At 41.6% G+C, this 72089-nt stretch overlaps 1 protein-coding gene across 1 annotated transcript; it reads left to right on the top strand.

Annotated features, from left to right (window-relative positions):
* Window positions 1-39879: 39879 nt before the first annotated feature.
* On the top strand, window positions 39880-69350 carry LOC133418358 (opsin-5-like). Its single transcript, XM_061706958.1, has 4 exons — window positions 39880-40010; window positions 58941-59234; window positions 65127-65452; window positions 68081-69350. The coding sequence occupies exons 1-4, from the start codon at window positions 39941-39943 to the stop codon at window positions 68423-68425; spliced, it is 1035 nt and encodes a 344-aa protein (XP_061562942.1). The 5' UTR covers window positions 39880-39940; the 3' UTR covers window positions 68426-69350.
* The last annotated feature ends 2739 nt before the right edge of the window (window positions 69351-72089 follow it).

Raw genomic sequence — 72089 nt, 5'->3', positions numbered from 1 at the left:
CATTACGCTGCCATTAACACTCAGGTGGCGGTGGACCACGATGGCCTCATCACAGACATTGGCCGGGTTTCCCAGATCAGTTAAGTAGTTCTTAACAGCGAAAGACTTCTTTCAAACCTTCTTAAGGAGCCTGTGAAAGAAAATCGCGTTTCCCAGAGTTGCTCTTAGCTTAAGTATCTCTTTCATTAAGAAGGAAATGAAAGATGCTGCTGACCCAGTCTTTACAACCATCTTAGTGAACAAAGACTCACAGATCCAGCCGCGTCAGGCAAATCAATATCACACCAAGTAATGAGATATTAAAACAATGCACCCCGCACAAATTTTTATCTATTTTATACTTTAGATTTATATTGTTTAGCATTTATTGGTGACAGCAAAGGAAAAAAAAAAGAAAAATAAGGAATAACAAGTGTGTTCCTGTATATGCTTTATGCTTTACGCACAAATTAAACGATCATCATGAATATCATTTATTTGATAATTTGGCTGCTATACAGCATATTCTCGCTGCAAATCAACCGCGTCGCCGCGCGAAGCAGAACTGTTTTTATGAACGCATTCGTGCGTCAGCACTTCAGTCCCCTGGACGTGTCGGACCGGGCTGTCAGACCGGGACACCTGCGCCGTGCCCGAGCCCGAGCACTTCTACGTGTGATGACAGGGAAGCAGCAGCTGAAGAACAGGAGCCTTTGATGAATCGTTCATTACAGTCTCAAATATAATCAATGGTGTCGGTTTATATTAAAGAAATGTTTTGCCCAGAAGAAAAAAGAGCGAAGACAACGACCCATAACTATTTTCTTCTCTTGAAAAAACCTGCACCGCGGGGTTTAGGATAAAAAGACGCTGCAGCGCGAGTCGGGATGCAGGGTCTCAGAAGAGCAGTGGAATACGTGCGAGGCGGGGCTGATCTCTGCAATCTGAAGCGCTCTATAATTGTAAAAAGAATTTCACTTATCACGGGTTCTTTTTGGAACATAACCCCTGCGAAAAACCAGGGATTGCTGTAATTCCACGTTGCGATTTGCGAAACTCGCCTTCTCTTGGCTCATGTTTTTGAACACACACAAACGCCCACCCCGTTTCCTCCCGGTTTCTGCGTGTGGGGAAAAAAAGCCTCACTGTAGCCAGAAATAACGGAGTAACGCACCGTTTGGATGAAAAAGGGTCATTGAATTATATTTATCATCTTAATTTTTTATTATAACGCACAGGCAGCAGGGAATTAGTGCGTTAGGTAGCAGTGCTGCATGTGAAAATGCGCTGATAGTGATCGGTGATCGATTTGCCTGGCATCGATTGATTTGGTTTCAGAACCGGACAGCTGCTCCAAAGAGCTTCTGAAAGAGCGAAACTAAAGGACGGTGTTAAGAAGTCATCTGGGAAACACCCGTATCTTAGGGTTGTCTCTTAGTTCAAACCTTCTTTGGAACCTTCTTAAATCCTTAAGAGAGGTTGGATCTGGGAAACCCGGCCATTGTCTCTAGGTGGCCAGGAGGACAGCTTCATGTGGGCCAACTCAGTAGGTAGCTCAGTTGGTAGAACGTTCACCCATGAACCTGAAGGTCAGTGGTTTGAGTCCTAGTTCCTCCTGTGTCCACCAAAGTGTCCTTGGGGAAGACACTGAATCCCCAGTTGCTCCCGGTTGTCAGGCCAGCGTGGTTGTATGGCAGCTCCACCGAAAACTGCTGTGAATGTGTGCGTGTGTGGGTGAACGTCAACAGTGTAAAGTGCTTTGGGGCTGTAAGAGTACAGCTGGAAAAGCGCTATATAAGTGTAAGCCATTTACCATTTACTAACTCAGCTGTGGGGCAGAAGGCTGGCAGAGGAGAAAATGTGGCCCACCAGGTGTGATTAATCACCTAAATTAGAGCAGGTGAAGCATCAGTATAAAATGATCTGGTATGACAAAATACTTCAAGCACAAGGCTTTGGTCATTCTTCTTATGACTTTTGCAGAACTATTTGTGTTTAGCTTGTTGTTATTTTACATTTAAATATGGTGTATCAATGTGTTTTGAGGTGAGTTTTTAAGTTTGGTATTTGTTTTGGTATTTCAAATGATTGATATTGTCCATGTGAACAGGACTTCCTGGCTCTGTTTCCTGCTCTTTGGCTTTGGAGGCTGTATCCCCACTAAAAAAAGTAGGTAAATATGTCCATGGACCTTATCAGTAAGATGTAATTGGGTGGGCAAATAAGTAATACTGGCATGTGGATAAAGGATCACGTTCTCAGCATTTTAACTGCAATAAGCAGGGGTGCACACAAGCCGGTACTCCAAGGCCAGTCTACTGCATGTTTTAGATGTTTCCCTGTCTTCAACACACCTGATTCTAATCACTGGTCGTCATCAAGGTTTACACAACTCTGTTGGTGACACAGCCTTGTATATCAGGGTTGTGTTGAGGCAGGGAAACATCTAAAACGTGCAGTAGACTGGCCCTCGAGTCCCGGCTTGTGTGCACCCCTGGCAATAAGGTCATATTTGATCAGATTCAGGAACACCCTTGTCAGATGTATTTAGCTGGCTACATGGTGACAGCAGCACACACTAAAGATGTGCTAATAAATCTGTATTCAGGCCAAACTGGTGTGGGATCCGGCTATGGCACAGGATCCGGTCATGGTGAAGGAGCTGGCTTTGGCGCTGGTGGCGCAGGATCCGGCTTTGGCGCTGGCGGCGCGGGATCCGGCTTTGGCGCGGGATCCGGCTTTAGCGCTGGCGGCGCGGGATCTGGCTTTGCCGCTGGCGGCGCGGGATCCGGCTATGGCGTAGGAGCCAGCTACGGCGTGGGATCCGGCACAGGATACGGTGCGGGCTCTGGTGCAGGAAGTGGCTTTGTGGGTGACCAGGATGCAGTGATCTCCAGTTTCATTGAGGAGCTGCTGAGCCTCAGGCCTAACCGTCCCTTCCCAGACTTTGCCTGGACCAGTGACCACGGTCCCCTCGGCATAGTTGAGAAGCGCCCTCTATACCCTTCTTCCCACTCTGTTCACTCCAGCAATGGCTACCAGAGAGCAAGGGACGTCCAGGTTAATTCTAAATATACCACAGATACTTTTGACCACATTCCTATTGAAGACCAGAAATGATCTGGATCTCAAGGGCACAAGACCTTCTGATGAGGTAATTATCTGAATATTGATGCTATTAGATGCAGTACTGCAAGTGGTTGTATTGACTGTTGCCTTTTTCTTCAGCAGGTCTGACCACAACATTGAACCCTTGGAGTTGTCAACCTGTTTGCCATAATAAACTTGTAATTTTCAGAAGAGGCTGTGATAACTTTCATCTTTAAAGGTTTGACATTCCTCCACTGTAGTGGCTGATGCATCTTGGTCATAGTTGCCCTGGTTACTGTCTTGACCCTTGACGTGGGGACTTAAGAGCCCCTTTTATGGTATGTGTGGCTGCAACCCTACTAGAATTTCAAGATTCTAGAACCAGCAAACTGAATGGTGGTAAAGCGTAACTCAAACATGACCTTAGTATTGCTTAATAGAGCCCATCTTAACATATTATCAAACCAACTGATTTAAACATTAAATGGCTGTCTCATAAGGTTGTGACCATTGGGTTTTGAAGCCTGTTCTTCTCCTTGCCGGGGGCAGCCATGTTGCTCAGCAAGCTGCTTGGAACATGCCCACCCACCCCCTCCAAAGCCTGCAGAGCTGATGTTGGACACTTGCAGTGGGATATCTGTTTTACCATGTTGACTCAATGAAAACTATTTGGCAGATGCTAATACAAACTGCTGGTTCTTTGCTGAGGGTGGTGACATGCTGGGATTGGACCGACCTCAAACTTGCGAGAATACTTATCAGGCAACCATCGGCAGAAAGTCGTCAGGTCATCTGCGATCTTCATGAGCAGGACCGTAAGGCTTTGAAGGTCGACTGAGCTGGTGCCGAGGGGGGAGTGCAGTCTCAGTTTTCTGTTTGGAGTTGGCCGAGATATTTATATATAGAACTAATGTGCTTTAAACCTACATGCCTTAGCATCATAAAAGGGCTGTGAATGAGATCAGTAGTTCCGCATAAAACTGTGATGGGTGTCAATCACTAAAAGGGAAAAGAAATCCAGTTTCACAATCTAACGTGAGTGAATCCTCCGTTATGACACTTCTATAAACAGAACTCCAACTCTATTGTTTGCTCTAAAAGCCAACACACCGACTACAATCAAAAATACCCTATTGGGGTGGGAAATGTATCTTCTGTTTCAGAGTGAAAACGCCACTTCGATTTAAAAACCTTGTGAAAGATGTAATTTGGTGCTTCCATCATGGAACACTTAATGGCTGCGGTTCCCAGAGTCTTTAGGAAGCTCTTAAGAGCTTCTCTGCAGCTGTCTTGAGAACCCTGTGAAAGGACGCGTTTCCCAGAGTCGTTCTTAGCTTAAGATCTTTCACTAAGGAAACGTAAGATCACCCTGACCCACTCTTAACAGCCTTCTCGGCAACCAAACGCTCACTGCAGCCACGTCAGAAAGTTATATCTGACACTCAAAGGAATACTAAAACCATGCATAGCGATGAATGTGCATTCATAGCTGCAGAACACTGAAGCAAAAAAAATATAAAAATAAATAATTGCCCATGTGTTCCTGTAGCTACATAAAATGAATCATTACTATCACTCCATACATTTTCACACACATTCGGAATCTGCCTATGAGTTTACAATAGCTATAAAAACAACCCTGTAGTACTTCAGAGACATCAGGGAAACTGACAGGTGTAGTTGGCGTTGCTGAAGTCCATGCGTGTGAGACACCAAGGCTGCAATACAGTCTCGCTGCTAACCAACAGTGTCACCGTGCGCCAAGCTGGCCGTGCTGCGTTTTTACACAGAGGGGAGATTCCTGTAGGGGGTGGGGGACGGCACCGGCCTCAGCAAGGCATCGATCACACGGAGTGTGGCAGCCGTGACACCGATCCTCCTGCGTCTTGCCCGGACACACATCAGAATGCCTGCCACACGGGACGAGACCAGTTTCACCATGGATTTCCTGCCATGGCTGAGATCCCCTGGGTGATCAATCCCTCCCTGGTGGATCCAAGCTGGATTGCGAGAAAACATTACGCTGCCATAAACACTCAGGTGGTGGTGGACCACGATGGGCTCATCACAGACATCGTCTCTAGGTGGCCAGGAGGCCAGACGACTGCTTCGTGTGGGCCAACTGGGGTAGGTGGCTCAGTTGTTAGAGCGTTCGCCCATGAACCTGAAGGTCAGTGGTTCGAGTCCTAGTTCCTCCTGTGTCTACCAAAGTGTCCTTGGGCAAGACACTGAATCCCCAGTTGCTCCTGGTTGTCAGTCCAGCGCGGTTGTATGGCAGCTCCGCCGACAACTGCTGTGAATGTGTGCGTGTGTGGGTGAACGTCAACAGTGTAAAGTGCTTTGGAGCTGTAAGAGTACAGCTGGAAAAGCGCTATATAAGTGTAAGCCATTTACCATTTACTAACTCAGCTGTGGGGCAGAAGGCTGGCAGAGGAGAAGATGTGGCCCACCAGGTGTGATTAATCACCTAAATTAGAGCAGGTGAAGCATCAGTATAAAATGATCTGGTATGACAAAATACTTCAAGCACAAGGCTTTGGTCATTCTTCTTATGACTTTTGCAGTGTTTAGCTTGTTGTTATTTTACATTTAAATATGGTGTATCAATGTGTTTTGAGGTGAGTTTTTAAGTTTGGTATTTGTTTTGGTATTTCAAATGATTGATATTGTCCATGTGAACAGGACTTCCTGGCTCTGTTTCCTGCTCTTTGGCTTTGGAGGCTGTATCCCCACTAAAAAAAGTAGGTAAATATGTCCATGGACCTTTATTGGTAGGATGTAATTGGGTGGGCAAATAAGTAATACTGGCAAGTGGATGAAGGATCGTGTTCTCAGCATTTTAACTGCAATAAGGTCATGTTTGTTCAGATTCAGGAACACCCTTGTCAGATGTATTTAGCTGGCTACATGGTGACAGCAGCACACACTAAAGACGTGCTAATAAATCTGTATTCAGGCCAAACTGGTGTGGGATCCGGCTATGGCACAGGATCCGGTCATGGTGAAGGAGCTGGCTTTGGCGCTGGCGGCGCGGGAGCTGGCTATGGCGCTGGCGGCACGGGATCCGACTACGACGTGGGCTCCGGCACAGGATACGGTGCGGGCTCTGGTGCAGGAAGTGGCTTTGTGGGTGACCAGGATGCAGTGATTTCCAGTTTCATTGAGGAGCTGCTGAGCCTCAGGCCTAACCGTCCCTTCCCAGACTTAATAAACTTGTAATTTTCAGATGAGGCTGTAATAACTTTCATCTTTAAAGGTTTGACATTTCTCCACTGTAGTGGCTGATGCGTCTTGGTCATAGTTGCCCTGGTTACTGTTTTGACCCTTGATGTGCTTTTAAACTTAAGAGCCCCATTGTGTGTGTGTGTGTGTGTGTGTGTGTGTGTGTGTGTGTGTGTGTGTGTGTGTGTGTACTAGAATTTCAAGATTCTAGAACCAGCAAACTGATTGGTGGTAAAGCGTAACTCAAACATGACCCATAGCTTAATAGAGCCCATCTCAACATATTATCAAACCAATTGATTTAAACATTAAATGGCTGCCTCATAAGGTTGTGACCATTGGGTTTTGAAGCCTGTTCTTCTTGCCGCGGGCAGCCATGTTGCTCAGCAAGCTGCTTGGAACATGCCCACCCAACCCCCCCCAAAAAACCTGCAGAGCTGATGTTGGACACTTGCAGTTGGATATCTGTTTTACCATGTTGACTCAATGAAAACTATTTGGCAGATGCTAATACAAACTGCTGGTTCTTTGCTAAGGGTGGTGACATGCTGGGATTGGACTGACCTCTAACTTACGAGAATACTTATCAGGCAAGCATCAGCAGAAAGTCGTCTGGTCATCTGAGATCTTCATGAGCAGGACCGTAAGGCTTTAAAGATCGGAGCTGGTGCCGAGGGGGGAGTGCAGTCTCAGTTTTCTGTTTGGAGTTGGCCAGATTTTTATATATAAAACTAATGTGCTTTAAACCTACATGCCTTAGCATCATAAAAGGGCTGTGAATGAGATCAGTATTTCTGCCTTGTGAAAGATGTAATTGGGTGCTTCATGTGACACTTAATGGCTGCGGTTCCCAGATTCGTTAGGAAGCTCTTAAGAGTTTCTCAGCAGCAGTCTTGAGAACACTGTGAAAGGACGTGTTTCCCAGAGTCGTTCTTAGCTTAAGATCTTTTGCTAAGGAAACGTAAGATCACCCTGACCCACTCTTAACAGCATTCTTGGAAACCAAACGCTCACTGTAGCCGCGTCAGATATATCTGACACTCAAAGGAATACTAAAACCATGAATGCGATAAACGGACCCTCGCACCCTTGTGCACGTTCAGGCATGCTGCAGTGGAAGCGCTTGTATGACTTGCATGTAGATTCTTCAGGCCTGGACATTTAGCGGATGAAACCACCCACGACTCTATGTCAAACCATTCAAAAGTTATGCCAGAAAATAGGGACTATCAAATATTGACCAATCATAAGAAGGGGCGGGGCTAATTTAGGTCAATGAAGGTCAAGTACTCAAAACCGAGTCCGATGACACCACCCATGACTCTTTATATCAAACCATTCAAAAGTTATGGCAGAAAGTAGGAACTATCAAATATGGACCAATCAGATGAAGGGGGGGCGCGCTTTTTGGCATCTATCGTCGCCACGGTAACGCTTTTGACTAAGAAAAGTAATGCGCGTCATCGCAGGATCGAGACGCACATTTTGATGTCTAACACCTGGGTGCACGTTACGGTTTGGGCAATATTAACTGCCGAAGGAATGTCGTAAATTTCGCCAAAATTACACTATTAATTCAAAATGGCCGACTTCCTGTTCAGTTTCGGCCATGGCGCCAAGAGACTTTTCTTTAAGTTGCGACATGATACAGGTGTGTACCGATTTTTGTGCATCTACGTCAAACCGTATTGTGGGGCTTGAGACACGAAGTTTTCTAGGGGGCGCTGTTGAGCCATTTTGCCACACCCATTAATCCAAACCATTAAATATCACATTTTTCGCCAGGCCTGGCTTGCGTGCAAAATTTGGTGACTTTTGGGGAACATTTAGGTGGGCAAAAAGGCCCTCATTTCGTTGGGAAAAAAAAAAGAAGGAAAAAAATTCCTACAGATACAATAGGGCCTTCGCACTGTCAGTGCTTGGGCCCTAATAACCGTTGCGATTTCAATAGGGCTTCGCACAAGCCTTGCTGGTGCTCGGGCCCTAAAAATCCACAGAAAATCAATGTTTACAGCCCCTATTCCGCCAGTGTAAAAGGGGCTTTAGATACCAAGGAAAACTGGGAAATGTTTATATTTTGTAACATGAAAAGAATATGCCAAGGTGCCAGGGTAAGAACAACAAAGACGTGCCTGCTTGACCTTGGAGACTTTTAGACGGCGTCTTTGACATCACTCCCAGAGACGTCACTGTCAGACGTGCTGAAAGGAGACATGGGCCTTCACTGTGATGCTTTTTTACATCAGCTGCCAGCATCCTGCTGAAATAGTGAGAGCTGAGACTGAACCAAAGTACTTCCACCCATCTTTCTTCTCTGCACAGAGCAGTGACCTTCAGTCACTGACTTCCAGCCACCAACACGTCCCACTCCATATACTTCAACTGGACACTTGCAACCAGTTCAAGCTCTTATAACTGAACAGGTAACATTTACAAACTCCAAAACCCAGCAGTACATACAGATAAAATGCTACATAAGCAGACATACACATGTCCGTCAAAGTTCACATTTCACTTTAATTTGCCATAATTGTCAGAACCCCATTAAGATACCTATATCTCACCAATAAAAACCCAATGCAGCATGGTTTGTGGGCTCGTTATACTTTATAACAAGAATTTGATGTCATAGCAACTTTTGGCCAAACATCAGATAACAGATAATACCTCAAGAGTTTTATCAGTCTTAAAGGTCCTCATCTGTATGTTTCTGTCAGATACAGACGAGACACCCACGGGGAAGTCACAGTTGGACACTTCGTACTGACCTTCACAAACTGCAGTTATGCCACCAAACTTTTCCAAATAATCAAAAACATCTTCTTGAACAACACAAAAGAAGTTATTGAATTTCAGCAACTCTGTGTGACAATCAGCAGCACTTCACTTAATGACCTCTATTGTGCACTGTCGGGCCAAATTGTGCGCAAGAAAGAAAGGAGATCAGGCACGTGATACAGCTGGATGGATGCCGGCGCAAATAAACGTGTGCAAGTGTGGAAGAGATGAAAGAGGGGGAGAAGGTGAAGCTCAGAATTGTGGACACGGCCGTGAAGCAAATGTGAAAATGAGACAAAATAACAGGTCCGTGTGGTTGGGAGGTGGTATACTGAAAGCTGGGCTACGGTTTTGTGAGACTCTGTGCCCCTCAGCACGTATTAAACGGCAAATTAAATTTAAAAAAAACAAAGAAAATCAATGTTTACAGCTAGTTAAGTGACATTTGGTGAAAATGCTGATTCAGCTTGATGTGTGTGTGTTTTCTGTTTAAAATGCTGGGTTGAACATAGAATTGTTAGTTTGCAAGAACAGTCCTGCAAAAAGGCCCCTGCTCGGGTTGCCAACTAAGAACCCGGTGTTTACTAAAACAGAGAGGCAGGGGCGGCAGAACTTCTGAAATTTAATCGGGCTTTTATGGTAGAGAAGCTCAACAGAAAACGCTTCTGAGTAAATGATACATGACAGCTCACTTGGAGTTTTGAAATGGCATTTAAAGGACTCTGAGGGAATGAAAAAAAGATTCAGTGATCTCATGATATAAAAATGCAACTATTTTTGGCAGGAGTCCGAGAACTTGCTAATTGTATTTCTGTAACAGGATGCCATGTTGATGAGAATAAGAAGCAGGGGATTGTCTGTAAAGAGGATACAAAAGTCTTTGAAGGAAAACATCTCCAGTGGACGTACTACCTGATATTGATATGTCCCACTAGTATATTTTATTCATTTATTTATTAGCTTTCCCTGAGCTATCTCACTCAACAATTTTGCAGTGGAAGTTGTTATTGTTTTTCAACTACATTCATCCTTCATAAAGTGTTACAGGAAGTTTTTTAGGGAACTTCAAGATCTTGATAAGTGTTTTCAATCTTCTGTCATGGAGGGGGCAAGGGAGCTTGTCCAACCAGGCATTCGACCGTGTCACTCAGGCAGGGGTGGACTGGGACAAAACCGGTCCTGGTATTTTTCCCCAGACCGGCCCATCACGCACACCACCCATCTTTGTGCACCCTTAACTATGAATATCAACTAATTTAATATTACCAGGGAGTATAATTAATTAATAAAAATCTAAATTTACAATCCACCAAAGTGAAGCAGAAGTCACGCTCCTATGTGTTCCTCTCTGTTTGATGGAAAAGGAAACGAGAAAGTATAACCACGAGAAATGGTTATTCAGTCTCCATACATACTTACCCGGTCAAAAATGATGCAGCTGAACTTTAAACAAATCCTGGAAAAAAATTAGACAAGGCATTCTCTGTGAGAGAATGGAGAGAGAGAATGTTTAATGATTGATCACGTAAATTATACCTTCCAAATAAAAGTAGCAATGTGTAAGCTCAAAACATATGTATGAGAAAGAGAGAAGAATAAATGCACGATAGATTGATCAGATTATCACTGTTTTCCTACAATCCATCCATCCATTTTATTCCGCTTATCCTTTACTGGGTCGCGGGGGCATCTCTTAGCAGAGATACCCAGACTTCCTTCACTCCAGACACTTCCTCCAGCTCTTCCGAGGGGAGTCCGAGACGTTCCCAGGCCGGCCGAGAGACATAGTCTCTCCAGCGTGTCCTGAGTCTTCCCCGGGTCTCCTCCCGGGGGGACATGCCTGGAACACCTCCCTAGGGAGGCATCCAGGAGGCATCCGATACAGATGCCCAAGCCACCTCTCAATGTGAAGGAGCAGCAGCTCGACTCAGAGCTCCTCCCGGGTGACCAAACTCCTCACCCTATCTCTAAGGGAGTGTCCAGCCACCCTGCAGAGGAAACTCATCTTGGCCGCTTGTATCCATCTTCTCTTGTCCTTGTCCTTCTGTTCATTACCCAAAGTTCATGATCATAGGTGAGGGGTAGAGCGTAGATTGACCAGTAAATCGAGAGCTTTGCCTTTCGACTCAGCTCTTTCTTCACAAACCGCATTGTTCCTTTTGAAACCGAGGTTCGACTATTGGCCGTATTCTCCTCTCCAGTACCATGGCGTAGACTTTCCCGGGGAGGCTGAGAAGTGTGATCCCCTTATAGTTGGAACACACTCTTCGGTCCCCTTTTTTAAAAGGGGGGCCCCCACCCCGGTTTGCCACTGCAGCTGCACTGTCCCCTTCTTCCACGTAATGTTGCAGATGCGTGTCAACCAAAACAGTCCTACAACATCCAGAGACTTGAGGTACTCAGGGTGGATCTCATCCACCCCCGGTGCCCTGCCACTGAGGTGTTTTCCTACAATATGCCGAATAAATTATAAACTCACAAAGACAAAATAAGACCTGTGAACCCAATAAGAAAATTTAGTTCAGGAAGGAGAGACAGAACTATGTTAAATCATAGTTTTAACCACTTTAACCAGCTCATTAACATAACGAGACAAACTGTCAAGTTTATTTACGTGTTGGATAATCACCAAAACTTTGTAAACAATTTGTTTATCACAAACTGCTTTGTACTTCTCAGATGAACAGGACTTTAACACCTGTCACACTGAATCCGTATTGAGATGAATTAATACAACATTTCTCTGTGTGTGCCACGTTGTCTTATACAGGTGTTGAGGAATTTACCAAAACCATTTTAGAAGTCCGCTTTGTGGTATAGTGAGTTTTATTCAGCCGGCGGTGGGCGGATCTACGCAGACCAGAGTCTGGCTGATATGCCGATCCCGAGAGATTTTACAACAGGGTTTTTATACAAGAAGCCTGTGATCTTCCAATTCGGGACTACCCCCTGGGTCAGGAAGTCCATATATGGTATCGAGTCCTCGTCTCTGCAGGAGCTGGAAGTCAAAGCCACTCCCACGGTGCCTGTCTCGGCAGGGATGCAAGACGCCGGAACTTGTGTGAGACAATAGGTCACCCATGGGGTGCTCTAGTGTTCCAGGTCTGTTTGAGGCAACTTCCAAGGTGTGATAGGAAGTTGAAGCTACCTCAAAGGTGTTGAGTCCAGTTCATAGCCCCGCAAGGGGTAGGAGGCTGGAGCAATCCACAAGGCGTCATTGTCCCTGCAGGGGCCAATTGCTGTTGGAATGCAGGCCAAGGTTGTCCTGTTGTGATTAATACTCAGAAGGTGATGGTTCCCTTATTCGTGTGTTTGAGACAAGTCAGAGTCTAGAAAAGTACTGAAAGTATTTTGTGAAACCTAACCCTCTTGTAGGTCTTTTTGGCACCACTGGAGAAAAAGATGCACACCTAAAACCAACACGTCACATGCTGGCCAGAAGGACAGCAGATGCACGGGTGCTGCTCTGCCCACCCTCATGCATTGACTGAAGGACATCATGTCCTGTCTTAGTCTTGTAAAGATTTGTAATTCACTTCACAACATAGACATAACATTTAACAGGGCATTAAATGATACTCTCCTGGGGGGGCGCCAGAGATCTCTGGGGGGGCGCGAAACTTTGTCTGCTTTGAAATTATGCAGTTGTAAAAATGATATTTGCGAATGAGTCATTCATAAGACATTGTTAGGAATAATTAATTAATGTCTTGAATATTTGTTGTGTTTTTTGTACACTGGTGACAAACACAGGAAATTATTTAATTCCTTATTATTATATCATTACTCAACATTTAATATACTCCGACAGGTTGGTAAAGGAAAAATGTTAAAAATGTTGGTCTCATATTAAAAGAGACATTTTTCAGAAATATTTGTATGTCCTTTTATGTCCTTTTGTGCGTATTTTATACATTGGTGACATTGGAGAAAAACAAAGACATATGTACAGGTATACAGAGTAAACCAAAGAGAAATGTATAAAAAAAAACATAATTAATGTTCATTTTTTCAATTAAAGACTATTTTGGTGCTAGTACGTACGGGTTGGGGGGCCCGGCTGGTCTTAGACACAAGTAGGGGGGGCTCCAAGGAACAAAGGTTGGGAACCACTGCTCTAAATGCTGTTTTTTCAGCCTTCCTCTTCTCTCTCTTCTCCAGTTCAGCTACCTGTGTGGGCCTACACTATTCCCACAACTGGGAACCTTGAAGAAGGCATCTTCCCTCCACTTTCTGAATCTAACTTCCAGCTTATAATTTTCTTTTTCACTGCTCCACAGACAAAAAAATAATCAACTTACTAAGTAATTCAATAGTTGTGTTGGGAGTTAGGAGTTTGGGGACAGCTGTACTGTACTCCAAACTTGACTGTTATCGTAGGTTCACTCTTGGAACATCTTCTTTAAATGTTCCTGTGAATGTTACCTTTCAGTACAGTTTGTGTCAATATGTTAAAACTGACAATAGGAAACGGTTGTGACGGTTTATAACAGTTTTTTCTCTTTATCATCTGGTTTTGAGTGTGTTTCACAGAAACACTGACATTGTGCGCATGCATGTGTATTCAGAGTGCCATGTACTGGACAAACAAACAAAGATCACATGACGTTACATTTAATCATCATGCAATTCTTCTGAACATTTTTGAGAACGTTTCTATGTTATTGATTGTTAAAGATATATTAAATACTGTGAATCCATAAATGTTTATATGCAGTAAAATCATATTTTTAGATTTTAGTAGCAGATGAAACAGATTTGTGGTTTATCATTGTACATTTGTAAATATCTTTTTTGATTTTTTTTTCTTCAAATAGTGTATTTAAATAGTAATCAGTAATCAAAGTGGGATTTATCATGGTTCGTCAATCAAAGAAGTCTGTGTTGTCCACTGGCACAGTCACATATGAAAAACTAGGGCACTGAGTTGAGAGTAAATGCCTTTTTTGCCTTTTATCTGTGACTCTTACTTACTCTTCTTCTCCCCAGATGATTCTTGGCCCTCTCGCCCTTTCAGTCATCCTCGCCATAACACCCCAAAGTCCATGGATTTACTCTTTAGTTAAAAGCAGAAACATAGCTCACTAATTATGTCAATGTTTTCTGAAAGGAATTGAGTTATTATAAAAAAAAAAACTAATTTATTTTATGCAGAATGAAAAGAAATGCTTCAAAGCCAAAGAGAGTCAGTGTGCAGGGAGTTATATTTGATGACATGCATGGCTATGCAAGCACCTCTCAATAGCTGAATACACCCTGAAATAGTAAGACAGAAGCTGATCTATCCCTTTAGGTGGCTTGTGGTATACATTTTACATGGGAATATCCTGTGAGAGATAGATGCATCTCTCTTGCAAAATCTCTGTATCACTCTGCAGTATTTTGTCGCTGAGAAAATTGACAGACCCCCTCCTTTATTTCTTTTTATCTTCCATAATCTTTTCTGTCCATATTCTTCTCTGATTGTAATGATCGGTTCAGTTTTTTGGTTGTTTTTAGCTGCCCAGTGGCTGCCAGATTATTGAACGAGTTTCTTTCCCATGCAACAGCAGGACCACATGACTCAATTCGTCACTCAATTACCCTGCCTCTTTTCTAGGAGCATGTCATCAAAGCCCAGCATCAATTTAATTTTCCAGTTTGGCTCAAGGCACAGGCTACCCCCTCGACAAGATAAGATAAGATTGTCCTTTATTTCTCCCTCAATGGGGAAATTCTCTTTGTGCAGCAGCAGTACACTCAACATACGCATGCAGGGAAAGGGTAAAAAAAGTAAAAAATATATAATTACAAAAAAATAAACCGTATATACATTGGAATGAAAAATAAAAAGTAGTGCAGTACAGGAAAGAAACAAAAGCAGTGCAAAAAAAGCAGGTAGGATGTTTATGTGGTAGACAGATATTGCACATGTCATTGTCCGTTGCTACTGAGAGCAGGCCTGGTTATACAGTCTGATGGCAGCAGGGAGGAAGGACCTGGGATGCCCCTCAGTGACGCATCGCGGGTGACGAAGTCGGTCGCTGATGGAGCTCTCCAGGGCTCTGACAGTCTCATGAAGGGGGTGGGAGACATTGTCCATGATGGATGACAGCTTTGCCACCATCCTCCTCTCCCCCACCACCTCCACAGGGTCAAGACTGCAGCCCAGGACAGAGCCGGCTTTCCTCACCACTTTGTCCAGTTTCCTCCTCTCTGCTGCAGTGATGCTGCTGCTCCAGCAGACCACACCATAAAAGATGGCCGACGCCACCACAGAGTCATAAAAGGTCCTCAGGAGGCCGTCCCTCACTCCAAAGGACCTCAGTCTGCGCAGCAGGTGGAGTCTGCTTTGGCCTTTCTTATAAAGTGCCTGAGTGTTTATGGTCCAGTCCAGTTTTTTGTTCAGGTGAACACCCAGGTACTTGTAAGAGTCCACTATCTCTATGTCCATTCCCTGGATGTTCACCGGCGAGGGGGGGACTTTGCGCCGGCGGAAGTCCGCTACCAGCTCTTTTGTTTTCCCAGCATTAAATGCCGGTTCCGCTGGCACCAGTCTACAAAATGTCTGGGATGGCACAGGCAGAATCCTGGTGGGTCCAATAGATGTTCCTGGGGCAGAGTATGTGAGTGAGATGACGACAATACTGGACTATTATCGATATACTCAGGCTGGCATTGATGGAATAAAGTTTTAAATTGACTGTGCTTTGAGACTATAAACAGGTGGAATGAGACCTGTGTTGTTCTGTCTGAATATGAAGTTACAAAACTATTTGCTGTTCATTAATTAAAACATAGTATTTCAATTTTTAAACATGTACAAAAATGTAATTCTGTGGTGGTCAAAGGCGTGGGCCTTATGCCCTAACCCAGGGGTAGGGAACCCTGGTCCTAGAGAGATGTTCCATTCCCTGATTTTTCACACCCTGATAAAAAGGACTGTGTCATTAACAGACTTCTGCAGACCTGAATGAGAAGCTGATGACAATCATTAACTAGAATCAGGTGTGTTGATGCAAGGAGATATCCAAAACATGCAGGACTGCGGCTCCCTTGGACCAGGGTTCCCCATCCCTGCCCTAACCATTGGTCATGATAGCTAGTTCTGAGTAGGGCCATCTCTCTAGTGGCAAAGGAAGTTTGTGGTTGAGGTTGAGAAGTACAGCCTAAATATTAGTGGGGCTCACCTCAACACACAGTGCTGGTTCTAGAACCAAACTTCTCAAGAGGGGATGGACTTTGTTCCGCTCTGGAGTTGCCCATGGCAAGAGGCGCTGAGCTGGAATGGGATTGCTTTTTTTGCCCCACCTTGCGGCCTGAACTTTTGGACTCTTCCTGGCAGACAGGAGGGTAGGTTCCCTCCACCTCCATGTTGGGGAACAGGCTCTGACTGTTTGTGCTTATCCACCATAAAGCAGTTTATAGTACGGTACCCAAGTCCTTGGCAAGGGGGCTAGAAAACACTCCTAAAGGAGACTCTGTGGTGCTGCTGGGAGACTTTAAACTCACATGGGTAACAAGAGTATTACCTAGAAGGGCGTGATTTGTAGGAGCAGCCTCTGATCTACACCTGAAAGGCATTCTGTTGTTGGACGGTGCCTGTCATGGATTGTCCATAACAAACACCTTGTTTGAACACAGGGTGTCCATTAGTACACACGGCACCAGGACACTTTAATTCAAATTCAAATTCAAAAATATTTTATCTGTCCCCAAAGGGAAATTGATTGTTGCAGTGCTTATTAATGTCTCTTCAGAGATTCATTGTAGAGGTTTATAGCTCTGGGCAGGAAGAAGGACCTCCTGTACTGGTCTGTGTTGCAGTGGATCTGAAGAATCTTCTGGCTGAAGACACTGTTGCTGAATCATGTGTTAATTTTTAACATTTTCCATCAGGTCCATCAGCTCCAGAACCATCCCCAGAACAGAGCCAGCCTTCTTTATCCGTTTGTTCATATTCCTTAAGTCACTGGAACCTGATGCTGCTCCCCCAACAGATGACTGCAGATGTGATTGCACTCTCCACTACAGACTTACAGAAGATGGACAACATTGTGCTGCACACACTGTAAGACTAATGATTCCTGAAGAAATAAAGTCTGCTCAGTCCTTTTCTTATAAACAGCATCAGTGTTGCGTCTCAAGTCCAGTCTGCTGTCCAGGTGAATACCGAGGAACTTATACCACCTTTTCTAATGATGGATAAACCATTGAATTTATGGCTCTCCTAAAATCCACAATCATCTCCTTCTTCTTGTTCCCGCACCATGTCACAAAACGTTCCACAAGTTCAACGTGAAGAAAGGTGAGGTGTACAACGTGAAGAAAATGGTGAGAGTGCAGTCCCCTGTGACGTGGTGTCCACACTTTGGTGAAGAGCAGAGCTGAGCTGTGATCTGAGCACTACCTGATGGTGAGTTGGATCAGATGGCAGGGATGCTGGACAGACCTGGCAAGCCCAAGCCTGCAGGGAAGGTCTGGGTTTGGTTACCTGTTGGACTCTGAAAGCAGTTGGCAGGAATCAGAAGGCCAAGCGGGCTGCAATCTCGAATGAAGTAAAAACTGGGATGTGGCAGGAGTTCGGAGAGGCCATGGAACGCAACTTTCGATTGACCCAAAGAAGATTCTGGCAAACTGGCTTAAGATTTTGGCTACTTTTTAAAAGCTAATGGTTATCTAATTACGTAAAAAAAAAAGAAAAAGGAAAAATGCATACCCTGTCTGTATAATCTGTAATTCAAGAGGGGATGTTCTTTCACAGTAGACAGTTTTTAGCCAGGGGAAAACTGCCCTGTGAATCTGTACAAATGGATATCTCACCTCTGACAGCTGAGAAAACGTATGACAGCCTGTTACCAAAGTACATCATTATGCCAACTCTGAAAGCTTTTCTGTGTATGAAAAGTGACAGACGAAAAACACTGTAACATCCCAGCCTAACCACCCCGCTGCTGCACTTAACACCTCGGCTGTGACAAGAAGACATATTAAAAATGACTCACCCATGTATCCGACTGATCGAACAATGCACTAACAGAGCTAAATATCTGAGATGTAGTATTGATTATTAGGCATCAGTGAAGCAATTTACTCTTATTAAGTGTATGAGGCACACGTTAAAGCACAGAGTTCACTCATTTCTGAAGGAATGGCTCATAACAGCTGAAATAATCTTCAAACAATCAGACAAAAATAAATTAACCTGCTTATTATCAAAAATAAAAATAGGAAAAGAAATGGAAAAAGGCAGGCCATCCATAAAAACATCTAAGATACAGCACGATATTAAAACTTTCCAAAAATGATCAAGATTTCCCTTCCGTGGTGATGTTTCTGGTTCTTAACATCCCTTCAGTTCCATTTTTGACATAGAGCTATCATGCAGGTGTTACAATGCAGTTTTCTTTCAGGAATTAGATTCAGAAAGATGGGTATAGAGCAGATGCGCAACCAACAAACAGTAAGAAAAATGTAATCACTTTACCCATAGTTTCAACAGGCAAACATGAAATAGTTGAGGACAACTGGACTTCTTTCCTGGAAGACATTACCCCAAAGGTCTCTGCAGTTCAGATTGACTGTTTTGGGGGAGGAGGGGTTGGTCTGTATTGGAATTGTTGTTCGGGCATCAATTCTTGTAAGCTTGTAAGCTGAATAGATTTAAAAATCACTGACTCACCTGTCCCTCTAGGGTTATCTGGGTCTCCCAGACTGGCTGGTGTCTGGACTGTGAGCATTCATAACCTCAAAAGATTGTCTCCTATCTATGAGATGTCTCACAAGGAGGTTGGGTTGATCCATATGACAATATCCAGCATGCTGCTGTGGTAGACAATATACATGTAGGAAACATGTCAATGAAAGTGATTTGCACATTGCTATGTCTAACTATGGGACTGCTGTCATGAAATGGTACAGAAGCAACACGGGTGCTTGTTTAAGTACGACAACACCATCTTTTAATGTTTAATGAGTAGCTCTGCTATTTATCGGGGTGTGGGTAAAAAAGAATGAAAGTGGTAAAAGCGAGGAAAGAAAAGAGCTATATTTCATAACAAAATTCTCACATTTCTTTCTTTTTTATTAGAATTTTTCTTCTGTGGTCTGTGGTCATCATGTGAGCAAACGAGGCAAATAAGAGAAAAGAGAGGAACATGGGGGGGGGGGGGGGGGTTTACAAGATATTTAACAAACTGAGACATCTTTGCCTTGAAGCAGCTATTTTAAAGTAACATCAATTAAATATGATGTGTTTTTCACAGCTGCATCATCTATCATTTTGCTTTAGCCTATTATTGTATTTGAATATCTCAGGGAGAGTAACTGTCTCTGCTTATCGCCATTATTTAGAACTGTGTCTTCATCGATGCCTAAACACTTTGAGATGACTCTGTATCTCCTTCCAGACTTATACAAATCCGCTACTCCAGATTGCAAGTCTTTAGAATTCAGCTTTTTGTGAGTCATGGTTCACATCAGCAAATGTTTCTCTTGAAAGAGCAAACTTGGATCAAATGGTAAATTAGCTCTGCAATACATCTCCAGACTTGATTGCAGGTTTGCAAACTGCTGAACCCAATCAGCCTCTGTTGATTCTATTAGTCTATCGGTTTGCTTACTTCATCCATCGGAACTGTGAATGTTTAGTGGGTGTGTTCAAAAAAGATATTAGAAATTACACTTGTTTGTGTCTTTGATTATGTTCATTGTGTATATTTGGGATGCGCTGATCTGACATGATGTCAGATGATGATGATGATGATGTTGGATATCAGGTGAGATACTGTCTAAACAGCTGGATCAGAAATCAGATCCTGGGCCTAATAAATTAGGTTGATTGGTTTACTTCAGTTCTATGTGTGTAGTGTTTGCAATGTGATGTATCATTTTTGCATGCAGAGAAAAAAAAGTATGTGAACCCGGAAATAGTTAACTAGTCTCCTGCTTTAATTTTCCATAAAATATGATCTGCTCTCTAAGTCACGCTAATAGATTAAAATAAAGTTCTTAAGCTGATAACATGTAAATAATTATTATTAATTGGGTCTTTCTTAATTAATCATTCACAGTTCTGGTGAAGAAGGTAAGTGTGAACCCATAGATTAATGTTATTTATAATCGTATTCTTACTGCTGTATTTCATTATTAAAATAACAGTTCAGTGTATTTATATCTGTGTGAAGGTTTGTGATTTTTATTTTTTTCCGGAGAGTTTTGTTTAAGTCAAGTCTTATGGCTTTAGTTCCTTCCACATACCAAAGCCCCTCCCATTTGATCAGAAGAAAGATATTTTTTAAATAATTTTATTTAGGAACCATGCACTGTTTTGAAGTTGTTCCATATTTTCTAACCCTTCTGCCTCTGAGCTGGAAGTTTCCCTGAGGGCATGACCCTGAGGGATGAACAGGGGGCCGGGGGAACTATGAGCATGGATGCACAGGGGAAGCCTTTGGAGAGGTTTTTGTTGTACATATGACGTCGAAAAGGGATGTGACGCTTCATAGGGTGTTGTAAACTGTAATAAAAGTGATTATATAAGTTGGGGGCGAACACTGTTGATGCTCATCTAACTGATACGAAATAAGGCTGCAGGCGATAGCAAACAAAATAAATAAATATATAAACAAGTCAAGTGGTGATGCAGCTGTGCCAGCCATCATATTTAATTGACGCTGCTTTAAAATGACAGCTCCAAAGCTGTCCTATTGAACCAACGTCTCTTTGTATAATTAATAACATGTGACATCCAAAGCAAGGATGTCTCATTTTATACTTAATAAAATGAGACATCCTTTCTTTGGACCAGTCATTTTGCTTGTCACCCCTCTCGACTCGCCTCTTCTTTTGTATTATAATAATAATAATAATAATAATAAGCTTTATTAAGGACACAAGGTCCAGGTATTATTTTAGGACTGGAACTTTTTGTTTGCTTGCTTGCATTTCCTATCTATTTGTCTGTTCCCATTAAAAACTTCTTGAGTTTGAGAAAATTGAGTATACATATTTGGGTCTTCTTCCTTTAATTATCCACCAAACTTTAATAAAACACTTATGAAGTTATAAATTAAAGTGATGATACATTTCTTTTAAAAAGGGGAGGGGGGGGGGGGGGGGGGATTTGTTGCTTTGCTTTAATGGTAACTAACTAGAGACATACAATACTGCAATAATATTGAATTAACTTAAGAAGTAGCTCAACTGTAGCTAGATAACATAATTGTGATTTTATAAAAAGCGTAACATTTTGCTTTGAATTTCTTCTCGTGACATGTTAGGTATTTAAGTTGATGTTTGAAAACTCAAGATCACAAGCAAGGAGATCCATTGTAAGAAAGCTACAGACATGGACAAATTATTTGGTACAACTAGACAGAATGACAACCGAAGTGCACATAATACATTTCCAAAATGATTTAAGGTCAGCTCCAAGGTTAAGATACATCATCGTCCGATCACACCATAAGTCATTGTTTGAGAGAAAGTGAATGACAGGGGAAGGCTCCGCTGTTGAAAGCAAATCATAAATAAGCCAGTCCGAAGCCACAAAGACAAAAGAAACAGAACTGGAGTTTCTTTGCATGTCACATCAGCTCTATGTTCACAGATGCAAAATGAAGCAAACAAAACAAAGAAAGCCGAAGCTACTGTGAAACATGGAGGAGGCTGTAATGGTGGGCTATGGCCTGTAGGGGTCGCACTAATAGGAGGTCACTATCTGTAAAAAGGAGCACGAAGAAGAATAAAGTTTTGTCTTGAAGCATCCATCTTGTTGTGTCCTTGAATACAAGTTACAGAGGAACAATACATGGTGTCAGAGTTGAGAATCCACGACAGACAGAGTCTGGTGGCACAGACAACTAGTTGGAGCTGCTCACCGGTGAGGAGAGTGAGGACGGGTGATCTGTGGAGAAGAGGAATGAAAGAGCACGTCGGCGAATGCTAACAAGCTAACGGCAAGCTAACATCATTCAACATGGACCACATATTCACCATCACACCACCGGGACCGTTCGACTTCGAGCCGAGTTCGTGGCCTGCATGGATTAAAAGGTTTGAACGCTTCAGAGTCGCATCTGGATTAAAAGACAAAGATGGAGCATACCAGGTGAACTCTCTCATCTACACGATGGGTGATAGAGCCGATGATATCCTCTCGTCACTGCGGCTGGCAGAAGACAAACAAAATGACTATGATGAAGTGAAACAGGCTTTTGATCAACACTTCGTGGGAGTGCATAATGTCATTTTTGAACGAGCCAAGTTCAATAAAAGATGTCAAGAAGTCGGCGAATCTGCAGAGAACTTCATCACCTCAGTACACAAGTTGGCTGGACATTGTAATGGCATCCTACGTGAGGAAATGATCCGAGATAGGATTGTGGTCGGCATACGTGATGCAAAACTGTCTGAAAGACTACAGCTCAATCCAAATCTGGATTTAACTACAGCCATACTTCAAGTGAGGCAGCAGGAGGAGGTGAAAAAGCAACAAGCCGTCATGCGGTCAGCCGATACACCAGGGAACTTGGATGCAGTGTTCCACAACAGTAAGAGACCAGCTTATATGAAGAGGTCTACTCAACGCATAAGTCATTTTCAGCCACAGTCTACATCAACAAAGTCAAAACAGTGTGGGAGATGTGGCAAAACCCCAAAACATTCATGGACTGATTGCCCAGCTAAAGATGTTGAATGTAGAAAGTGTCAAAAGAAGGGACACTTTGCGGCTGTATGCAGATCAGCTCAAAAATTAGAATCCATTGAAGATGATGAGGCGGCAGCTTACCTGGGAGCTGTTACCGATCCACAGTCGTCTACATGGACTGAAATACTCACCATCAATGATGGTCCGCTGCGCTTTAAAGTGGACACGGGTGCATCAGTGACTGCTATTCCAGAATCAGAGTACACAAAGGACAGGTATGGCAGTCACACACCTACACGCAGGCCGCTGCTGGGCCCGGCCAACCAACCGCTGGATGTTAAGGGGCAAGTGCATGCTGTCATTCAAAGAGGGGACAGAAAGATTGAGGAGGAGGTGTTCATTGTGAAGGACTTGACCACACCTTTATTGGGCCTCCCTGCCATTCGCAGACTGCACATGATCCCCCAGCTTCACAGCATAGATGAAGCAGAGACACTATTTCGTGCAACCTACCCAAATATTTTTAAAGGGCTAGGTAAACTAAAAGGGGAATATAAAATTAAACTGAAAGAAAATGCAGTCCCCTACGCCCTCTCTGCCCCCAGACGAGTAGCTATTCCCCTTCGCACCAAGGTCAAAGAGGAATTAGACCGCATGGAGAAGATGGGGGTCATAGCCCGTGTCGAGGAACCAACAGAATGGTGCGCAGGCATGGTCCCTATTGTGAAACCATCAGGGAAAATACGGATCTGTGTGGACTTGACCCATCTGAACGAGAGCGTCATCAGAGAGAGACACATCTTACCGGCGGTGGATGAAACATTAGCCAAGTTGGAAGGTGCCAGAGTTTTCACAAAGCTAGATGCTACATCAGGCTTCTGGCAGGTACCACTCCATAAAGACTCTATGTTCTTGACCACGTTCATCACACCAGAGGGCAGATATTACTTCAAACGCCTGCCCTTTGGTATATCATCAGCCCCCGAACACTTCCAAAAGAGGATTTCTCAGCTGGTTGACGGCATCGATGGGGTCTGGTGTCATGCTGATGATGTCCTGGTCACAGGGAGGGACCGAGCAGAGCACGACATCAAGCTGCACAGAGTCCTGCAAAAGTTCAGTGAGGCGGGGCTCACCCTGAATGAAAAATGTCAGTTTGCTCTGACAGAGATCCGTTTTCTGGGCCATGTCATAAACAGTGAAGGCATTAGAGCGGATCCAGATAAAATAAAAGCGATTCTTGACATGCCTGAGCCGCAGGATGTGGCCGATGTTCGACGCTTTATGGGCATGGTGAACTTTGTGGGGAAATTCTCACCACGACTGCCCGACTTAACGAAGCCCATCCGTGACCTGTTGAAGACAGAGAACAGTTGGATATGGGGAGCCCCTCAACAGAAAGCGTTTCTGGAGACAAAAAAAGAACTGGGGTCAGAGACAGTGTTAGCCCAGTACAGTCCAGAACATGAAACTATGGTTTCCGCTGATGCCTCTTCATATGGGCTGGGAGGTGTGTTAACCCAAAAACAAAAAGATGGTGAGTGGAAACCTGTTGTTTTCATTTCCAGAAGTCTAACTAAAGCCGAATCCCGATATGCACAAATCGAGAAGGAGGCTTTGGCTGTAACCTGGGCCTGCGAGCGCCTGAGAGGATACCTAAGTGGCCTGGACTTTATCATAAGAACTGATCACAAGCCGCTTATAACACTCCTGAAGTCCAGAGCACTGGATGACCTCCCGCCGAGGATCATCAGATTCAGACTTCGGCTGCTCAGGTTCAGCTTCAATATTATCCATGTCCCAGGTAAAAACCTGATAACAGCTGACACTCTGTCCAGGGCGCCGCTTCCAGCTACAGCCACAGAGGCAGAACAAGACCTGGAAAAAGAGTGCAAAGCCTATCTGGACAGCATTGTGGAAAACTTGCCAGCCACACCAACAAGGCTTGAACAGATTAAGAGAGCACAAACCTCAGACAATGTATGTAAACGTCTCAGTCATTACATTGCAAAAGGCTGGCCTAAACACAGACGTGATGTGCATGAGCTGCTGCTACCTTACTGGCCTGAACGGTCAGTCCTGCATGATGGAGGAGGACTGCTTATGAAAGGCGAGAGGCTCATAATCCCTGAAAACATGAGACCTGATATCCTGCAAAAACTACACCAAGGACATCAGGGTGTTAATAAATGTCTTGCCAGAGCAAGTGAGTCAGTCTGGTGGCCGGGCATCACATCTGCAGTGAAGCAAATGGTTGAAAGATGTGGAGTCTGTGCGCGTGAAGCCCAGACACCGGTGGAACCTCTGCTCACAACAGAACTTCCCAGCAGGCCGTGGCAGAGGGTCGCAGCAGACCTTTTCCAGTGGCAGAATGGACACTACTTAGTCATAATAGACTATTACTCACGCTACATAGAAGTGTGCAGCCTGCAGGGAAGCACCTCAGCAAAACAGACTATCACAAGGTTTAAAGCTGTATTTGCTAGGTTTGGTTGCCCAGAGGTGCTGGTCACAGATAACGGCCCTCAATTCTCCTGTCATGAATTTGCACAGTTTGCCCAAGAGTACGACTTCACACACGTGACAAGCAGCCCCCGTTATCCACGCAGCAATGGGGAGGCAGAACGGGCCGTCAGAACAGTCAAGTCGCTCTTAATAAAAGAAGGAGACTTCCACAAAGCCCTGTTAGCCTATAGGGCCACTCCACTGGCACATGGGAGCTCCCCAGCTCAACTTCTGATGGGGAGGAGAATTAGAACACCAGTTCCAGTGTCCCCGGAGCAACTTCGACCACAGTGGCCGGATCTGGAGAGATTCAAAGAAAAAGACACAACATTAAAACTACAACAACGACAGACATACAACCAGAGACACCGCACTCAAATCCTGCCACCTCTTCAGCCTGGTCAAGAGGTGTGGATCCGACCCGCACGCACTACAGGGACAGTTGTGGGTCCGGCAGCAACACCACGCTCCTACGAGGTGCAGACTCAAGATGGAGGACGGCTGCGACGTAACCGGTCCCACCTCAGGGAAGTACCAGCGCCCCCAGCACCACAGAACACTTGGACTCATGATGGAACAATTACTAGGTCAGGGAGACTGTCCAAGCCTCCTGATAGACTTAACTTATGAATGTTTGACAAATACAGTTCACACTAAGTGAAATGTTAAAAGAGAGTTAAGTAAAGAAGAACAACTGAAAATGATGATTGATGGTTAAAAGTAAAAGGTTCTAGAGATGAGTTACAATCTTACTTTGTCTGCTGTAAAATGTATTTTGTTAGTTCCCGTAATTATACTTCCTTTAAAAAGGATTCTATGAAATACATTAAGTGATGTTATGGATAAGGAATGAAGTTCATAAGTAGCTATACTGTTTAAAGCACTTGATTGTCATAGAAAGTTCTGTTAAACAGATAATCTTTTATCTAAAAGGGGGAGATGTAATGGTGGGCTATGGCCTGTAGGGGTCGCACTAATAGGAGGTCACTATCTGTAAAAAGGAGCACGAAGAAGAATAAAGTTTTGTCTTGAAGCATCCATCTTGTTGTGTCCTTGAATACAAGTTACAGAGGAACAATACAGAGGCTCCGTTATGTTCTGGTGCTTCTTTACTGTGGCTGGTACAGAGTGTCATGAATCTGTCCAGGTACAATAACATCTCAGGACCAGCAAAGGCATTCTGAAGACAAACATGTTGCCCAGGGTTAGAAAGCCTGGTCTCAGTTGCAGGTCATGGGTCCTCCAACAAGATGATGACCCAAAACTAATAGCTAAAAACATTCAACAACAACTGAGAAAAAAAACTTTAGACTATTATAAAGTCTGAGAACCCTGAGCTAAATCCTATTGAACATCTGTGGAAATATCTGAAACATGCAGTCTGGAGAACACAACTGTAGCAAGGCTAGTGCTACGGGGGCCCGACCGACAGGACAGAGAGGACACAGAGTTTCAGTGCAGAACTCTTTTATTACAAACACCCAGGACACACGTGCTTCCAGCTTCAACAGCTTCCAAGGGAGACCCCTTGCTGCTGTGCAGCCCTGCCTTAAAAAGACCGCAGGGTGGAGAGGCTGATTGGGCCCACCTGTGCCCTAATCAGCCTGAGTGGCTGCAGCTCCTCCACCCTGCCACACACCCCCAATGCCAAACTCGCGCCGGGGTCCGTCCGGCCGAGCCTACTCCCCCCCCCGCCCACCTCGGAGTGGGAGAGGAAGCCCGGAACCGCCGTCTGCGCCCCTGGGCCTTCATGGTTCGGGCGGCTGCCGAGACAGGTCGGGAGGCCACCCTCGGCGTCCGGCCGACCAACGGGAACGGTCGGGGGGTCGTCCTCGGCGCCGGGCCGACCGCCGAGGAGAAAGCCGCTCTCGGGACCAGGCCCATGGTGGCCTCGGGCCAGACGGCATCCGCGGCCGTGGCCGGGGTGCGTCCAGGACCACCCCCTCCTCCGTGACGCGACCCTGCGCCAGCTGCTGTTCCGCCTCCAGGACCGCCTCCTCCACGACGCAGCACTGCTCCGGCCGCTGGTCTGCCTCCGTCTCCGCGGGTCCCACCGTCGCTGGCGCCACTGCCTCCTCCGCAGCCGCCACCGCCTCAGGAGCCGTCGCCTGGTGGCCAGCAGCCTCTGCCTCCCGGCCTGTGGGCTGCTGCGCCGCCAGTGCTGCCGCGGCGAACCTCAGGCGTGGTGCCGGGGTGGGTCGCTCCGTTGGCCACTAGCGCTTCCAGCGCCGCGAGCTGCTGCTCTCCCTGGCCCCGGAGCAGGGCGCCCAGGTCTGCCATGGCATGGGCGAGCGCGTCCAGGGCCCGCTCCGTGCCTCCCTTCTCCATCCCGTCGGGCCCCACATTGGGCGCCAGTGTAGCAAGGCTAGTGCTACGGGGGCCCGACCGACAGGATAGAGGAGGACACGGAGTTTAGTGCAGAACTCTTTTATTACAAACACCCAGGACACACGTGCTTCCAGCTTCAACAGCTTCCAAGGGAGACCCCTTGCTGCTGTGCAGCCCTGCCTTAAGAAGGCCGCAGGGCGGAGAGGCTGATTGGGCCCACCTGTGCCCTAATCAGCCTGAGTGGCTGCAGCTCCTCCACCCTGCCACAACAACCAACCAATGAACTTGCAGATTTGATAAAAACTGACATCCAGGAGTTTGTTTTTCAACCCCTATTTAAAGAGAAAACCAACATCTACATCACTGATCAGTCTAAATATAACTTAAATCTGTTACAAGTAACAAAACTTCTTTTTGTTTTGGATATTTCCTTTCTTACAACAAAACGCAGTAAATGACTAAATAATCTGTGTCATTTTAAGTCTAAACTGTTATTTGGTATAACAGTGAAGTGTGTACATGACCAAACTCACAGCCCAAAGGTTAATTTTTCCGTCACTTTCCTCTAAGATTAGTACGCATTTCCTCTAAGATTAGTATTCTTGAATAGATACACTTTTATAGAGAAAAATAGAAATCAGGACAGACTATTTTTTTCTAATCGAGAGTTGAAGCAGGTTATGTACCGAGTAGCTAGTTTTCACTGAAAACTGAAACACAGTGGTGAACTACAAAGCAAGATGTAATAGTGAGGCAGCAGTATGTTTGTAGTATCACAAAGGTCATGCAGAGACGTCTGTAATATGATTTTAATCACCAATAAAAAATGAAACGGGATACAAAGAGGAGGCTCAATAATCCCTCCCCCTTGACTGACAGGCAGCAACTGTTGCTGATGAGATCCCTGAGGACCATAGCTAATGTTTTTCCTCCTTGGCACTATGTTTCATGCACATCTTAATGCTACAAACAGGTAAACTGCAACAAATGTCTACAAAGCCATTCACAGTCTCTGATGACCAGTGAATTAATGAAGTACGTTTTCCTGGCAGCATCTGGCTGCCATCTGCCATCTGCCGTCTTTATTCCAAGGAGAGGATCTCTGATGTCTTATGTGTGACTGTTTTTCACACAGTTCCTCTGCACTTGGTTTTGTTTTTGATTCTGGAAATTTATGACACATTGTAAAATGGCATGTGTTGTTGTTGTGTTTCCCAGGCCTGTTGAGGACCAGATTATTATTATTTGTCCTGCACGAAACCTCAGTGAGTGAAGAGTGTACTCTCTTTTTCACAGTAAAGATAAGGTGATGATCTTTTATCTCTGAGCCACAAACACCACCTGCTTTGACGTGGCTCTTAGTAATTCAGAGTAAAAATAGAGATTACATTTGGGATCATAAATGCATTGCCAATTTCAGACTGTTGAGAGCCTCTCTTTTGAAAACCTGCAGATCATTACAGATTGTTAGTGGCAACTGCAACCGTCGGAGTGGAGTTTATAAAGCCAAGGTACAGCAATTGAGGATAATAATGTTGAAGAAGTGAACATAACATTGAATATAGGTATTTAAGAGCTCTCCATTCTCATGTCTCAATTGATATTCAGAAAGAATTTCACTGCAGATTAAGATCCCGACTGCCTCACACATTTCTATCATTACATTCTGTTTTTTAAGGCTCTCTGAGGTATTGATTTGATTTAGATGAATAAATGCTGTGGACAGAACTTTGCCACAGCTGTGCTCTATTGTACTCATGGGGACATCGTTGTATAGTTGATTTGTTTTGAGAGAGATTCATTCTTTTCTCTGAATTTGACATCTTCCATCCATCCATTTTCTATACCCGTGTTATCTTTGCAGGGTCGCAGGGGCCTGCTGAAGCCTATCCCAGCTCAATACAGGCGAGAGGCAGTGGTACACCCGGGATAGGTCGCCAGTCTATCGCAGGAATTTGACATCATATATAGACAATTTCATGCACCACAAAAGAGATTACTGAAAAAAAAAATGTTTTTTTCCCTTTTCTTATCTGATGGACACCACTATCATCAACATTTGAGCTTTCTACATGGGTTTCTACATTCTAAGGGCTAGTTCACTCTCGCAGGCAACAACAAAACACTTCTGTCTTTTGCTCAGAACTAGTGAGCTCTACGAAGAAGCAACCATGGCTGCAAAAAATCTAAATTTAAAGGTTTGAATCACTCAGGCAGATTTGTGTGACAGCTGGGGACATAACAGATCCCTCCGAGACAACCCAAGGACACTCAGGTTAAAGATTTCATGTGAATAACTCTCAAGGTTATCTATTAAGATGTGACAAAGGAAACCCTTGTTGCGTTTGTCCCCTTTAGGAACTGTGTTGTGAACAATGAACTAAGGTCCGGAGTGCAACAAGGACAAAAAAATTAACAGGGGAACGTCATGTAATGCATCTTCAATCAAATGAGCCAGGGGATGTTGAAGGAAAAATGCATAAAAATGTCAACGTGATTTGATTGATGCAAATAGATTCCTATTAAAAACAGAGCTGGGTATTAATCCAGATGGCACCGACTGACAAACGGGATGCAGGAAAGTCTGTTGCTCATGTAAATGCAGAACCAAGGCCCCTAGTTTTTTCTAGCTGAGGAAATTTCTTCATAGGTCTAAGTGCCACTTGCACTTTTAATCCTGTATTCCAAACTATTGGAGTGGCAAAGACCCACAATGCTAATCTGTAAAAACAACATGGTTAAGTCAGTCAGAAAACAAATACATGAAAGTTTTCCCTCGAATCAACGGTTAGCTCTTGTCAGACTTTTGTCATAAAGTAAAGAAAAGTCTGGACACGCCATCAAAGAGCTGTTGGACTGGCTCATTCAGGTTCAAGTAGCAGGAAGTTTTGTGGCGGTCATGCCATGAAAATAGATGATAAAGTGACCTAACGATATGAAAAAGCGCAAGTGGAATTCATATCAAATGTATTTCACAGTGAGCGCTTGTTTTATAACTGTTCTCAAGCCTGCCACCCTTAACTTTCTTAAAAAATTGACACAATACATAGATATTCAGAACGGCAGTATTAAGATTATTCACTGTTGCCTATCAAGAAAGTTCAACGAAACAATGTGCTCAGTTAAAATGCAGTTGGCAAGAATACTAAACAATTAAGTTTCACGCACAGCAGTTTCATGTGCAAATGAATAATAGTGCCGGATGTTTGCATGAAAAACTCCTCCACTAAAAACAAGAGTAACAGGCATACATTCATACAGTTGATCAGTCAGTTTTATCAGAAAATGATGAGACTACCAAATTTGCATGAATGTGATTGTTACAATAATAATACGTTTTTACTGTTATATTAAAAGTTTGGACTGTGAATGAAAATGAAGTAGCCTACTGTTTCTATAGGAATTAAGAGAGTAAGCCAGATGTATCCAGATGTTGATGATTAAAAGTACTTGATAAATTAACCATAAGCAAGCATGAACACCACCACCCTTAACAGCTGCCGCAGACCTTGTTAGCCTGGGTGACGTTCAAGCTAGTATGGCGTTGGTTCTCACTCATGGTATTTTACTCGAGGTACGTGCGGAGGTGTCAAAAGTATTCACATTCATTACTCAGGTAGAAGTATAGATACTAGAGTTTAAAAATACTCCTGTAGAAGTTGAAGTATCAACTCAAGTTTTTTACTCAAGTAAAAGTATAAAAGTACTGATTTCAAAACTACTTAAAGTATAAAGGTAAAAGTAATGTAAGGGGGAAATAGCCATTAAGGACAAAAGCCATTGAAAATGAATGCATCTTAGTATAATGCAAATATATTAAAGAACCATATATGTGTACTATTGAGCATTAACATGTGTTTCAGAGAGCAGAAGATATGATGACTAGTTGCCTATAAGTATTGTAATGGTGCAAAAAGTCAAACTTCAGAGGCATGTTATCATTTATCCTAACCTTTATTGGAATGTACGTCCAAGTTTAGTTGCAGGAATCTGAGGGAACGGATGTAAGAACAAAACTGGACAAGAACATCTGAAACAACCACAACCAAATTCACTCTATCCCGATGGAGCAATTTAACTGGATAGTTTTTTTTTTTAAGGCCGAAATGAAATAGAGTAACGAGGCTGTTTTTAAAATGTAAGGAGTAAAAAGTACAGATAATTGTGTGAAAATGTAAGGAGTAAAAGTAAAAAGTCGTCTGAAAAATAATTACTCCAGTGAAGTATAGATAACCAAGATTTCTACTTAAGTAAGGTAACGAAGTATTTGTACTTTGTTACTTGACACCTCTGGGTACGTGACCCACCAGAAGTCGAATTTAGTTTCCATCACCACTAGATTCGAACAGTGCCTAAATATTGCAAAGAAAAGCTTTTAATAGAAATGCCTCTTTTTAAAAAAAAACTGCCAAATATCGCAAAAAACGTTTTTATGCTTTGTGGTGGAGAACCAGTACAAGTAAATAGCCTCATCTCTGCTACGCTGAAACTTTGCTAAGATTCCACGAGCATATGTGAGCACAAAAACAAGTAGCAACGTGAAGCCATCTGTTGAAGTTGATAAACTGAAAACTAGATCAACAGAAGTGGCCGGGTGCGGTTTCTGTTATGAAAAACAACAAGCGACTTAAAGCAGGATAACTGCAGTTCAGCAAAACAAGTTGCTAACTCCTAGTACTCTAACGGTCACATGACTACAGGTCATGCATCAGATAACGAAAAACGCAGTGTGTTTGAAACAGATATAGAACCTACAAGAGGTACACACTGAATTTCTTTTACAGTTTTCACTGGGTGGTTTTTCCAGATGTGTCGATAATCAAGTTTATCACAAAAGGGAAATGGAAATGCTTCTTGCACATGTGCATCGGATCCAGCAGCACTGGATGTGACGTGGTCGGTCAAGTGAAAGTCATCAAAATCTACTTTTCAGCTGTTTTTGGTCTCATTTATATAATGTACCTGTGCTAAAAAAAAACTGCTTAATCATCCTGCCTTATTGAATTAACGGCTTTGCCTCTGAATAATTATTTGATTGACCACCCACTGCCTTCATCCTCTAAAGCAGTGGTCCCCAACCCCCGGGCCGCGGCCCGGTACCGGGCCGTGGGTCATTTGGTACCGGGCCGCACAGAGAGAGAGAGAAAAAAAAATTATTAAAAAATAATTTCTGTATCATCCCCGACTGATGATGGATGACTCTCAAACTGATGGTTCACAATGTTTTTATTCCTTGGATGTAAATACACTGCAAACACACCGTAAGAGCTATAAAGGAATAAAATAAAATAAAATAGTTAGACTTTCTACATTCATATAAGTTTAACTTAAATACAGACCGACGCAGCTGCTCGCTCGGTTGGCAATAAAGCTACCACAATACATGAGCGACCAAACTCAAGCTGGACATAAATACGGTATAAAATTTGCACAAATCCTCATCAGTAGGTGCTTTTTGTGTCAGTTAGGCTCCACTTTAGCATTCCCGACACTAGTTTAGTCTTTCAGACTCACTTTCTACTGCCGTTAAACTTTTACCATTAAAGTCAGAAGCGCCGGATGTTTACGAGGTCTCGGTGAGACGCCTTCAAAATAAAAGCACTAAATATCGGTCTACTTAATATATAACAATAAAATAAAAGCCTGGCTTTAAATAACGTTAAGGAAAAAACAAACATAAACACACATTTATAGAAACACTGATATTATAGGTAATTTACAATTTCCATTATTTAATTTTATTTCTTCAAAAATTATGTTTTTTTATTATTATTATTATTATTATTATTATTATTATTATTATTATTATTATTATTATTATTATTATTATTATTATTATTATTATTACTACAACTACTATAGCGAAAATACCACAGTTTTTAATGCTGGTCATTTTATTTAGTTTTTATCAGCTACACCTTTAGATTGGGCCGTGAAAATATTGTCAGACATTAAACCGGTCCGCGGTGCAGAAAAGGTTGGGGACCACTGCTCTAAAGACTAAAGTTGTGTTTTACCATCTCATGTAAAGTCAAAATCTTTCTTTCTCATTGTATACAAGATAAGTCTCGCTGGACGAGATATGGAGAGGAACGGAGATAAGGAGAAAGAACCAGGAGAGTTACGTTTATAAAAAGAAACACAGACCCACCCGCAACAGTTACTTTATCCCAAATTCAGAGTTTTGCTTTGTTTCGCTGAAAGGTGTAATGGAAATCCACCTGGAAAAGGGCTTTAAACCTTTACACTTTAAACCCCAAAGGTACTGACAATGCCACAGCACCAACTGGCCACAAGGAAGCAAGAGCTTCTCCCAATACATGGAGGATTTCACCTCAAGTCCAATGCCTATGACTCTTCATCAGTGTCGGACTGCAACCCTTGAGGACCTCTGTCCTGCATGGTTTAGAAGTTCCCTGCTTCATTTCACCCTGATACAACTTACTGTGTCATTGGCAGACTTGTGCAGAACTTGGTGACAAGCTGATGATGATCCATTACTTTGAATCAGGTGTGTTGAAGCAGGGAAACATCTAAAACATGCAGGACAGGAGTTTGAGACCTGTACTGTACATGAACCAGAAGGATAGAGATTAGTGGGCATCAAAGCCTCCACCCAGGTTGAAACAACAAACATCCAGAAATATATCCAGAAGAAGCCCCCCAATGATGAACTGCTTAGTGCATGACCAAGCAGCATAAATCCAGTGTGGAATAAGAAGACACAGAGGAGGAACCCCATTGTAGAAAGAGAAGCCAATGCACACCATCATTTACCATCATGAGACTGAAAAAAGTGTCTGGAAAAGTCTGGTCTGAAGCGCAGTATGGAGGTATTAATCACAGCAGCACAAGAACAGGCGTTATACACAAGAGCGATAGAGGCCAGGGTCTATACACCAGACAAGAACCCAGCTGCACACTGTGCAAAGGAGTCCTAGAGACAATCCAGTACATAATAGGAGCATGCAGGTTCATGAGATGCCACAACCAAGTAGCTGGAATAGTATACAGGTGCATCTATATTGAGTATAGGTTGGAAGTCTCAAAGTCAAGATTTGAGATACTTAAAGAATGGTGAGGAATGGAAGCAAAAAGATCCTGTGGGACTTCCTAATCCAGACTGATAAATGGGAGATGACAAACCAACTGGACTCCATAAGAAAGCAGTGGTGGTAAATGAAGCCATCCCACAAAAAGCCAACAAAGAAGGAACATAAAAAGCTCGAAAAAATACCAATAGTTGAAGAAGGAGATGGAAAGGATGGAAAGTGAAGGTGGTGTCAGTGGTAGTTGGAGCTGCTCTGACCTGTGACCTGAGAGAAGGATTTCAAATCAACCAACTCAAATACTGAACAGGATAAAAGAAATGAAACAAAGACCAAAAGACTAGTTAATTACATTATAATACAATATAATAATCAGGCAGCCAAATAAAACAAAGGAATGGAGGAAAGGAGCAAATGTGATAAAGATAAGGCAAATGTTAAGTAATGTGATGCTTGACATGTATGGCGTCACGAAACACCATCTGGCCACCAAACAGTAGAGATTAGCCGCACTGAAACAAGCGAGCTGATAAGTGCACTGGGACAGATAAGTGCACTTCAACAGGAGCTTTATCCACCAAGTCAAGTGTCTTTATGTCAGTTGTCAGCGGGAGGTTTGACATGAAGAGAGCCAGAACCTAGTCCTCCGCATCCAAGGCTAGGTCAGGGGAGTTAACTAATTCCAGAAAGGGTAGCCATGTGTCTTGAAATCTCTTGGTGGAGCCATTGAGTGAAAACCTAAGCTTTTCAAGTTTCAGGTTGTAAAGAACTTCTTTAACCCAGCGGTTATACGATGGAAGTCGGGTGAGCTTCCAATCAAGCAGAATCAGCCGGCGAGCCAGCAAGGTCGAAAAAATCAGGGCCCGTTTTGCTCCAACAGAGAGGTTGATGTCAGGAGGGGATCGAAAATGAGCCGATACTGGGTCAGGTGGAATATTCAGGCCATAGGCTCTACCTATGGTATCAAAAATACTTTGCCAAAAAGGGCAGTTTAGGGCACGACCAAAACATGTGTGAATGGCTAGCAGGGGAATGGTTACATCTATTGCAGGCATCGCTAACCGTGGGATAAATCTTAGCAAGTTTCGCATTTGTGTAGTGGATCCTGTGCAGAATTTTACATTGAATCAGGCCGTGACGAGCACAGATGGAGGAGGTATGGGTCAGGTTTACAGCTGCGGTCCACTGTTGATCCGTCAGCACCATAGACAAGTCATTCTCCCACGCAGTCCTGGTCAAATTAAGAGGTGTTAAAGTTGTCGGCCGAAGGGAGTTATACAACATTGAAATACACTTCTTTCGTTTGGGGTCCACGGCTATGAGTATGTCCGTCAGGGTTTCAGGTGGGCGATTGGGGAAATGGGAAAAATTCTTTTTAACAAAGTCTCTACTTTGGAAAAAGCGAAAAAGGTGGGAGTTCGGCAAGTGAAATTTTGATGAGAGTTGCGCATAGGACGAAAAAATATCATTTGTGTACAGATCTCTAATACTGATTATACCCTTACTGTGCCAGGTTTTAAACGTCGGCTTGATGTCAGTTTTAAAGGAAACAAACAACATTAACTACATTTTTGGTTTTTGCATCCATGCTCCACCTCTCCATCAAGTTGAATGAAACTTGTAGTGGAACCTTGCCGACAGAGAAACAGCGCTGAAAAGACAAGTCAGCTTATGAATGACACACTCCTTGCCCAAAACAATGTACCTGTTCAGCGAGGAAGAGAAAGCAGCAGACATGCTGCAAAAGTAATGCAAGTTTCAACCTCAACTGAGTCCAGTTTAAAATACTTAATGACACATGGCTTCATCGAGGACCCTGAGGATAAACTCAGTGTGTTTCCTTATGAGCCATCAACGCAATAGAAAAACAAAAAACATCATCTCTTTGCACAGAACAGTCCACAAGCTTTAGGCTTTAGGCAGCTGCTTACAACTGTAAGAACAATTGTCGTGTTATTTTAAAACTTGTTTTATTACTGTCATTTGATTTCTTACACACGAATTCAAAAGATACACAAAGCACACTATTATATTGTGCGGTTTGACCATATTTTTAACCTGGAGGTGAATAAGCAGATGGTGTTTGTTATGTGAGTGGGTAGAACATGTCTTAACCTTTTTTTTTAATTCCTAATATGACCTCACTGTGTTTCTAAAGGAGTCTAAATCTGGATTAAAAGGTTTATTGCATATTTTGTAGTCTGAGCTGGGGCATAGACTTCATAAATATAAACCATTTGCCATCAATAACATTCTAGCAAATAAATACTTGCATAAATTAAATTTTTCAGGTCTGGCAGAATTATTAAAATTATTTATTTTTTTTACTTTTATTATTCCAAAACATTTTATCACTTATTAGCTTTAGTCAGAGTCAGATTAATTCAGAAAGGTCTTGTCTTGAAAAGTCAAATCAATGCAGGAACACCTCTGGAACTGATGTGGCAGTAACTGTCAGCGTGGTCCAGTTTCATTAAAGGTAAACTATCACCTGAGCAGTTTTGAACACCTTTCCCTAAGTTGTATCACCTATTCTGAGAAGTATTTCTAAGGAATAACACTCCAATTAACACCTGTCATCTCCTCATGCATCAACAAATCACTGTAACATCAGCACTTCCAGTGATTTCCCTTGTTGAACCTTTTCCTGTTTTTGCTATACAATTCTTTTAAGTATTATAATATTATATAATGTTATGATGTCTGCTGCCCATTTTGCGTGCATGTTGCGTAAAGGCAGCATGGCAACTTTCATGTCCTCTACTTGCTGTCATTAATGTCAGCTGGGAATGGGATCACTAAATCTGTCAGGGAATTGTGGGAACTTATCTTCAGTAGGTGGCAACGGTGATGTCAAGGCTAAAACGATGAGAGAAATCTCAAAGAGAAATATTCAATCAGTTATGCTGTGTTGGAGTAAAGCCCTCGGATCAGTTTTGACATTTATCCAGATCTCTTCTTTATTACTGTTTCACCTCGACGGATTCCAGTGACCTTCAAAAATGAGAAAGTCACCCTAATAAATTCATTTGTACCGTATGATGATGGCTCATATTAGACTTAATTAATGATGGCTCATATTAGACATTAATTAGACTTATCAGTCTAATTAATGACTGATGTTCTGAACTTGGTTGATCCACACAGAGAAAAAATGAGAAGTAAAGCCCCCTAAAGCCCCTAATACGCAAAAGCCCATCAAAGTGCTTTGACATTTTGCCAAGGCACCTAAAAATGATTGATTACCGCACATTTGAGAAAACGATGCTCTGCTGTTCGGGTCTGTGTCTCATCATGCACAGGGGAAGGATTTGTTTTCCCTTAATGAGAAAATGACTCCAGTGCCCTCAATGGCAGCTTTTATAGCCACATGAGCACTGACTGTACTGACTCTGGAAAATAAAAGTACTGGATGTGAAACTGTCCTTTACCCCAGTGTGTTCTGAGTAACTTCAGGAGTTAGGAATTTAAGATTAGTCTACATTTTGTAGATGCTCTTTAGACCTCCATCTAACAGCAAGCATGCAATGATTATCCACCAAAAAAGGCATTAGGGAATAAAAGTCAAAAATACCCTGAATTAACCCTTCCATGTTCTCCTGATGTAGCCTACGGTTTACCGCGGTTGAATTGGTTTGATATTTGATATTGGATATTATGAATTCAACACCCATAAAACTTGTGATACATACCACTGATTTTTGTCATATTGCTTGTGATGTGTTCATGGTCATCTAGACTATATATCACAAAACAGTAATTATTATAAAATCATATTATGGGCTGATTTAATGAGGTTTAATTAATTCAACACCCATAAAACTTGTGATACATAACACCGATTGTTTTCATTAAACCTCATTAAATCAGCCCATAATATGATTTTATAACAATTACTCTCTTGTGATATATAGTCTAGATGACCATGAACACATCACAAGTGGTTTGACCAAAATCAGTGGTATGTATCACAAGTTTTATGCGTGTTGAATTCATAATATCCAATATCCAACATCAAACCAATTCAACCGCGGTCTACGGTTTTAGTATTTACTGAAGATTGTAAACTGATGAGGTGCTGATTTAAGAGTTGGCTCGCGTCTGTTGATTCCAGCTCCATGATAGCAGTTTCTAGGGTTGCCACCTTTCAGAAATAGAAATAAGGGACGCCCTGATTTCAGCAGCGCAGGAGCCAAAAAAAAGCCCCAAAACTTCTAAACTGAATAAAAATGTGTTTATTTTATATGAAAAAACAAAATGCTTTGATTTAAAGTTTAAAGTGCTTTAATAGCATTGAACTTGCATGACTGTAGAGACAGACAACCATACTAGCAACTGAAATATCCTCCTATTCTATATATGTCCACATCAGCCAAGGTGTAGAATATAGCTACAGGTGAAGAATATGGTGTAAAAGTTAATTTATTTCAATAATTCAACTAGAATATGGTGTAAAAGTTAATTTATTTCAATAATTCAACTAGAATATGGTGTAAAAGTTCATTTATTTCAATAATTCAACTAGAATATGGTGTAAAGGTTAATTTATTTCAATAATTCAACTAGAATATGGTGTAAAAGTTAACTTATTTCAATAATTCAACTAGAATATGGTGTAAAAGTTAACTTATTTCAATAATTCAACTAGAATATGGTGTAAAAGTTAACTTATTTCAATAATTCAACTAGAATATGGTGTAAAAGTTAATTTATTTCAATAATTCAACTAGAATATGGTGTAAAGGTTAATTTATTTCAATAATTCAACTAGAATATGGTGTAAAGGTTAATTTATTTCAATAATTCAACTAGAATATGGTGTAAAGGTTAACTTATTTCAATAATTCAACTAGAATATGGTGTAAAAGTTAATTTATTTCAATAATTCAACTAGAATATGGTGTAAAGGTTAATTTATTTCAATAATTCAACTAGAATATGGTGTAAAAGTTAATGAAAATACGGTACAAATCGTGTCCCGTATTAGTTCAATACGGGACGCAACATTTTTTTCTCAAATAAAGACGGGTGGCAACCCTAGCAGTTTCTGTGTGAAGACAGACACTTGAGCCCAGCAATAAACCAGTTGCCTCTTCTTTGCGAGGGCTGGAATCTGGCGTTAAGTCACACGGCAGCTCTGGAGACGTCAGGAACGCTGTCCTTTACGCACGATCTCCCTGACAACGACCCGCCGGCCGTAGGCGCAAAGCTGCGCAAAGAGTGCCTGCTCCCTGCCTGCGGAAAGATGGATGTGGCATCGGAGCGCGTCAACAACGGCACATTTTGACTTTTCCCACTCCATGAGGATCACAAGAGGATCTTTCGCCTCTCTTTTTGACGGCTACTTGTTGTTTTTCCGATGGATATCTACGCGTCCGCTTTGTCGCCGGCGCTGGACATCGGCGCGGGTTTCTACCTGCTGATTCTAAGTAAGCTTGAATTAGTTGCTTTCACTGTGCTTCAGTTTGTTTCTAACACGGATAGGTTGAATGAATCTTCATTCCAGGGTTTAGCGGCTTGAAAACAATCACACTTTTTTTCTTTTCTCTCTTTTTACAAACATGTTTTCGACTAAATGATGAGATGCGAAATCAGTGTCTGATATTTAAGTGACAGGGACTGAGGCAAAAAACTGGTCAGACGTCTGTTTATGGTGTAAAACTGCGAGTAGGCTACAATACATTATTGTGGTTATTTTATCAGTTAAGAAGTGACAGTAGAAATATTATGTAATTTACATCATTAGGCTACAGCTGGCTTGAAAAAAGAAGAAAAAGTTCCCGTTTATCCTTAAATATTTGTGGTTAGACTTAAAAAAAAAAGATAATTTTACCTCGACAGAGTGATTCTGTCTCCGCAGGTGTGCGCGTGCAGGCATCTTTTATAGTCTGATTACATGGAGACTGGAAACCAGTCACATGTGGAGGAAAACCCCTTTAAAGGCTCCCCGAAAACGTCGTAAATCAATATTAATGTGTAATAACAACGCCTATAAGACTTAACAGATGCAACCAAGTGATCTAAGAGAAGGAGCTGCAAGAAATGAGCAGGAAAAGACGAGTTCTGACCTGAGAACCTGATAAAAACTAAGATTTTGCATCTTTGAAAAAAAGATCACATCTATTTGAATCTTAAATATGAAATAGCTGATTCCTGTTGGAGCATAATAAGTCTTAAAATTCTATGTCATTATAGTGACATAAAATCTTAATTGCTATGAATTGCTATGTTTACGGTCTAAATTAAAAATTGGTTCATGTGCATCTCTTGTCAGTCATTGTGTTTTGAAATTGAATGTAAAATGGCGAGTAAAGTCAATATAAAATCCACCTACAGACGTTGTGTTTCATCTTAGCTGCATTATTTTTTGCTGTAATACAAAGATGAACTGGATTAATGTGGCAAACATCCGTTTACGAGATGAAATGAATATATTAAATGGGATGGTGATTGAAAGCCTCTTCAAGAAAATTACCGTAATGACAGATTATTAAAATAATACAACAAAATCAGTATAAATTTCATATAAACTGTAAAATATCTTGAATAGTATGACTCAACATATAAAGTAAAAGAAAATAATTTAAACAAATGGCTTATTTTAAACATTATTCAGCTCACATATGTTCATCCACTGACAGTAGGACATTGATAAAAGGTTGAGGGGAAAATTGGGAGTAAATTAATGCTTTTGCCTTGATTTCCTGCTTTTCTCAGCCTTTTTCTCAGTTACTTAGAAACTGGGCACCTATCAGCTTTTAATTCACTGTTTTAAAGCCACTAAAGTCAGGTCAAGTTCTGTATTCACCTGTTGAGCTAAATTTGACTTGCAATGAGAAAGTCCTGCTGTGGACGGCGCTGTAGGAGACCACGTACAAAGAAAAACCAACCCTGCTGGAAACTGCACACCTCTGAACCTGCAGTTTTGTAGGGGACCAATAGAGGTCCTTTTGTCAGATTTGTGTTTTCTTTAAATTTAAAAGATTGTTTTCGGATTAAGGGTAGAATGGGCCCACATAAGGAAATACAATCATCCAACACTCTTAAAATCACAAAGCTGTACTGTTGTAGGTCTCCATCTTGCTGATTACTCTTTTTCAGCTATGAAACAAATCTAAAAAAAAACAATAAGCCCTGGTTTCATTGGATTTCGTCAGTTGATAAAAATACCTAAATGCATGCTTAGATAACCTCAGAGTCAGAAAACATCCCTGCCACACCTTACAATCTAAAGGTTAGTGGAAATCAAAGTCTGAGGTGGCTGTATTCTTTTTTCAATAATACGATTTCATTGTAGGGTTGTGAATGAAGATCAGTGAAAAGATGGGTCTTCAGTTGGGATGCTAAAGGTTAGATGGAGAAAGGGGACACATTACATCAATGGTGTGCCCTCACTGGACAAATTTGCTACAATAATATAGAAACCAACATGGGTTTCCTTGTATTTATGACCCCATTAGGAGCTTTTATGGCAATCTGAACTCAGTTTGATGAAAACGACTTTAGATCAGGTTGAGGCGGTTAGGTTTGACCATTGGTGTCAAAGGTTTCAGTGCAGTGTTTTCATAAGAATAACTGAATGTATGTGTTTTATGTGCGGATTAAAATGTCCTTCATGTAATTTATGTGAAGGGTGAAGTTAGAGGATTCATTAAAACCCGGAGGTTATCCATAAACTCATGTAAGGGCGGGCAAATAATACATTTTATGTAAATAACAATCTATCATAACTTCTACTTCTTATTTTGCATTCGTCACATTAATAGCAGTGGTAAATATCTGAGAGCAAAGCCAAACTTAATAATGGGAAGTTCTCAGCTGCACGGCATGATTTATACACTCGCATCCTCTCTACGTTGCAGTGCTCTCATCTGAAACAGCTCCACGGTGGCAGTAATCAGCTAACATGACAGGCACAGCAACAAGCATCCCACTTTTTCACACATTACGTCTGCCCGGAGCCTTGTCACAACGACCAAAGATAGACTGACAGATGTAGAGAGGAAGCAAGAAAACAAATAGTTGTTGCGTTTCATCTTGTTTGTGCTTTCACATGTTACGAGGAGAAATGCTTGGATCAATCTCGCATGAAATGAAATCTTGGAATAAATTCCAACGTGTTAATTCCTGCTGTGCATTAATTTATTGTGTTTATTACATATCTTACTTCCATGAAAGTGGTCTGCTACTCAGATTTCATGTAAAATACGTCCGTGACCTCTGAAATTGAGTGGGGTGTCTGTGTTTATGAGACAGCTATGATTCAGGTTTATTTTATGAGCAAGGAAGTAGGCAGTGATTAAACTAATCACAGGATCATGCGGAAGAGGCCACTTTTTTTTTTAATCCTCCCTCTAAACTTGCTCAAGTAACAGAGGTGTTAAATCAGTATCATTTGTGTAGATATTCAACTCTTGTTTGAATCTTTTTGGCTGCTTAATATCTTTTTTTCCACACAATCCTTGAATTGGTCTACAAAATCTATTTTCTTGTCATCACGGATTCTTACATATGTGCTTTTCCATATAATCCCCTCTGTATAGTACGTTTTTGGATGTGTAGCCCTGTGTGTGTACTGTAATGGGGCCATGCTGCCAGCAGTCCCAATCAAAGTTTATTTTAAATCTTATTGAATCTTATCACTGGTAGCTCATAAAATTAAATCTAGTTTTCATGTAAAGTAACCTTTAAAAAGCAGATGTAAGAATTTGAACATGCAAAAAAATGCACAAATATGGGGTCTTCCTCCACCCATGTTTCCCGCATTCGGCCTGGAGCGAGGGGACCATGGGAGGTGCTGATGGCCGGACCCGGGTATGGGCTCGCCGTGCTGCCTGGGGGGGTCTGAGGGCAGTGCCGGGCCTCCAGGGGGAGATGTCTGAGAGTCTGTGTGGGTGGGTGTCCTGCGGTGGACTGGTGGCCTGTCCAGGGTGTGCCGCTGCCTCTCGCTGTAGTTGGCTGGGACGGGCTCTGGCGGACCCCCGTGACCCTGCAAAGGGTAAGGCGGGTATATGAAATGGATGGATGGATGTATGGATGGATGGGTGGATGGATGGATGGATGGATGGATGGATGGATGGATGGATGGATAGATAAATTCCCGTTGATGATGGAAGGAAGGAAGAAATGAGCCAGAATGAATGAAAGAAAGAAAGAAAGAAAGAAAGAAAGAAAGAAAGAAAGAAAGAAAGAAAGAAAGAAAGAAAGAAAGAAAGAAAGAAAGAAAGAAAGAAAGAAATTAGCCTGAAAGAAAAAGAAAGAAAGAAAGACAGAAAGAAAGAAAGAAAGAAAGAAATGAGCCAGAAAGAAAGAAAGAAAGAAAGAAAGAAAGAAAGAAAGAAAGAAAGAAATAGAAATGAACCAGAAAGAAAGCAAGAAAGAAAGAAATAGAAATGAACCAGAAAGAAAGAAAGAAAGCAAGAAAGAAAGAAAGAAAGAAAGAAAGAAAGAAAGAAAGAAAGAAAGAAAGAAATGAGCCTGAAAGAAGAAAAAAAGAAAGAAAGAAATGAGCCAGAAAGAAAGAAAGATAGAAAGAAATGAGCCTGAAAGAAAAAGAAAGAAAGGAAGAAAGAAAGAAAGAAAGAAAGAAAGAAAGAAAGAAAGAAAGAAAGAAATAGAAATGAGCCAGAAAGAAAGAAAGAAAGAAAGAAAGAAAGAAAGAAAGAAAGAAAGAAAGAAAGAAAGAAAGAAAGAAAGAAAGAAAGAAAGAAAGAAAGAAAGAAAGAAAGAAAGAAAGAAAGAAATGAGCCTGAAAGAAGAAAAAAAGAAAGAAAGAAATGAGCCAGAAAGAAAGAAAGATAGAAAGAAATGAGCCTGAAAGAAAAAGAAAGAAAGGAAGAAAGAAAGAAAGAAAGAAAGAAAGAAAGAAATAGAAATGAGCCAGAAAGAAAGAAAGAAAGAAAGAAAGAAAGAAAGAAAGAAAGAAAGAAAGAAAGAAAGAAAGAAAGAAAGAAAGAAATGAGCCTGAAAGAAGAAAAAAAGAAAGAAAGAAATGAGCCAGAAAGAAAGAAAGATAGAAAGAAATGAGCCTGAAAGAAAAAGAAAGAAAGAAAGAAAGAAAGAAAGAAAGAAAGAAAGAAAGAAAGAAAGAAAGAAAGAAAGAAAGAAAGAAAGAAAGAAAGAAAGAAAGAAAGAAAGAAAGAAAGAAAGAAAGAAAGAAAGAAAGAAAGAAAGAAAGATAAATTCCTGTCGATACGTTTTTGTGGAACAAACATGGCGGAACAGGGATCTTTTATCAATTAAATTTAATTGGTGTAGTTTAGTATTTAGTATCTTTTAGAGCAGTGATTTGGCTCCAAAGACTGAATGTGGTGATAGATTTATAGTTACAAAGGTGGAGTTAAATTGGTATTTTTTTATCGTAATTTTTATCGTTATCGGGATAAATGCCAGAAATTATCGTGATACATTTTTTAATCCATACAGCCCATCCCTAGTGGATGGGTGTCCGTTGTCTACGCTGGGTTTGGGACTCCTTGCTGTTGGGCGTGTGAGGGTGGTTGTCGGGGGGTTCTTGCGCTCCGTTCCCGTTTCTGCTTCCCCCTGCTGCCCTTGCAGCTGGGCGCTCCTTTCGCTCTGGGGTTCCCGCTTTCATTGGGGCAGGTGCCGGCCCGCCGGTGTCGGCAGTCGGGGTGGCCCCGTCTCTCCGTGCAGGCTGGACTCTCGCCGGGTGGGGGTTGTGGGCCTGGAGGGTGTGGACCTCCTGGCCGCATAATCGGCCGGTGCCGTGTGGCTGGTGCTCGGCTGGGTCCTGGTCCATCACTGTGGGTTTCCTGGCTGCCTCCTCCCGTGGTCATGGGGGCCCCGCCCGGGGCTTCCCTCTGTCGCCTGCTGGGGTTGGGGCTTGCTGGCGGGGGGTTTCCTCCCGCCCTCTTTTGGCCCTCCGTGTGGCTGCTGGTGGCCTGGGTTCAGGTTTCTTCCTTGTCGGCTTCTGGTCTCTCGTGGCGTGGTTGTTTAGGTAAAACCTTCTTTTCACTTTGCACACACACAGTTAGACGGGCATACACACCTGCTCAGTCACCTACATACTCACCCCACAGTTTTGGGGGACAAATAATCACAGTAGCCTAGTCTTGATTCAGTTTTAGAGACCTGGGGCCTCATTTATAAAGCTTGCTTGCGCACAAAACAGGGCTTGAAAGATGCGTAAGCCACCTTCTACGCAAAGGTTGGGATTTAAAAATAAAAAACTAACCGAAAAATGTGCGTATCCCTATGCCAACCCTGACCCTCCCGTAGGAACAGTCTTAAGATATGGGGAACTGGCGACGCAGATGGTGAGGTGGTGAAATGAAGCCAGATGCTCCGGTTCAGACCAACATGTTGCTTTCAGCTGGAGCTGCTGACAGGTCGGACATCTCTGTCACCATGACGACCGTATGGGACGACTACTGGAGATTAAAGCCAGATCCTAAACATTCCATAACTGTGTCTGGACAGAAAAACATTAAAATACATTTTGCAGCGAAAAACCGGTTCTGTAAAGTTGTCTTTTAAAATAAAACTAAGATGTCACGGAAAGGTTGGTTGGTACGAACTGATGTGATTCAGCAATGATGAATAAAGTTTTTATTGAATGTTTAGGCAAGAGTCTGATATCGGGTCGGCTGCAGGTGCTGCAGGATCCAGAAAGTGTTTCTCCTGTTATGGACCGGGATCTAGACCGGTCTCTCCTCCTGCGGATGCAACACTCCGAGTTACAGCAACTTTGCTCTTTATTTCTCACGTTTGCACCTCGATAATCCCGTTGGCACAAGTTATCTTTATTTCTGCAGCAGAAATAAAGACATCCATCCATCAATCCATCCATCTATAAAGCCAGGCAATAGAGTGTCTTGGATGAGAACCAGGTGTGCCTCGTTGAGCATGCCAGCCTGACCACGCCCTCCGCTGCACATGCTGCCAAGGAGAGAGAAATAAAAGGGGTGGGGGGGGAAAGAAAAACAGAGCGGTAGTGGTGTATCGTGATGGCGTCTGTTCGAGCTAGACATGCAAATTGCTCTGTTGTTGGTTGTAAAAACCAAAACAAGCGATGCTTTGTGCCTTCCCCTGCTACGCGTCATTCAGGCAGCCAATCAGCACAGAGCCTCATTATCATACCCCCGCCCACTGAGAAACCCGCATAGATAATGAGGTTAGAGAATGGGATGCTGCAGACATGGCTCAGAGGCTGAATTTCTAATTTATTTAGCAAAAAAAAATCAAAAGCTTGTTTTTAAGACATTCAAGGCCTGTTTAAAATAGGTATTCGATGCCATAATAGGTCCCCTTTAAGTTTTTAACAACAAAACATAGGATTTAAAGGGGTACAAACTTTTCCACAAGAGTACATCGTGAATGAGGGCAGCATTTTACTTTGATGCTAAACTGTCCCATGATGAAAATGACTCAGAAGCTCGACTGGGAGCTTTCTACAAGAAAGTGTGGAAACCCTGCTATTATGTGATTTCAGACCATGTTGAACATTAACATAACCTGCAAGCACTGCAGTCTGTCTGGACACGTGTCAATCTGTGACATCCAGTACACACAGAGGGATGCTTGAAAAACATGATACTCTTCCCGTCTCTGTTGGGCAACACAGCTCATCCATGCCTCCTTCCAGGGATCTCTCTCTGCAGAGGATGATCAAGGGGAAAAATGTCAAAATATTTTCCTTTTTTGCTCTCTGTTTTTTTTTTTTTTTTTATGTGATCAGTCTCCGTGACCTCTGGATTTTTTAGGTATTTTTCTGATCATTCGCTGGTCTTTGGAAACTCTATCTGCTGCTTTCACATGTGAACAGCTTTCTGTTATCGTGATGACTCGTCTTAGAAAAAAGTGCCACATATTTCTGCAAGACCAGCATACTCTGATACCAAGCGGACTTGACAAAGTGACTGGACTAGACTGGACTTGTTCAGGTCTATGCCATGCTGTAGACTGACCTGTCAGATTTAACACACTCATGCAGAGCCGGCGCAAGGGGTGTGCGAACCGTGCGACCGCACGGGGCCTCGCGCCCCAAGGGGCCTCGCGCCCCAAGGGGCCTCGCGCCCCAAGGGGCCTCGTGCTATGGGCCGTTTTTTTTTTTTTTTTCCAATTTTTTTTTTTTTTTTTCGTTTTTTCCCTTATAAATATCAACAGTCACGTTCCATTACAGACCTAAATGTGTACTAGTCTGTGCATATCAATAAATATATGTGCAATGATGCGCGTGTCTGTTGTTCAATACAACTGCGTCAGACCAAGCGCAGACACAAGCTGCTCTGATCCAGACGGGTGGAGTTGGAACAAACTGTCACACAATGTCGAGAGAACGAGACAGTCAAGAAATTTCCATCAGGGGATTAAAAAAGAAAAAAACTAAAGAAAATGGAAATGAATGCCTCTCTGAAAGACTCGTTTGATAAATTGTTACAAAAATCACCGATCCGGGTCTTCCGACCCGAAAAACCCAAAAATTTCGCGAGGGCCCCCCCTGGCCATTTTGCACAGGGCCTTGCAAATCTCCCAGACAGCTCTGCACTCATGCATCCACAAGAGAAAGAAGCAGGACACTTGAGACAGTGTACTACTCGTCTACATCATGTAGCTTGTTCAAGCAAGTCGCAGGACCACGACTGAGACGTCTCTGTCTATTTCAGTCAAAAACTGATGCGAAAATGGTGACTACTGCTTATTGCTTGGATGAATGAATAAAGGAAACTGATTTAATAATTAATTAATAGAAAAAAATGGCAGAACATTGGATGCCACTTGGTCCACGCTGCCCGGTTTGAGTTTAATAAAAAAAGACTTCAAGAGCGTTTCCCTGTGTGGTCATTTATGGGAAAAATGAATCACATGCATCACATGACCATTGGCACGAAGTCACATAACGGGAATTTGTATGTTCGTTAAGCAATAGGTTTCTAAATATAGAGCTTATGGATGCAAGCTGCCCATTCTATATGGCCTTACAGCTCAGTCTGAAAGGAGCTATTGTGTAAGTTCAGAGGTTAAACACTCAAAGGAGGTTTTTGCATAATGTTTGTAGATCAAGCTTTCTCTCTTTGTGTCTTGACAGTTTTAAAATGATGGTATATGTCTTTGCTCAGCTGATGGACAGTAAGGTGCGCTCCTCGGGTGTGGATGATAAGCATAGCATACTTACTCAACATTAGTGTTGTTACATTCACCGGCCTCTCTGTTAGATACAACTGCTATACCTAACAAACTGTCAATCACACCTTTTCTGCTGCGGTTTTGTTTTTTTTCATCCTAGATAATCCCCCAATCAATATTGCAACATCATTCCATGATTGAGGTCTGTTAGGATTAGGATGATGAATGCACCCTCGTTTAAATATCTGTCTAAAAGTAGCACAAAGAATGTGATTGCCGCTGCTTTGTTGAGCGGTTGCTTCGTCTTCCACTGACCCTCGCAGACGCTGTTGTGCAGATGTGGCACACACAACCGGTCTGTGATGTCCACACACTTCCTGTTTGGCTCTATTTCAATTAGTCTGATCATACATTTATCTTCCTGCATTTGGAGTCTGTGTAGAGTCTTACTCATTTTCTTCCTGGGATATGCACATTATGTCTGGCATGGGTGATGTTTTTTTTAGATTGCTACCCTGTTCATTTAGCTCCAAGTGATTAAAAATAATGTTACGCTTGGTAGGAGTGAAGCAATAGAAAGGACTTCAAGGAAGTCTAATAGACTTTGAATGTGATTACCCTCAGTTCTGTTGCATATAAAATAAGCTTGAAACATCTGCATCCTTTTTAGTCATCAATGAAAAAGTGCTCATATAGATAATTAACAGCTATATTTTCTTTGTAAAGCTCAACAGAAGATTAAAAAAAATGTCCACATCGATTTCTTTTTGTTGCGCAGTGAGTGGTTCGACCTGTTGGCTTGAGTGCACTTCCTCGAAAGTAATTTTCAGTGAGCTGGAAGTTGATGGGGTCATTGGGCTTTGTGTTTTAACAGTCCCACGGAGGATCCTGTGTGAGGTCCAGGGTTCAGAGTTAATTTTGGAGAGGCAGAGAGACAGAGTAAAGAAGCTTACATGTCTGGTTCAGCGGTTGGCATCCAGAAAAGTCCAGTCAAACTTTACGTGCTGATTAGATTTAATCACAGTGAGAATGAGGAATTTAAGTCACATCTCGGTTGTTTCTCCTGTTTTCAACATTTTTGCTAAGAAAGCCTGAATTGAAGATGCTTTTTCCATGAGAAAAGACATCCTTATGGGGAATCCTCTAAACCAATGAGCATACTTTACGCCATCTTATTACTTTGTGATTAGATTTTTTCAAAGTTGCTAAATGACAGCTGGAAACAAGGCCGTACTGATGAGGTGAACGATTGATGAACCGTCTCCATTTCAAGTTTCAGTCCAAGAAACAAAAATGGAGACTTTTTCTCTTTTCGCTCTAATTAGTGATAATCGGCCTCGTGGTACACCGGTCAAGCTTCAAGGATTTGACACTTTTTGTGTGAGTCATGTTGTTGCCTTCTTTTTTTTACCTGTTAATCACCTTCCCACATTTAACTGATTTTCCTGTCAGTGAAATGACTCAAAACACATTCCAAGGGCATATTTATCGGTGGAAAACTCAAATTACTTTGCACCACAGACCTATTTACAGGAGGGCTTCTTAAAGAAGAACTAACAGGTCTGTGAGAGCCGGAAGTCTTACTGGTTGACAGGTGATCAAATACTTATGTCAAGCAATACACAAATTATATAAATACGCAAATTAATTACTTAAAAATCATACAAGTGATTTTCTGGATTTTTTTTTTTAGATTCCATCACTCACAGTTGAAGAGTACCTATGATAAAAATTACAGACTTCTACATGCTTTGCAAGTGGGAAAACCTGCAAAATCGGCAGTGTATCAAATACTTGTTCTCCCCACTGTAGCTTCTGCAAGTAAAGTTTCTTTATCTGGATTCCTTATGTTGACACAACAATCTCTTCGAGGCTTCTTCTTTTTGCAACAAATGGCATTATTAAAATAGCAAAATGACAATATAATGCTTTGTGACATATTGATGTTGAAAGTGCATCATAGCTGGGTGGAAAGGTCAGGCTGGTGTTCCCAGTCATGTTTATGTTGTGTGTTCAAAGACAAGAACCAGAACATGAAAACGTTTAGGCTGACTCTCGCTCAGTTCCCTGAAAAACCCAGTTGAAATGTAAACGAGCGAAAAATGCCTCACCTTAAAAAACACGGCTGTTATACAATCTAACACATTGGTGTCACTCTTCTTCTCCTCAGAAGGTAAAATACATTTTTCTGCCTTTTTAAATTTAAGATGAGTTACTTTGGATCCTACCTTCAACTCAGAAATGTTTAGCCTCTAATAGCGTGACAAAAATGGAGGGCAGTTGTATTAACAGGGAATAATTCACCAGTAAATTAAAAAGAAATAAACCCAGACTTTTTTAACATACTTTTAGAGGACACTACAATCCCAGTGTTCACTCTGAAATATGTAATAGAAAAACACTGCCGGGCATTTGAAGCACAATTTCTGAGATTAAAAGCTAACAAGCAAACCTCTTCTGTTAAGGTAATCATAAGAGAGAAATGTAACAACTTTTTATTTTGCGCACCGCCGTACCGTACATGTGTGGCTCTCTAAGTGGAGGCGTAGAATCCCAGGATGTCCCAAACATTACATGTAATCATGTGAACAGAGGTGAAAGTAACTATAAAACTATTGTCATTTTCTATTTATTGGGTGCTGTCTTCTTGTTTTGAGTAAGATGCTGCTGGAATTAATTACAGTAATTACCATAATAACCCCTGCATAAATGTATACTTTTCTCATATTAGTGACAGTGAATGAGGGCTAAATGAGTTAATAGAGATATAATAAAACAGTGCCGTGTCATTAACTGGAAGTCAGTATCTCAAAGTCCGAAACTGAGACTGAAGCTAAAATAAAACTAACACAAATCCTTCAAAATTAAAACCACTCATGTTCCTTTCAAAGTAATTACGAGTAAACTGAAATAATCCTACAAGCTGAAAAATGAAAATAAATGAATTCATTCAAAAAAGAAATATTATGACTCAGAGTAGTTCAGAGGTTCTGGGTAGCTGAGGAAGAACTAGTGCACATTGTGAGAATTAAGAGTTAAACAAGACACATACTTGCGTGGGTGTGACTAGATTTGAATTCCTACTGGTCTCCAAACTGCATTTTGTCAACACATGCAGAAACTGAGGCCAAACTTTATGTTTATTTGAAAAAGGTGTGCAAGCTGTTTTGATTTCTTTACACACAGACAAAGCATGAAGATAATGACATAAAGACATGAGACAAGGAATAGATTAACACTTAACACAGGTAGCAAGGTTTGTTTGTACTGCAGAAACGGGGGGAGGGTAGAAGAATGGTGTACTGTATATAGTAAGGCCCTGTCCCAATACTCCCCCTAACCCTCGTTTTCATCCCTTCCCCTAAATTTTGCGCATTCCCGTGAGGGTAGTGGTGTCCCAATTCCTCTTTTCACCTAGGGGGAGTGGAGAAAACGAGGGGTAGTGGCTATGAATTGTTCCTTCAGAGCAGCGAAGGTTTTCAGATGCACACTCGCTGATCTAGGGACCAAAAAATCAGACCAGAATGCTTTTTGTCGTCATTTGCGGACTGAATCAAAAAAAAAAAACATGGCGGACATTTCTTATTTTTTAGTGAATAAAATCAATATTTTGAGTTAGTTTCTGCATAAAAATGAGTTTTGATTACATTTCTAGCGAGAAATATATTTTACTTTATATATACATACATATATATATATATATATATATATATATATATATATATATATATATATATATATATATATTTTTTACTTTCATAATATTCATACCAACGCAGAGCCTACGGCGTAGGTTACGTAATAGGCTCTGCGTTGATTTAACGCAGAACCATAAATCAGCTCCCGAGCCGGCAGGCAGGCAGAAATCTCGTAATTTTTTGGAGCAAAAAACAGGCATAGCTACAACTGTTAGATTTCATCTATTAAACCAACATGTATCTTCCTAAATGATTTATTTCAGCCAGCGGTAATTCTCCACAGAGCTGCGGGTTACTCCCCGGGACGACGGCGCAGGTTGACCTGGTGATCACGTCTGTTCTCGGGCTGTGAGCTGCTGCTCCCCGGGGCCGGCGGCTCTTCTCATCTCCGAAAACATCGGATCAAACAGGCGTTATTTGGATAAACTGAGCCCAGGTTGGGGATCTTAACGGTTACTTTTACGCCTGAAAAAATATTAAAACTTAATAAAGTGGCATATTAACAGCGCTACAGCTGAAATTAAAACAGCTTTTGGCTCTCAGCTTCCTGAGGGGTAGGGATGAAAACGAGGGGTAGGGGGAGTATTGGGGCAGGCCCCTGGGAAGATTTCAAGTGCCCTAAAATCTGTCCCTTCTTTTTTAGGGGTAGTGAAGAAAAGAAGGGCGAGTGAAGAAAAGTAGGGCTAGTGAAGAAAAGTAGGGGGAGTATTGGGATTGGGCCTAAAAAGGCAGTAGCCCAGTCCACCAGTGGTATGGTTCATTGTGTTTTTTCTCCCCCTTGCTTTAAACGATTCCCTACCTCACGGTGACATCAACCCACTCACGCGCTGCAGCTTAAATGGGGATTCCCCCCGGGTCCACTTGCTAAGATATCCACCAGCAGCCAGAGGTATGTCTTAGAGGCCCGTGTCTTTGATCTGTCTTAGAGTTGTTCACACATAATGATTAAGTACCAATGGGCAACCATCACCTGGAGCGGATCGTCTTGATCCAACAGCACAGTATTCTTTAAACTTGGCAGATCAGTCGTTATTTATTTTTAATACTTACACCCATTTGGTTAATTTTATAACATTCTCGTGTTCTGTGTCCATAATCTAGTATATTTGGCAGCTTTTATTACTGTGGCCAGAGCTGTATTGTGGTTCCCCCACATTTAACTTGGGGCTTTGTAAGTATGCGTCACATATGTGCAAACAAAAACAAATAGAAGAGAGGCTGGAGGGAAGTAAGAATGTGACTGTAAGACACTCACGCCATTCCTATAATTAGCACACTGTCCGTGAGGCCACAAATTCAACATTGTATACTCATTAATGTACACAGTGATGTCTGTTTTCTTTATTTTATGTCATTCCTTTTTGATGCAGAAGCACTCAGCTGGTGTTTTTTAGTAAAACCGGACGTGCTGCACACTAGGAACATTGTTAAAAGTGAAGGTCATGCATGTGACACCTCCTACCCTGTACTTGTTTCATGCTTCCTCTCACCCTATATGCATTACACACATGACCGATCAGGGCTCTCTTAGCACAGGTTCGGATTATGCTTGGGTCATGATAATCTTTATTCGGACTTGTGTTCAACATCAGACAGCGCAGGACAGCAGGGGTCTGACAACAAGCAAAGGTGCATTTTGATCAAAGGTACGGTTAGTTCTACAAGTATTTAGACTACAACAAAGTCTTTATGATTTTTATTTTCTTCACCAACACAAAGAATTTAATATTAAGTGATCAAAAAGTGTAATTTCACATTTAACTTGAGAGGCTGTATGACAAATTAGCATTTGCCATTTTAAAGGAAAATACCTTCATTTTCAGGAGCTCAAAAGTATCTAATAGAAGAATTTATCTGTTAACATAATAAAAAATGAACGGCATTAACACAACTGAACGTGCACAATGTCTTTCTTGATGTGTGTTTTAGGCTAATGGCACCTGTTATTAGCGAATTTGACAACAACCCACCTCGAGCTCGCTCTGTAGACTATAAAGTCCATGTTCACGCCGTCTCCAGGATTTTTTCAGTAGCCTTTTTCTTTCTTTGTTTTTTTATTTCTGGATTTTTCCCACGACCACCATCATTTCCTGGTTTTGTATGTGTTCTTCCATCAGGTTGTGTTTTCCGGTTGTAATGGTTGTTGCTGTGTTTCTTCTTCTTTGTTTTTCTTAGGGCGCTTTCAGACCTGTGGCCCGTTTGTTTTGTTCCGTTTCAGGGGCTAAATCGATACACTTGTTTCGTTTTTCGTATGTGGAGTTTGTGTTCACAAAGCATCCGTCTGTAGCGGTTCAAAGCTGTTAACAAATGCCATGCACGAACCAACTGTTCTCTCATTGGTCAGAAATGAACGCGGAAGGAGTTTCCTCTTCCGCACCCCGGGAAAAACAACAAGCCCCTTTCACAGAGAGGGCACAAAACGCAGACCGGCTTTCCCATTCATTTATGTGCTACCGCGGCGCAAAAGTGGACCGTTCTGCCGCCGAGCTCGGCGGCTGGCGAGACGCCGCCTGCCGCAGGGTTTGTGCTGCGCAAACCCTGCATTTGAACAAACATACCAAACATTGAACATTTTTTAAAGGAGCATGAGGCTCCTTTTAAGAAATGAGACTCATTAGCGCCACCCTTCGCCACGACGGCCGTTGGGGGTACTGCAGCCAACAGCAAAGCCGGCACGGGAGAACGGGGAGAACGCGCATGCAGCGTCATGTGACGTCACATCCGCAGGACAGCGCGGGAAATTCGGCCCCACAATTGCAGCACATTTTGTAGCACACAGCCTGTTCAAGGCAACGGAGAGATACACTAGAGGGCTCATTCTTTTTGGTTTGGAACGCTTCATCTGACATTATTACTAGAAAACTTAAAACGTATACGAATTTTTTTCATAAATCCTGCCTTAATCCTGCCTCATGCTCCTTTAATATCACTGTGCCGCACTGTGAGGACATCTCGGCACGTCCAATAGAAGAGAAGGGAGAATAGAGAGAAGGGAGAAGGGAGAAAGTTGTGTCCAATAGGAGTGAAAGGGGTGGAGGCTGCGCCGACTCTTCTCCTTGCGCCGCGGTCGCACATACACGATGAATTGTGTCGGTTGCTGTGTCGATTATGTTCTCACTCCAAAAAAAAAATATGCACCGCTCCAGGTCTGGAATGGAAGCGAGCCGAGACCACCTCTCCTAGTTCGATCTCAGCTCGGTTGTTTTGTGCCGCATCCGAGTACGATTGCTGTGTTCAGATGTACCAAACGAACCGATCTTTAGGGGGAAACGCTCCCTGTTTCGGAATAACCGCTCCAAACGGGACAGGTGTGAAAGCGCCCTTAGATCACGTTTGATCACGCAAATTTGGATTTGTTGTGTGTGTGTGGTGTGCTCCGATAATCTCAGCCCAGCCCACCACATATATCCATCCATCCATTTTTTTATACCCACTTTATCCTGTGCAGGGTCAAGGGGGCACCACATATAAATGCACAATTTTTTATCTTCGTGTGTGGGGTCTCTGCAGAGAAAAAATCTCTTCAGATGTACAAAAATCCTTATGTGTGTACGCTGCTTTAGATAATAAATACGGATGGTCTGAGATGTTTTGTTGTACCACTTTGTCCCACTTTAGGTGCATTATGGGATGTCTTACACCAGGGGATAACAAATGAACCTTATTGTGATATGTTGCCCCCATATGGTCAAATGTGATATTGCTACATTGAGTGGTTTTAAGTTAAAAGATCTTACAAGCTAAGTAAAATATTAAAGTTGAAATATCTAATATTGCAAGCACCATTCAGAAGATTTGGGGTCATTCTAAAAGTAGTTATTGGGGTAAAATACTTTCCTCTCTCCCTCCCCCTGACAAATGGAGATAGAAAGAAAAAGACACCATATAATACCCCAGATCCTGGAAAAGGTTAATGCAACTCAAAAGAATAAGAAGATTGTGTGCTTCATTGACTGCAGACGATAAAATGGGTAAAGCTTCCATAAGCCCAGACAAATAAGCTTGTGACCTCTCCTGGTACCATGGGCCTTTTCATAGCTGATTATTCAGAAGTATAGTAAGCTTGATTTCAGCAGCGATGCATTCAAAGACATAAAAAAAAAAAACAGATTTGGTACGGTGAAATAATTTAAATTAAAAACAATTGCAGCCCACTCAGCATGCGGTAATGCTATATAATTTGCTTCTTATCCTGCTTTCAAGGAGCACAGATTGTAAATAAAGAACTGACATACCCATCATCACTTCATCTGTCGCTGCATAATCTGAATCTTGTTAATAATTGGTTCAATAAAAGACATCCTTTATAGCCACTGCTGTTTCCCTTAGGATGTTCGTACTGACAGAAGTGAGACAATGTGTCATTGTGTGCTTTCAAACAACACTCGGCCATCCCAGAAGGAGCAATGGAATAAAAATGTCATTGTTTAGAGATTTGCCTTTCACCATGCCGGCTGTCATGTAAAGAAGACATATAAAAGATATAAAAGATGGCTCAATTTTCCAAGGTCCTGATGGAACAATTCAGATTTTCTTGGTTGAAACTAACACTTACAGTAGAAAACTCCTCTTGAACCATGTCACACCTCTGTTCATAGGGCTCATAAAATAAGATAAGAGATAAGATAATCCTTTATTTATCCCTCAAGGGGGAAACTCACTTGTTTAGCAGCAGTACACTTAACACACACATGCAGGGGAGGGGTATGAAAAGTAAAAAACTAAAAAATATATATAATTACGAGATATAAACAATATACACAGTACATTGCAATGGAAGTAGAGGTAGTGCGAGAGAAAAAAAAAAAGCAAAAAAAAAGCAGGTAAAATGTGTGTGAGGTAGACAGACAGATATTGCACATATGGTATTGATAGGGGGTGGGGGTCTGGGGTGGTCTGGGGTGGTCTGCCATTTAGGGATGGGCGGTATGGACTAAAAAATGTATCACAATAATTTCTGGCATTTATCCCGATAACGATAAAAATGACGATAAAAAAAATACCAATTCAACTCCACCTTTGTAACTATAATTCTATCACCACATTCAGTTTTTGGAGCCCCCAAAACACTGCTCTAAAAGATACTAAATGCTACTGAATTACACCAATTAAATTGAATTAATAAAAACCAATTAAATTAGTACACCTGTACTGCAAAACTGGAATGACTCAGATCCGCTATGTTTGTTACACAAAAACCTCATCAACGGGAATCTATCCTTTTCTTTCTTTCTTTCTTTCTTTCTTTCTTTCTTTCTTTCTTTCTTTCTTTCTTTCTTTCTTTCTTTCTTTCTTTCTTTCTTTCTTTCTTTCTTTCTGGCTCATTTCCTTCCTTCCCTCCCTCCCTCCCTCCTTCCTTCCTTCCTTCCTTGATGCATTTAACGCAGAACCATAAATCAGCTTTACACAAAAACCTCATCAACGGGAATCTATCCTTTTCTTTCTTTCTTTCTTTCTTTCTTTCTTTCTTTCTTTCTTTCTTTCTTTCTTTCTTTCTTTCTTTCTTTCTTTCTTTCTTTCTTTCTTTCTTTCTTTCTTTCTTTCTTTCTTTCTTTCTTTCTTTCTTTCTTTCAGGCTCATATCTTTCTTTCTTTCTTTCTTTCTTTCTTTCTTTCTTTCAGGCTCATTTCTTTCTTTCTTTCTGGCTCATTTCCTTCCTTCCTTCCTTCCTTCCTTCCTTCCTTCCTTCCTTCCTTCCTTCCTTCCTTCCTTCCTTCCTTCCTTCCTTCCCTCCCTCCCTCCCTCCCTCCCTCCCTCCCTCCCTCCCTCCCTCCCTCCCTCCCTTCCTTCCCTCCCTCCCTCCCTCCCTCCCTCCCTCCTTCCTTCCTTCCTTCCTTCCTTCCTTCCTTCCTTCCTTCCTTCCTTCCTTCCTTCCTTCCTTCCTTCCTTCCTTCCTTCCTTCCTTCCTTCCTTCCTTCCCTCCTTCCCTCCCTCCCTCCCTCCCTCCCTCCCTCCCTCCCTCCCTCCCTCCCTCCTTCCTTCCTTCCTTCCTTCCTTCCTCCCTTCCTTCCTTCCTTCCTTCCTTCCTTGACGCATTTAACGCAGAACCATAAATCAGCTTTACACAAAAACGTCACCAACAGGAATTTATCGTTTTTACCGCAAGTTGACAAATTCTTACCGTGGGGAATGTTTTTGACGGTATATCGTGAACGGTAAAATATCACCCATTTCTACTGCCATTTGACCTCACCTCTTTTATGAGGATTCATCCTTTTGAATTCAGTGTTAAAGTTATCCAAGTTAGCCCTAATGTGAAGGTGGGTGGAGCTAAAAGTAGTGATGCTGGACAGTTCTACCTCTGGGTCGATGAGGTCATAGCACCCAGCACAATTTGAATAAATTGCTGAATGAGAAGTCAGTCTGAAAGAGTCATAAATGTCTTTGGCTATGAGGACTTATACATATGTGGTGATTGCATTTTCACTCAAACATAGTCGACATAATTTGACTGCAATTTTTTATTTGGTTAAATGGAGAGAAAACAATTTCCAGATAACGTCATGTTTTTATATATTTGAACAAAACATAAGATCCTCATCTTATGCCACTGTTTTCTGCTTCTGTCTCTCTCAGCTGTATTCTCCATTGTGGGCAACCTGCTAGTCCTCATCATGGCATTCAGAAGGTCATCAAGGATGAAGCCACCGGAGCTGCTGAGCGTGAATCTTGCAGTGACAGATCTGGGAGCAGCTGTCAGCATGTACCCCCTTGCCGTTGCTTCTGCCTGGAATCATCACTGGCTTGGGGGAGATGCTTCCTGCCTTTATTACGGTCTAGCGGGATTCTTCTTCGGGGTAGCCAGCATTATGAACCTCACTGTCTTGGCTATCGTGCGTTTCATTGTGTCCCTGAATCTGCACTCTCCCAGTAAGTAATTTATGACTTCAAACTATGATAACATAACAACATTTGTACATCATGATATGTGTAGAAAGGTCACAGTGAAAACTTCATGCAGCAACTTCTAATTCCAGTGATACAGTGTCTAACATTTTCACTAACATTGCACTCCAAGAGACAATGGTGTTGTCACTTTTAGAGATCCATGATATTAATGTTACTTTCAACAAAGCGAGTGCTAATGTAACTTGTTCAAGTACTTGATTTAAGGATCTCCTTAGGGCTTAAGATTGATCGCAATCTCTGATGGGAAAGAGCAGATAAAAAAAATGGCAAAGTTTCAATAAGTACTGTGACTCCCCTAACCTAAAAGATAACAATAATAATCAGCTGCTGGAGGATCCTGTAAGGAGCCAACCAAGAACTAAAAAATACATTCAAATAACTACACATTTCCAAAGAAAAGGATAGCTATGATAATCTAAAAGAGTTATTTTGTCCCTGTTATTTTTAGGTCAGTCTTAGTTCAGCCAAAACCAATACTGGATGTCAAGTATTAGCCTGAAAAATAAAGTAAAGCCTTTATTGTCATTGTACGTCCAGTATACGAGATTGGGAGCGCTCTCCATATTGTCCATGGCATAAGATGAAATAAATAATCCTAACCCTAAATTGAATAGAAGGATAAAAAACAGAATACAATTTAAACGACAAATTAAAGCTGCAAGCAGTGATGAACGGGCCCTCGCACCCTTGTGCACGTTCAGGCTGCAGTGGAAGCTTGTATGACTTGCATGTAGATTCTTCAGGCCTGGACATTTAGCAGATGACACCACCCACGACTCTCTATATCAAACCATTCAAAAGTTATGGCAGAATGTAGGAACTATCAGATATCGACCAATCAGATGAAGGGGCGGGGCTAATTTACAGCAATCATGTTCAAGGACTCAAAACCGAGTCCGATGACACCACCCACGACTCTGTATGTCATACCATTTAAAAGTTATGGCAGAAAATAGGATCTATCAAATATCGACCAATTAGAAGAAGGGGCAGGCCTAATTCATGCTAATGAAGGTCAAGTACTCAATACCGAGTCCGATGACACCACCCACATGTCTTTATCACAACCCATTCAAAAGTTATGGCAGAGAAAAAGTTTTCTAGGGGGCGCTGTGTAGCCATTAGGCCACGCCCATTAATGCAAACCATGAAATATCAAATTTATCGCCAGGCCTGGCTTGCATGCAAAATTTGGTGACTTTTGGGGAACTATCAAATATGGATCAATCAGATGAAGGGTGGGCGCGCTTTTTGGCATCTAGCGTCGCCACGGTAGCGCTTTTTAAAAGAGAAAAGTAATGCGCGTCGTCGCAGGATGGAGACGCATATTTTCATGTATAACACACCTGGGTGCACATTACGGTTCGGGCCGTATTAACTGCCGAAGGAATGGCATAAATTGCGCCAAAATTACACGATTAATTCAAAATGGCCGACTTCCTGTTCAGTTTCGGCCATGGCGCCAAGAGACTTTTCTTTAAGTTGCGACATGATACAGGTGTGTACCGATTTTCGTTCATGTACGTCAAACTGTATTGTGGGGCTTGAGGCACAAAGTTTTTTCTGTCTGGACCAATCAGATGAAGGGTGGGCACGCTTTTTGGCGTCTAGCGTCGCCAGGGTAACGCTTTTGACTGAGAAAAGTAATGCGCGTTGTCGCAGGATGGAGACACACATTTTGATGTATAACACACCTGGGTGCACATTACGGTTCGGGCCGTATTAACTGCCGAAGGAATGGCATAAATTGCGCCAAAATTACACGATTAATTGAAAATGGCCGACTTCCTGTTCGGTTTCGGCCATGGCGCCAAGAGACTTTTCTTTAAGTTGCAATATGATACAGGTGTGTACCGATTTTCGTGCATGTACATCAAACCGTATTGTGGGGCTTGAGGCACAAAGTTTTCTAGGGGACGCTGTTGAACCATCTTGCCACGCCCATTAATGCAATCAAATTTTTCACCAGGCCTGGCTTGCGTGCAAAATTTGGTGACTTTTTGGGCACGCTTAGGGGGGCAAAAAGGCCCTCCTTTCGTCAGAAGAATAAAGAAAGAAAGAATAAAGAATTCCTACAGATACAATAGCAGGGCCTTCGCACTGTAAGTGCTCGGGCCCTAATGAGTAAAAAGAGCATATGGACAATACAATTTGTGTGGGGAATATTGGAAACGGTTTTGCAGGATATACAAATGATTAAAGTGACAAAAAAGATGAAAGACCTTGATTAAAACTGCTTGTAAATTGCTGATCAAAAATAGAGGCCAGGTTTCCATTCACAGGGGTTTTGCAACCCCAGAAGACTCGAAATGTAACAGGTTGACCAAGGAGCCTGACCTCCTCATTGGTCCTTTCACTAGTTGTGACTTTATTGCAGTGCCAGACTGAGTAGGATCCAGTGACTCGGCAAACTACCGATGAATTGACTTGGTGGGAATAGTGCACCATTTTTACAATCTCCTATTGAACAATAGGTAAAAATGGAGGTAGAGGAGATGAACAGTGATGGAGCTGAAAGTGTGGCTGTATTTCTATTTGTTGTATCTACATACACTGATGGTGGCAATAAATGAGAAGAGATGACTCAAAGTCCGAGGGTCATTGAGAGAACTAAAACAATGCAATCTTCTGCCAACAGCATACTTAATCTGCAACAAATCTTTGTACGCTTTATTTTAAGGGCATTTGTAACTAGTACTACTTTATTTATGAGGACAAGCTCAGCCAATGCCGAGACCTCAAGGTCAGTAACACCAATAGTCCTCTCTGCAAAGTTCAGTGTCACAAGTTTGCAATTAAAGTCACAAGCTTGTATAAAAAAATCAAAGGGAAAAAACTCTCTTGCCACCATGTCAAACGATTTTTCCAGCGTCAAGTGGCATTTCAAACATTCAGTTTCAGTCATAGCTCTAAGGAAGCAGAAATGTAAAAAATTGAAAGCATAGGCTACTCTAGAGTTAGCAATTGCTGATCAAATTTGCAAACCAGATGGTTCACATCAACACTCCAAACCTGCACCATGTAATCATTAATCTCATGAAATTACAATTCAGAAGCCACAACTGCGAGAGCTTCAGAAGAAATCACTTTGGAAGATGCCTCATTAGCACAGGGCTCCAGGGGCAAAACAACAAGACGGCATTACAAATAATAAGAAGTAAACCATCTGTTCTGTTTAACAATTTAATAACATTTTCCGCAGAAAGATAGGCAAATCCCTTCTTTAAGATGTTGGTAAAAGCACATTATGATGAACCAAATAATTATCTTATTTGAACATCTGACAGATTTCTAAACTGTGAAGATGGAGTTGAGTTGCTGTTGAGGAACATTCGTGAATTTTTATTCTTCACATATGGCAGTTCTGTTGATTTTACTTTGTAGCATAATAATGTCTTTGTAATGTTTTATTACATTCTTATCTCTTCAGTCCAGATGCAAATTTGTGGGACAGTCATCCTTTCACCCTTTTTTTCCTCCAATGTTCTCCACGTCACTATGATTCTTCCTGCGTATTAGATTAGTCCACCAGTGCTACACGAGCTATTTATTCTCATGCGAGGGCCATCTGGAATATTTGTGAATGTCATCACATATTAATGTTGAAGCCTGTTTGAACATACTTTACATATATTTTTACATTTGTCCCTTCATTCTATACGTGTTGTTATGCACCGTGCACAGCGTTGTAGCCTGTAGCCGATTCCCATTGTGTGTGTTTGATGAGTTCATGTAGGACATTTTCTCGTTCGTATTGCTTTCATCTCTATCGCACAGCATTTAAAGCTGCATTAATGATTTTCTTTCTCGTTTAAAATGTCAAATTCAATTTAATTTGAAGGAATATCAGATAACTTTTAGGAAGTGTTGTCAAGCTCTGGTAGTCTGCCTCCCCTCACAAAAAAACATCCAAAGTAATTTTAGACTGCAGTCCAGGTCGTTTCTTGAGTCTTGTACTTTAATGTGCTATATGACACATCAGCAGTGATGAAACAAAGTCACAGAACTTTAGTTAATGTCACAGAAAAGATGGCTAAGAGACTTAAGAAATCAATTACCGGTATGTCATTTCCCTTCTGGATTTGAAACAAATATTTTTGAATTTTGAATTGAATTTGAAAGTATTGATGGAAGACAGAATGAGAGAATGACTGATTAAGAGTAAACTCATCAAGGGCATCTTAAAAGCAACTTAACCTGCCGATAGAAAAATCTTCTGTTCCTAAAACTTAATAAAAAGTTCCTTTGCACTGCTTTGACTTATGGGCATACTCGGTTATGTTGTTTTAAGGTTGGTCTTAAGGCCAAAACATTCACAAAATTCAAAACGTTGTAAATATGCTTTTGTGTCAAAGCACCAAAATGCATAAAAATCTTGTTTTTCTTTCCAGATTATGTTTCTAATCTAATGAGTAATAACGAGAATTCAAATTTTATGACATCAGCTGCTTTGACTTGAAAACAATAAAAGGGCTAAAAATACGATTACTGAACAATAACAAATATTATCTATATCAAAAAACATCTCAATTGAACATTTCTAACAAGATAAAGGAGCCATTGATATTTGAGTCAGATGAATTTGTTAAAGTGCTGGGGTAGGGCAGTTAATTTGACTTGATGTGATTCAGTATTTACGTAAGAAATAACCACTTTAACTTGGCTGACTTTTGTCCCCAGTTTGCTCCAGCTGCAAGCTGCACCACCTCAGAGTCTTACACCAATATATGTAATAGAAGTGTAAATATTGTATTAGTAGAAATGTACTTGTTTTACTGAAAAGAAACAATGATTTGCATGACATTTTTTATGGGTCTACAGCAGGGATGTCAAATGTGCGGCCCGTGGGCCGCATGCGGCCCGAGAGAGATTATCATGCGGCCCGCGACAAGTTTCCAACGCAAAAAAAAAACAAATGTTAATTTACTAAAAAGGAAGGCATAAATAATTGCCATGAATCGCAGCAAATCCAATAATATATTTCTTCTACAAATCCATCGTTATTTCATAAAGAGAGCAGTTTTCAACATTTTTTTAGTTTTCTAGAATGCATTTGCCGATTTTATTTCTTTGTAGACGGTCGTTTCTTTTTATTAACTGACTATTATATATTTTCGCAGGAAAAATATCACTGCTAAAAAAGATGATAGAAGATATTTATTCGGAGAATTTCAGTTTTGAATACGAGGATAGTGACAAAGTAAAACAGGTAAAAGAGAAGTGCTGACTTTTTCAGCACACTGGCGTAAATATCCGCTCCAATTTTTAAAAATAAATACACTTAATTGTACTGGAAAAATCTCTAAATCACAAAGAAACACTCTCGGATGTAAAAAGAAAGATTTTGCTTTTAATTAAATTTCCTATAAAAAAGCGAAATATAAAAAAAACATACTTGTTTCTGTTTATCTTTGTAAAATGATATTAAAAGTATCTTACATAATTTGAAAAAAACAAGAAATTTCAAGAAAAGATCCTGAAGAAATATATTTTCCATAATTAGAGTGTAAACAAAGTTCATATTTCCTTTAAAATGGACTAAACTGATATTGGATTAGATAACAATAGTAAAAAAAAACAATTAGAAAAAAAGTTTTGCACCGTTTTTGTTATTTTAAGCGTGTGGCCCGCGAGAAAAAAATTGGTTAAATCCGGCCCGCCATGCAAAATGAGTTTGACACCCCTGGTCTACAGTATATTCATAACTGGGATGTAGTGAACAGTTTGAATGGGTTAACTGAAATCCCAAAAACAAAAAGTTTCAAGATTGATTGGTTGATTTTTCAAAGCACTTATGTGATGTACAGCTTTCTGAAGAAAAACATTGACCAGCCTTTGACTATCTCTCTGCAGAGGAGAAAATCAGTTGGAAGAAGGTGAAGATACTGTGCATTTGGACGTGGCTGTACGCTCTGATCTGGGCCCTGTTCCCCGTCCTGGGCTGGGGCCGGTACGGCCCGGAGCCCTTCGGCCTGTCCTGTTCACTTGCTTGGGGAGAGATGAAACAAGAAGGCTTCTATTTCGTCATCTCTTTATTCTCATTCAACCTGGTCCTGCCAAGTATCATCATCATCTGCTGTTACTTTGGAATCGCTATAAAGCTTTACTTCACCTACAAAAAGTCAGCAAACAGCAACCATGTCCCTAATATTATCAAACTCCATCGGAGGCTCCTGTTAGTAAGTAACTTTACCTAACTCCTTTATTATGTTGTGGTTTTCTCACAATATACTGTTTCATCACCATAACGATTCATATTGATGTGTCAAATGTGCAATGGGTTTGTAGAACATGGTGCTGGGGAATGATGGCAGCTGAATATGTCACTTTTCTATATGTGTAAAATGAAACATACAAGGCATTGTTAAAGGTTGGGTGGAAGGAGAAAAACCAAATAAGAGCCAGAAACATTTTGAAAACAAAAAGTGGAGCTGCCTTCAGATCTGCCTCTAAAGCCATACGTCCTATGTGCATAATTGTGGAGAACTGGAACTCCTCTGTAGGTAGGAAACACATGGCCATGTCCTGATTTGTTACCAACAGTACTGGAGTTGAGGGGGGATGAGGGGGGATGGCATCCCCCCCTGAAATAAAAACAGTCAAAATCATCCCCCCTGTAAAACTGCCATCCCCCCTTTCCATCCCTTATGTCATTTCATCAATGAATGTGGTTTTACTGCTATTTACACATTTAGAGTCATCACCAGAAAAATAATTTATTTGACAATTTTCACCTGTTTCAAGTAAATTTTCACTTGAAATAAGTAGAAAAAATCTGCCAGTGGGACAAGATTTATCTTGTTCCACTGGCAGATTTTTCTACTTATTTCAAGTGAAAATCTACTTGAAACAGGTGAAAATTGTTGTTTTTTCCAGTGATGAGTCTTGTTTTAAGTCTAATAAGATTTTTTTACTAAAATTAGACATTTTAACTAGAAATAGGACAAATATTCTTATTTTGAGTTTTTGCAGTGATCCATTTTACTTATCCTGTGAAGGACAGAATCATATTGATAAGTTCAGAAAACTGTTTTTTATTGTTGTGTTTTGATGTATTTGATGTAAGCCCAGTGGATATTTAAAGCTTACAGAAGGCTGCATTTAACTGCTGCTATGTCATTCCTGCAGTATTTCTGCAGGTGTTTTGGTCAGTGCTATTATTTGTAATATATTATATTATTTGTAATCAGCACAAATTATCTGTCCCCATATGATAAAATCCACCATCCCCTCTGATTTCTTTTTACAACTCGAGTACTGGTTACCAAGCACCAACCATCTAACTTCCAGGTTGAGGTTCATGTGGAACTAAGATCTGTTGCAGTTCCTCGACTGACTGCTGGGGGCTGGCTCCGAAGCTGAGTTCATTTCCATGAATTCCCATGTTAAAATGCCCAGCTTGAGACTCAAGTCTCAATAATTTGATGTCACATTCATGACAACTGTGAGAGCAGCTCTAGAGATATTTCATCAGGGTTCGGGTGAAGGACCTGAGAGCCTGAAGCTAACTTTGACTGACATACGGTGGGTGTGTTCCCATCAGCAACATGGCTTAGCCCCGTCTGAAGAAACATAGGCTTCAAAACTGCTCTTCATAAACCAATGGGTCATGTGACTCAATGCTTCGTCCATTGTTTTTTGCAGTCCTTGTCACCCTAGCCCTGGCCACTCAAGAGTGGAGGTGCACTTTCTCAACAATCTGCAACCAGATCCTCTTGTACAAATGTCCAGGGGCCTCATTTAAAATGGAGTGCGTAGGATTCATACTAAAAGTGCACGTACACCCAAAAGCCGAAAATGGCGGGCGCAAAAAAAATCTGGATCTATAAAACCATGTGCACGCACACCTGCACGCACCTGAATCACCTGAACACCTGAATCCGCCTCATTTCCCGCCCTCTACACGCCCACTTTTTACCATAAAAGGGCAATGAAAAGTAGTATTTGCATATGAATGAGCCTGCTGAGCATGCGCAGCGGCTTCCTGCAGCCTGTTTGGCGTCAGAATGAATGAGACGTGTCGAGCCACCGTGCCACTGAATTTCACTGCGATCTGAGATCGAAATGTTGAGGATGAAGTGGAGGACATGAAAACAACATTATTTGGTGGTCACAGTAAAAGTAGAAAAAGTATATAAATAGTATAAAATAAAGCGAGTGAGTGGCAGCACGCCATTGCTGCGCTAAACGCCATGAGTGCCCCGGCGCAACAGGGGGGACATGTCCCCCCGTCTTTCCAAAATCATGTTTTTGTCCCCCCCACTTTTTACAGTTTAAAAACTAACGGTAGGCTCAGCCTGTAATTGCAAATCATCAAGACACTGTGCGAAAGCGATGCGAGAACAGCCCAGCAGCCCCGCTGTGATGACATTATTAAGAGTATGACATGAATCTGGCTTCATTTCACCACCTCACAGCCTGCGTCGCCAGTTCCCCATGTCTTAAGTAAGTTCCCACGGGAGGGTCGGGGTTGCCGTAGGGATACGCAGATTTTTTGGTTAGTTTTCTCTTTTTAGATCCCAGCCTTTGCGTAGAAGGTGGCTTGCGCATCTTTCAGGCCCTTTTTGTGCGCAAGCAAGCTTTATAGATGAGGCCCCAGGGCCAGATTACTGAGGAAAGAGTTTGACAGACCAAAGGTCCAGTGACTTCACGTCGATTAGAAAGTGACTCAGAAAAGAAAAAGATCTCCCACCCAACCTTTAAGCAATGACCTCTCAGTCCAGCAGACACTTCTGCATAAGCTCATTAATCCACTCATTAATCATCTACTGTGTCAACTCTCCCTAACTATTCTTGCTCTGTTGCAGATTGCGGTTTTGATCAGCGTAGGTTTCATAGGCTGCTGGACACCATATGGGTTGGTGAGTCTGTGGTCTATTTTGTATGACAGTGGGAAAATCTCAGCTGAAGTAAGCCTGCTTCCATGCATGTTTGCAAAGAGCTCCACTGTGTACAATCCTTTGATCTACTACTTCTTCAGTCAAAGCTTCAAAAGGGAGGTGAAGAAACTGCTATGGCTGTGCCTAGGTTCTAATAAATGCCACGTCGCCAACAGCATCAATGACAACAACATTTACATGGTTAGCACTAATGTCAAGTCCAAAGAAACAGCACTGGACACTTTACAGGAGGTCATAGAGTCGGGACAGTGACTTTAGGTTGAAAGACTTTGCCGTCTTATGGAACATATTTGAGGAAAAAAGACTGAGCTGGGATGTCAACCGTGGAAAGACTGGAAGTCTCATAATGTCTCACGAACATTATCAGAATCGAATGAATTCTAACGTTGGAGTGGTGTTACAATAAAATGGTATCACTGGCCTCTTTTGTGCATGGCCATGATGAAGGAGGGGATTGATGGCACATTGTTAAAAGCTGCGAATGTCCAGTCCATACCAACCATACGATGGACTTCAATTCAAGCTGGGATGTGGAAAAACCCCTTCAACCTTTGTATCTCAGAAACTGAACTCTACTCACCGATGTTAAGGGGCAGACCCAATGGAGCTGCAGAAATCACGCATTTCAACAACCGCAAACCATAAGCTGTACACAGAATTGCAACAAATACTTTACACTGAATTGTAAATGCAGAGAGGGCAGTCTTTGATGATTTCCAGTCTGATGCTGATGTTTAGGCAGTTTCCATTTGCACTGTATGAAAGCAATGGCTGTGCTATCCTTGAACTTCAGCCGGCCCTCCCAGCAGCAGTTGGGAAATAAAACAGCAAAGATGCAATGTTTCAGGTGTTTTGATCAGTGTGATTATATGAATAAATACAATTTGCATGGAAAACGACATTAAGAATATGAGTGGTATTACGTATTGTTCTGTATTCTTCACAATATTGGTTTTCACTCACATCTCTTCCAATAATCTCTAGTGTTTCCTAAAAACATCTCCCAGCACAAGTTAGCCTGTAACTTGTTAGTTATTTTGAGACCCCTAATCAGTATTTCCTAGAAAAAATAAGCCTTTTTTTTAGGAACATGTCCAATTACTGAGATGTTACACAAAATCACAAGAAACTAAAGAAGAGACTATTCCTCCATACTTCCTGTTGCTTTTCCTTTGTTAAAAAAGAAGAAAAGGTTCTTCTCTTTAGGTTTATACCATTTTGTAACACGTAATCTCGTTGAGCCCCTTGCTCAGCTGATCAATGACTTGTTTGATGGACCCAGAAATGAGAAATGGTTGTTCCCTCATGCACCAGATTGTTTTGTTTTCTTTATAAAAGAAGAATTGATCTAAATGTGTCATTTTATCTTTACAGATATTGTGTCATAAACAGGATTATACTGTTTTATACTTTAAGACATAAAGTTTGGGATGTCCTTGAAAATAAAATGGATTTTAAAAGTGATTTCACAAAGTGAAAGATGGGACGTAAAGGGTACCACATCTAGCATAGTTAGAATCTCTTGTAGCAATCTTGACAGGAGAATCTGCACCACGCCCAGTAACATTTTGGTGATAGATCTGGTCTGCAGTTTAGATGGTGAAGTTGACGAATTAAGTGAGAAACTCTCACACATTTACTTGTGCTTCACATAAAAATAATAATACATTTTATTTATGGGTGCCTATCTAGCACTCAAGGACACTACAGTACATAGGGTTAAACACAAATAATCAAATCCTATCTTACAATACCATATCGTTGATAAGACCCTTATATAAGACATATGAAATAAGTTAAAAATAGATGATGCAGTTGTGATCACAGCAAGAAAAGCTGTCTCACACAGATGGGTTTTGAGTGTGGAGTTAAAGCTTGTGAATGGCGTTGAATGTTAACAGGAGGATGTTGAATCCATTGTGGAACTACGGTAGTAGTGTGCAGTGATGCTGCAGCAGGACATGAGATGTGATTGATGGGTGGGGAGGGTTCTGGTGATGATGTGTGCAGCTGAAGTCTAAACCAGGTGAAGTTTAAGGAGGGATTTAAGAGTGAAATGAATTGCAGTGATCAAGGTGAGAAATGACAAGGCTGTGAACAAGGACGGTAATGTTGATGTAACGTAGGTGGAAATAGTATGTAGACCAGGTAATGTTATTGATGTAGGACTTTTAACCCGAGGGGAGAGGGAAACAGAGCAATTTTTAAATAATAATAATAAGAGAAAAGTTGTCAGTTTTGGATAGTTTTGATTAGGGGTGTAATGATACACTAATCTCACGATACGGTACGATACACGATATTGAGGTCACGATAACGATACGATACGATATTATAGCAGTATTTTTTTAATAACCTTGAATGAGGAACATACGACTGGAAAAAAATGTCATATTTGAAAGACACAAAATACAAAACAATGCTGTGCGTTTGCCCTATTGTTACAGTTTGTAATGCTTTATAACTGTTTACGTTTTAAAGAGAAAGCCAGGCCAACCATTTTCCACAAACTGAACTAAAAGTAAATGTCAGGTTTGCATTTTGCATCTTCAGTTTCATACAAGTACAAATATTTTGCCACAAACTGAATAGTTTCTCTCATGTATGACTTGACTTTTTTCTTTTCCAGAAATTTAACAACTAAAATTAAATAAATAAATAAAAGTAAATAAATACATAGTCAACACAATAAATTAATATTAATAACCCAATTTCATGATACACTTCCACGACACGTATTGTGACGTGAAAGTTTTGTGGCACGATATATTGTTACACCCCTAGTTTTGATTATGTACCAATAAGGAGAATATCCATTTTGTCACTGAACCAAGACTGGATTTTCCATCACGCAGTCAGCTGGCATTTTTAGATTAGACCACGTTATTCTCCCTGGACAAAGCACTTGTGTTAAACGCACGCTGGGTAGTGTAAATGCAAGGGGTGTTATTGACTCCCTGGTGCCTGAAGCCATGTAGAGGGGAGGAAAGAGGAGTCAGGAGGCGTCATAAATTATTGGTACCGCAAAAACATGACATTTGGTTGGCTTCTCCAACAACAGATAAGCTGGCTGATGCAGTACTTGGGTGCAAGAGATGGAGCAGGTGTTTGATCCATGCTACCCTGAATAACAGCGAGATTGCATATTACAGTTCACTTAAATTCCAATTTATGGCATCCTGGGCTCTGAAGATGAGCTCAGACTTCTATATCTCAGTCAATAAATCACACCCAGGTCCCACATCGCCCCGATTACATCAGAGTGTACTCTCAATTGTACCCTTGGAGGGGGGTTATTGAGGGGGCCAGTTCGACGGGGTGTCAGTTAATGTAAAAAGGACAGGGAACCTGCTAAATTGGTGTGATAAACATGTGGTATCCAGCAATGTAAAAGGTGCTAGTGAGGGAAGACTGTAGAAGGTTGGACAGGGGTTTACTAGCAGTGGCGTCAATTCAGTGGAAGCTAAGGTATGGCAAGGAGTATCAATCAACACGTCCAGCAAATATTCATCACAGAAATCTGCTATGTAGCTTATCTGTGTGGTCAAGAAAATTGGAACTTTTTCAAATGCAGTCTCGCTCACTGCAAAAACTTAAAGTAGTTAAAGTAGTTAAAATGTCTCATTTTTAGTCAAGAAATCTCATTACACTTAAAACAAGAGTCATCACCAGAAAAATAACTTGTTATTTGACCATTTTCACCTGTTTCAAGTAAATTTTCACTTGAAATAAGTAGAAAAATCTGCCAGTGGGACAAGATTTATCTTCTCATTACAAGCAAAAAAATCTTGTTCCATTGGCAGATTTTTCTATTTATTTTAAGTGAAAATTTACTTGAAACAGGCCAAAATGGTTGTTTTTGAGTCTTGTCTTAAATGTACCGCTAATGAGATTTTTTTTAACTAAAAATTAGACA

Source organism: Cololabis saira, chromosome 18, assembly GCF_033807715.1.
Source record: "Cololabis saira isolate AMF1-May2022 chromosome 18, fColSai1.1, whole genome shotgun sequence".
Classification (NCBI taxonomy): domain Eukaryota; kingdom Metazoa; phylum Chordata; class Actinopteri; order Beloniformes; family Belonidae; genus Cololabis; species Cololabis saira.
This window is presented reverse-complemented; position numbering and strand designations above follow the sequence as displayed.

What these genes read in the sequence shown, in the direction of transcription:
- LOC133418358 (XM_061706958.1), top strand. Translation starts at nt 39,941, where the DNA reads ATGGATATCTACGCGTCCGCTTTGTCGCCGGCGCTGGACATCGGCGCG. An exon ending in CCTGAATCTGCACTCTCCCA is followed by an intron (nt 59,235 to 65,126) that starts GTAAGTAATTTA and finishes ATCTCTCTGCAG; the next exon opens with AGGAGAAAATCAGTTGGAAG. An exon ending in TCCATCGGAGGCTCCTGTTA is followed by an intron (nt 65,453 to 68,080) that starts GTAAGTAACTTT and finishes GCTCTGTTGCAG; the next exon opens with ATTGCGGTTTTGATCAGCGT.